Source organism: Pollachius pollachius (genome assembly GCF_949987615.1).
Source record: "Pollachius pollachius genome assembly, chromosome: 11".
In the NCBI taxonomy this organism is placed as follows: Eukaryota; Metazoa; Chordata; class Actinopteri; order Gadiformes; family Gadidae; genus Pollachius; species Pollachius pollachius.
This window is the reverse complement of record NC_136944.1, coordinates 6,638,377-6,700,604: the sequence shown is the minus strand read 5'-3', so window position 1 is coordinate 6,700,604 and position 62,228 is coordinate 6,638,377. Positions and strand designations below refer to the sequence as shown.

The 62,228-nt window shown below is 45.1% G+C and overlaps 3 protein-coding genes across 3 annotated transcripts; all 3 read left to right on the top strand.

The window, feature by feature from the left end:
- Positions 1–10,097: 10,097 nt before the first annotated feature.
- LOC307083357 (sodium- and chloride-dependent betaine transporter-like) lies at positions 10,098–19,384 on the top strand (the record flags this gene model as incomplete). The annotated part of the gene is made up of 14 exons (XM_079747213.1): positions 10,098–10,212; positions 11,606–11,740; positions 12,147–12,284; positions 12,454–12,565; positions 12,763–12,895; positions 14,315–14,449; positions 15,447–15,550; positions 15,918–16,042; positions 16,288–16,400; positions 16,600–16,737; positions 17,068–17,170; positions 17,768–17,868; positions 18,777–18,947; positions 19,298–19,384. The coding sequence occupies 14 exons, from the start codon at positions 10,098–10,100 to the stop codon at positions 19,382–19,384; spliced, it is 1,710 nt and encodes a 569-aa protein (XP_079603339.1).
- Positions 19,385–22,696: 3,312 nt separating this feature from the next.
- Positions 22,697–40,245, top strand: nbr1b (NBR1 autophagy cargo receptor b; the record flags this gene model as incomplete). Its single annotated transcript, XM_079746910.1, has 23 exons — positions 22,697–22,888; positions 24,061–24,123; positions 25,341–25,359; positions 25,471–25,493; positions 27,070–27,291; positions 27,489–27,566; positions 27,911–28,284; positions 29,698–29,823; positions 30,771–30,980; positions 31,588–31,747; positions 32,614–32,697; positions 32,869–33,054; positions 33,212–33,328; positions 33,645–33,720; positions 33,998–34,093; positions 34,475–34,657; positions 35,024–35,242; positions 36,661–36,865; positions 37,722–37,931; positions 38,580–38,674; positions 39,160–39,247; positions 39,413–39,506; positions 40,072–40,245. The coding sequence occupies exons 1-23, from the start codon at positions 22,787–22,789 to the stop codon at positions 40,243–40,245; spliced, it is 3,204 nt and encodes a 1,067-aa protein (XP_079603036.1). The 5' UTR covers positions 22,697–22,786.
- Positions 40,246–50,490: 10,245 nt separating this feature from the next.
- arl4d (ADP-ribosylation factor-like 4D) lies at positions 50,491–53,863 on the top strand. Its single transcript, XM_079746840.1, has 3 exons — positions 50,491–50,632; positions 51,237–51,937; positions 52,609–53,863. Exons 2-3 carry the CDS (start codon positions 51,494–51,496, stop codon positions 52,774–52,776), a joined length of 612 nt encoding a protein of 203 aa, XP_079602966.1. The 5' UTR covers positions 50,491–50,632; positions 51,237–51,493; the 3' UTR covers positions 52,777–53,863.
- Positions 53,864–62,228: the final 8,365 nt, after the last annotated feature.

Here is a 62,228-nt window from a genome sequence, read left to right as displayed (position 1 = left end):
TCCTATGATGACGCGCCACGCAAAAAGATTGATGAGCCTGTTCGGCTCAACATATATATGTGAGCAAACATTTTCTCTTTTAACCCTGAACAAAAGCAGATTGAGAAGCAAAATGACAGACAGCCATCTCTGTGACGTCCTTCGCATCTCAACCACCAAACTTACGCCGGACCTGCCAGCCATCCTTCAGTCCAAAGCGCAGCATCACTGCTCCCACTGAGTGTAACGCTGTTCCCACTATAGGCGAGTTAAAAATATATTGCACAGCATTCATATGTTAAGACAGTATGAGACAAAAACACACGAATGGTACATGTCTACATGTAATATTTATTTTATCTCTTTGCACTTCATTTGAATTTGTATAGTAGTACTTACATGTTACATTTGCTTTTACTTAACAAGTATAGAAAACAATATGACTGTTGAGTTCACTTTTTGAATGTGAAGAAGTTGTATATTTTCTGCCTTTAATACTTTCTTTTCGAAAACAATGTACCTATGTAAATACTGTTGAAAGAGAATTATTTACTTCATCTCTTTTCAGGGTGTTACAGAGACAGACAGAAAAGCCCTGATTTAACTGGTTAAAAATAATAAATACGTCATCTATAAACAAAGATATATATGCATCAAGTTATTGTGGTTTCATATAGTTAAAAATGTGTTATTTTTGCCAAGTGGCCCGGCCCTTCGTAGATTTTTCTGTATGTGGCCCTCAGTGAAAAACGTTTGGACACCCCTGCTGTACGCTAATGAACAGGCTCAAATGGGATAGTGAAATCGAGCTCAACCTTCCTGCAGGAATCTCTTACCTCTGATTGGTGGGTGGGCGTCTCCTGTTTGACAAAACCATTAATGTAGCACGAGCGCACCTAACATCGTTTCTGCTGTGTCGTCTGTCGAAGAGGCTAGCTGGTCTTTATCAGAAAATCCACAATTTCCAGCTGTGTTATAACATGACGAGGTAATCATTTATTTTAAAACCTTGACATAATCTGTCAGATGTCTATTAAACGACAGTTGACCACGAGGCGATTCTATCTATGCCTCTTCTTGAATTGCTTCATGTTTTAATCGGCAGAGGCTTGTAATGGTGCATAGCGTGATAAGCATGATAAGGCGCATGGAGCAGAAAAAGTTGACATGGGTGCTAATTTTCAGTTTAAAAATAACTGAAAATTAGTCTACAACATGTTGTACTTGTTTTGGCAATGAAAACGCCCTCAGCTGATTAAATAATGCCAGCATTTTTTTAAACTGAAAATTAGCTCCTTGCACCTTATCAGGCTTATCATTCTGAGTACTATTAGTCTATGCTAAGCAGCCCTTGACATCAAAATAACCGGAGAGTCTCTGACGGGTGCAACTTTTTATTGCGGCATTCTTCTGTCGATATAGCACCGTAAAACTAGAAAAAGTAACACAAAATGGTTGCACTATTACACAAATCTCTATTACACTTCTCCAGGCACACTTTTTGGAGCCGCTACTTTGCTTCAAGGGGCTCTTCTTCGGCGGTCGCTCAAGCCCACCTTGATTGCCTTTTTTTCTCACCCTCACTGTCGCACTGCGGTCAAGCCAGCCGACCCATCGAGATCCCAGTTTTTTGTTGTACCTGTATATACTAGCCATTACGGTAAGTGCGCCTCAGCGCCTCAGAACTAGTTTCAAAATAAATGCATTTGTCTGGTACATACCGAAAGACAATCATTAAAAGCAAATACTATTAAAGGAAATGTACGGACGTTGTGATATCTACTTTCACAATAAAAGCCCAACTAATTGACAAATGTAAGTTTATGCCAATAGTTTATTGGAGATTTAAAAGGAAACGCCCTGTTATGCCAGACTCATTTCACTTCAGGGTTATATTTCACGACCCCATAGGGTCACCCAAGAACTTTCAGGACATTCTGATGTTTAGTTTCAAAATAAAAGCCCACCAAACATTCAAATATGAGACATATTACATATGACTTTGGATTCAATTTAAAAGAAAAATGCCCTGTTATTCCAGGCTCATTTCACTTCAGGGCTATACTTCACGACCCCATAGGGTCACCCAAGAAGTTTCAGGACATTCTGATGTGTACTTTCAAAATAAAAGCCCACCAAACATTCAAATATGAGACATTGCGTATGATTTGGATTCAATTTAAAAGGAATTGCCCTGTTATTCCAGGCTCAATTCATATCAGGATTATAGTGCACGACCCCATAGGGTCACCCAAGAAGTTTCAGGACATTCTGATGTGTAGTTTCAAATAAAAGCCCACCAAACATTCAAATATGAGACATATTAAATATGATTTTTGATTAAATTTAAAAGAGAATGCCCTGTTATTCCAGGGTCATTTCACTTCAGGGTTATAGTTCAAAACCCCATAGGGTCACCCAAGACGTTTCAGGACTTTCTGATGTATGGTTTCAAAATAAAAGTCTACCAAAAATTCAAATAAGAGACATATTACATATGATTTTGGATTAAATAAAAAAAAAAATGCCCTGTTATTCCAGGGTCAATTCATATCAGGATTATAGTTCACGCTTACATTAAGAAAAAAAGAATGAGACTAGTAACATTAGTAACAATCTAGTAACAATCATATTTAATATGTCTCATATTTGAATGTTTGGTGGGCTTTTATTTTGAAACTACACATCAGAATGTCCTGAAACTTCTTGGGTAACCCTATGGGGTCGTGAAGTATAGCCCTGAAGTGAAATGAGCCTGGAATAACAGGGCATTCTTTTTTAAATTGAATCCAAAGTCATATGTATCAGGATTATGTACGGGGTAGATTGGGGCATATAGGCAGGGGTGCGGGGAGTGAATCTTTGGTTATCTTTCATAAGTCTTAAATGCAGGTTTATCCACCACCAGTTTGGGGAAGGATAAATGATGTAACGTATTCCGTTACATCACTAAATCGGAGTATTGTATTCTGAATACTTGGATTATTTCCAAATTGAATTGCATTTTATAAGTGTAGGTATGCGGCATCAAATCCTGCTTACTAAACAAGCTGGTGTGTCCTTCTGTTTCAACTGGCTGAATGTGTTAGGCCTAAGTCTCCCTGAAAGTGCACTATATTATATCATTTGCTGTAGAGGAACAAAGACTATAAGGGCAGGGGCGTAGCCAGAACATTATTGCTGGATAAGCCAGCTCGGGCCAGTCTTTTATTTGGGGTGGCACTTGATTGTCAAAAACGTCCATTTTAAAACTCACGCACCGCGTAACTCAGAGCGGCCGTATTCCCGCAGCCCGTAAGGCCATAAACAATGGATTGAATAAACGTTCTTATTGACACAATGTCTTATTTATAATCCCATGTTATTTGAATGGGTGCTTAGATGTTGTGCGATGTGTCATGATTATCTGTGGGGGTTCGGGACATGAGGATGTTTTAGTGCAAATTCCAGAAAGACATGTAATTTTCATTTTAGGAAATCATTTATTTAGGTAAACCGTAGCATTTAAAGTGCAATATTTATTTGTAATATGAAAATATAAGACTTTAAATAAAAATAATAAGTTTAAACTAAACTGGCCCCGCCCGTAGCTACACCCCTGATAAGGGTATGTTTATGCAAAATATATGATCAACAGACGAATTGACCAATTCGTCTGTTGTGCATAGATGTGCATGGATGTTGCCAATAAAGTGCATGTTGTGTTTTCAAGCATACGTTTTATGTCGGTGTCTGTCCAAATATCCAATAGACACTCATTCCGTCTCTTCCTTGCTCCATGCTGAGCCACGAGTCATTTTCACCCGACGGTCCAACAATGTGCCGATAGTCTTGGAGTTACCGCTAATCTAACAATAATACCCACAATGCGCGGGGCTGAGCGGGTGCCTGTTACGTCCAAAGAGGCATATGCTTTTTAGAACTGGATCAGACCGAGGTGCGTTCGCTTTCACATCTCAAGCGAACCGCACACGGGTTTGTTTGGAAGCGAACCGAGACCACCTCTTCAGGGAGGTCTCGGCCGGCTGATTTGGTGCGCCTCAAAGCGAGGTGGTTGCATTCACACCAACGCAAACATACTGAACCAAGGGACCAAACTCGTTTAGTGCGCACTAAATGCTGTTGGTGTGAACAGAGAAGTATCGTCATGTAATCCATTGATTTCAACAATGTAACTGTAATACCAACTATTTCAATTGTAACTGTAACGGATACAGTTACTTTATAATTTGTATTATGAATACGTTATGCCGGTAGGCTATGTTGATATATGTATGACATATGTATGATTGCATGTAACTGTAGTTACCTGTTCAGAACCAGAAGGAGGCTCTGTTGCGCCATGTCTGTGACCATACAAGGGAATATCGCAGACATTGTCCCTCTCTCTGCACTTGGCTCTAGAAGAGCGCGCATCTGTTCGCGGTTCACAAATAAAGTACGCCAGTTCGGCTAAAGAGAGAAATGTATTAGAATTATTATTTCGCCGTGAGAGTGTGACTCTGCTAACAGGTTATGGGCCCAGTAACCGCGCGATTCTAATAGTTTGACGACGGACACGTGCGATGGCAAGACGTCTGCTTGCCAGCACGCTGAGAGATAACTAGTTAGCTGGAAGTTGTGGCTAGTTTAGCGGCGGGAGAACCGGGAAGCTAAAGCTAGGCTAAAAGGGAGCTAAGCTGAGCTACGGACACAAAAAGCCATGGCGAACAGAAGCAAGACCAAAGCAGAAGCAGACAATCCTGAACGAGCCTCCCGGACCTCTATCAGCGGACGAACAGGCCGAAGATGACAAGCTTAATGCTGACGCATATTGCGCGTTACTCGACAATACGAGCTTGGGACTGATATTCAGAGACACTAAAGACAATGGCTCAGAGAGTCTCAGAGTGTTAAAAGAACATTACATCGGTAAAGGTAGGCCCCGGATTATCTCCCTGTACATAACACTTACCTCGCTAAAGAAAGCTGACACAGAGACTGTAACGGAATACATTATCAGGGCAGAGCAAATAATTACGGCGCTCAGGAGTGCAGGTGAAGCGCCAAGTGAGGGACTGATGATGGCGATGGTTATGCGGGGACTACCAGAAAAGTACAAGCCGTTCACGCTGATGGTCACTCATGGTTCAGCGGACATGAAGCTGGGGGAGTTCAAGGCCAAGTTGCGGAACTTTGAGGCCTCAGAAGATTCAGACCCAGTCGCCGAGGAGGCGGGAGGGAGAGTGCTGAAAGCCCGGGCGGCGCCAACGAAGAACAGACCCCCGACGGACCTGTTGTGTTGGCGATGCGGAGAAAAGGGCCACAGAAAGGGTGACTGCACAAAGAAAGCCTGGTGTAGTTTCTGCTAAAGCATCGGACACACAGACAAAGCGTGCAGAAGGAAGGAGCGTGGACAGGGCTCTCAGTGCGCTTGTACCCAAGATGACGGCGGCGGGGGCCATGAAGCGGGTCGTGGATGGGATGACCCCGGGAGAGCTGCGGGAAGAAAAGACTTCACGTTCAGCACGCAGACAGAAGATGCCAGCCAGTCAGCGCAACAGCTGCAGATCCAGGAAAAAGGACTGATCGTAGACACGGGCGCGTCGTCCCACATCCTCAATGACAGGAGCCGATTCAAGAACTTTGACAGCACCTTCAAGCCGGAGAGACACAGCATGGAGCTGGCAGACGGGAAGCGCACCTTCGGGTTGGCGCAAGGCAGGGTAGACGCACAGGTATTCCTCATTGACAGCGAGGGGCGCAGTTGTGCAGCGACATTAAAGGACGCCCTCTACATCCCCTCATTCCCTCAAGGACTCTTCTCGGTGAAGTGTGCCACCGCTAGTGGTGCCAAGGTGTCCTTTGACGAAGGTAAAGATGTTCTTGTGGCGCCTGATGGCACAAGGTTTAATATCCATGTATGTAATAGAATGTACTACTTACAAACCGAGTGTGATGAAAATGATTTGTGTAATGTCAGCCGTGATATCCAGACATGGCATGAGATCATGGGTCATTGTAATTACGAGGACATATTGAAATTGCAGGATGTAACAGTAGGCATGCACATTAAAGGTGCAAAACGTAGGCCTGACAAAGAATGTGATGTGTGCACAGAGGGGAAGTTTACTCAAACGAGAAACAGAGATCCAATTGACAAGGTAAAGACACTGCTTGAATTGGTAAACACAGATCTAGCTGGTCCAGTAAACAATGAATCAATAGATGGCTTTAAGTACATGCAGTCTTTCACAGGTGTGTGTACAGGGGCAGTGTTTGTTTACTTTCTCAAAGCAAAAAGTGATGCAATTCAGGCCACTGAGAAGTTCCTGGCTTATGTAGCGCCTTATTGGCACTGTGAAATGCATTCGGTCAGATAACGGGACCGAGTTCACTAACAGAGAGTTTCAGACACTACTGAGAAAGAACAAAATCAAACACGAGACGTCCTGTCCTTACTCCCCACACCAGAACGGGATAGCTGAGAGGGAAGGGCGTACTCTTTTCGAGATGGCCAGGTGTAAACTTATTGACAGCAACCTACCTAAGAGCCTTTGGCACTATGCCGTTCAGGAAGCAGCCTACACCAGGAATCGGTGCTTTAATAAGTGCACGGGCACTACCCCTTATACAGCACTGACAGGAAAAAAGTGTGATCTAGCCAAGATACACAAGTTCGGGTCAGGATGCTACGCCTACCAACAGGACAGAGGTAAACTAGATCCTAGGTGTGAGAGAGGACTCTTTGTAGGGCATGACAAGGGGAGTCCCGCCTTTCTAGTTTACTACCCCAATAAAGGGAAAGTACAAAAGCACAGGCTGGTAAAGTTTGTCACGAAGACAACCTGCGAGAACGGGACTCAGACTCAGGAGCTAGGGCTGGACCCCAAAGTAGATGGTGAGAAGAGAGAGACACCACAACCTAGTGTCCTCAGCACAGACAAACAGACTGGCGGTCCACAGTCACCAGAGGATGATGGCGAGAAGCACCCTAGGGGGACGCCACAGGCCTCAAGCAGTGGGAAATATCCCACCAGAGAGCGTAGACCCCCAGGGTATCTGGGAGATTATACTCAGGAAGATAGTGATGAGGAGGACAGTACACTCACTAGTATAGACTATTGCTACCGAGCAGTTTGTGGTGTGCCGCTGACCTTTAAAGAGGCCATGACATCAACTGAATCAGGAAAGTGGAAAAGAGCAATGGACGAGGAGATCGAGTCCTTAGAGGACAACCAGACCTTTACCCTGACTACATTGCCAGAGGGCAGAAAGACAGTGGGAGGTAGGTGGGTATACTCGATTAAGGAGGACAGTGATGGACATGACCGGTACAAGGCCAGGTTTGTGGCTAAAGGATATAGTCAGAGGGCAGGGATAGATTATGGCGAGACGTTCTGACCTACAGCCAATCTGAAGTGTACGTGTAGTAATGCAGAAGGCAGCCCAAGACAACTTGATATTACATCAAATGGACGTAAAAACAGCCTATCTGCACGTGCCCATTGATCGAGATATCTACATGGAACAACCTGAGGGTTACGAAAAGGGGGGAGAGAAGCTAGTCTGTAAATTAGAGAAGTCCATTTATGGCCTGAAACAGTCGGGGCGTAATTGGAATGAGATGCTTCACACATGTCTAATAGATGATAACTTCACACAGAACCCAGCAGACCACTGTGTATACACAAAAGAGTCCAAACAGACAGGAAAGGTGATAGTTGTTATCTGGGTGGATGATCTTATCATTGCAGCCAACAACACTTAAGAGTCTAGAGCAGGTGAAGACCATGCTTTCCACCAGGTTTAAGATGAAGGACCTAGGCAGGTTAAAGCATTTCCTGGGCATGGACTTCAGCCAGTCTGATGGCTGCGTGAAGATGTCACAAGGGTAGTATGTTGGAAAGATCCTGAATCGTTTTGACATGCAGGAGTGTAGAACTAGGGAGACACCATTTGACCAAAAGATAGACTATTCTGAGGATGCGCCTGAAATGGCTGATGTAAAGAAGTACAGAGAAGTTGTCGGCAGTCTCATCTACTTAGCTACCTGTACACGACCTGACCTATGCTTTGTGGTAAGCAGACTATCACAGCATTTCGCTAACCCCACAGATGAGCACTGGGTAACAGTGAAACATGTTTTGCGCTATCTCAGGGGTACTGTAGACAAACAGCTCTGTTTCAGAAAGAGCAGTGAGGGTCTAGGCCTTCGAGCATACAGTGACGCAGACTTGGGCTCAGACGCCAGCGACAGGCATTGTACAAGTGGTTCTCGTGTGAGCATGAGTAAAGACAGCTCATTGGTCTCTTGGAAAACCAAGAAGCAGCCCACAGTAGCACTATCCACGTGTGAAGCCGAATACATGGCTCTAGCTCTAACAATACAGGAGTGTATCTATTTGGAGCAACTACTGAAAGGTATAGATACCTATGGCTACATGAAAACTGTTGTTTATGAGGACAACCAGGGGGCTATTGCACTTGTTAGGAACCCTGTGTGCAGGCAGAGATGTAAGCACGTGGACATTAAGTATGACTTCATTAGGTCCACCATAAGAGAAGAGAAGATGACACTTGTGTACTGTCCCACAGATGACATGGTTGCAGATGCTATGACCAAGCCTGTCTCCAAACTCAAGCTAATGAAATTTTCAGGGGTCATGTTTGGTGTGTAAATGTTTGACATTTGACTGCCATGCTCTTTTTGATTATAAACGTTTGGCATTTGACTGCCATGTTATTTTTGATTATAAATGTTTGACATTTGACTGCCATGTTCTTTTTGATTGTTTATTTGAATATGTTAAAGTTCTACAGTATACATGTCATTCATTAGTGGGAGTGTTGATATATGTATGACATATGTATGATTGCATGTAACTGTAGTTACCTGTTCAGAACCAAAAGGAGGCGCTGTTGCGCCTTATCTGTGACCATACAAGGGAATGTCGCAGACATTTTCCCTCTCTCTGCACTAGGCTCTAGGAGAGCGTGCGTCTGTTCGCGGTTCACAAATAAACTACGCCAGTTCGGCTAAAGAGAGAAATGTATTAGAATTATTATTTCGCTGTGAGAGTGTGACTCTGCTAACAGTTGCATGCCCATAGGTAACCCATCCCGACTGGCTGCTCAGTAGCTCTGAAAACCTCTTCTCTAGTAACAGCCCCCCTACTTCAGTGTCAAGCATCTGAAGATAAGTGTGATGAGTCGACGCTTTTTAGCAGATTACACCCGGTAAACATATCTGCCAATACAAATATTTGCATATTATTCTATGCGAATATTATCTTGTATCTTTTTTTTCGGAGAGCTCCCCATTTACAGAGCTCTCAGACTTTCGGGGGGGAGGAACCGGCCCGGGCAGCTTGCCACCGCCCAACTGCAGGATGATACCCTGAAGCACGCCTGGAGTCACATCCTCTCTCACGACAGCCAGGCCAGGGAGTCGGTGAGTAGCCTACCTCACCCTTGTTTCTGCACTACTACCCTACTTTATAGGCTAGCAGAGAGGGAGGGAGTCGTGACTGAGCAGTTGGTGGTGCCCTGCCCCTACGTAAGCAAAGTCCTCTTCATGGCACACCCCCATGTATTAGGGGGCTCACTTGGGCATGGACAAGACAAGGGACAGAATCTTAGACTGTTTTTTCTGGCCCAGGGTTAAGGAGGATGTCACTCAGTATTGTCAGGCGTGCCCGGAGGAACTACCGAGGAACGAGTTTCCCACCAGAGGAGAACGGGAAGCCAGGAAGGACGCTATAGCCTGGATAGTGGCTTCACATGGGGAACAAGATGGTATGTAGGAAAGCCGGAGACCAGCGCTCTCACATATCTCAGAGGTTTCCTGCGTTGTCCGGGACACGAGAGTGAGAGTCTTGGCTCACGGGGCCAAGACTCTTTTTTTCATTTTGGTTGGAAGCTACCCATCCTGTATCCTTTGTGTTAGGCAACACATTCACATGTAATTGCTACATCTCTCATTAAGTTAAATATGCTGTTGAAGCTGTTTGGAACACCTGGAATTCTTTATCTACTGTGCATGAAAAAAAAAAGGTGTAGCAGCCTTGAACGAGGCGCATCGACACATGTAGTCGGGTGGACAGTCTTGTGTTAGTGTGTTGGTTTTGAGTCTAACGATGGAGAGAGAGCAATGGACGCACAAGCGCGAGTATATTCTGGCTATGGCCGGGAACATAGTCGGTCTGGGCAACGTCTGGAGATTCCCCTATCTGTGCTACAAGAACGGTGGAGGTGAGTAACTTTCACCCAGAGAAAAATGGAGAACTCATTCAAACTAAATCCTGCAGAAAACAAGGCACATGCCAGAATTGGGTGTACAAGTGCACACTGTATTACTGTTTATCTTGTTGTTAAACGTGGTGCTCTTATACCCAGAATTGCTTCAATATTAAATGTATTAACCAAAAGTTAATTAAGAGTACGACAAAAAGTCATTCCATTCCCCATATGTAGGCCATCCACCTGTCCAATTGACAGGTGGATGACAAACACCTAGAAATGTATAACCTAAAAAGCGTCCCTTTGATAAACGTGCCTGCTTAATTGCTAAATCTAATGTAAATGTATATGATGTTTTCATTCTTTTAACTAGTCCTGTCCCAGTGAAGAGTCATTTTTCCTTTGTTTGTTCCTGAATGGAATGTGGAACTGTGGACTGACCCAGATCACAGCGGTGTCTGTGTAAACCAATGTTATCAACTGTTTATCCAGGCAAAAAGAAGTATACTTTAGTGAACTACAAATAAAAGTTATTGCAAGTATACTTTGACTTTTTGTGCTTCATTTAAAGTGTATACATTTAAAAAGTGTACTTCACAATAGATGTTATTAAATTCAACGTCAATGTACTCAAAATAAATATGCTGATTCTGCAATACTTTAAGTGGTATTGCATTGTACTTATAAAAAGTGTACTTTAATGTAAGTGTATTGTAAGTTGTACGTAAGTGTAGTGTGTGTGTGTGCCCATGTGTGTCCACATGCTGTCTGTGTGTGTGTGTCATTGCTTGAAGTAACTTGGGAAAAGTGTGTTATTGATGTTATTCTTTCACATCTAGTTAATCGAGATAAGCTCACAAAATTATACGGCTTACACCGTTGGACTCTGCTTTCATATGACATATCGTTTGTGTAGATAGCATGACGTTAAATATATCATTTTTAAGCGCGTGAGCATTTATCTATAACCGGAAGCACACACCCATATACTGTATGTAGCAAGCACCTTGCCTCTAGCCATATAAACGGGGGTCGCCCTGTTAGCTGTGTTATCACGTTCAGACGGTTCTGTCAGTGTCATCTTGCTTCATGTTTTTCTCTTTCAATAAACACTGTCTTGTACACTTGGAACTGTATGCCATTGCCAAGGTAGATGGATAAAACATTGTTCACTTAGACAGGTCATCCCATTCGTTCATGTAAGCCATTTTGCAGGAATCGTCATGGCTTCAACTTTGTTAATAGTCTATTGTCCAAGTAAATATCCATAAAACTGATTTAAAAAACTTTTGAACGCTAAAGCGTTCAAAAGTTATATAACGAGAGAAATGACATGTTGACGATGAGTACGCGGCCTGCTTTAGTTCTTCCCGGTGTAAAATATTCCTGTTTCTTTACTTCACAGGTGTGTTCTTGGTGCCTTACTGTGTGTTAGCTCTTCTGTCTGGTGTTCCCCTTTTCTTGATGGAGAACGCGCTGGGCCAGTTCACCCAGGAGGGAACCATCACCTGCTGGAAGAAGCTATGTCCGCTGGTAGAGGGTACGCTACAGAGCTAATTCATTGTGAGATTGTTTCGTAATGTGGAGACATTTTTGTGTTTTAGACTGCCAGTGTTTAAAACCAGTGTTTGTCCATGAAGTGTCCCATTCATGAAAATATAAGTCTTATGTGATAGAATTTAATGGCTAAACTCATCAATACTGCACCTATACAGAGAGCTATCAGGTACAACAGTAATATAACTCGGGACTTGATCCTTCCCATAAAAGGTGCTGTAGGTTAGATTGGAGTGTTGCTAAGAGAGAGAGAGCTCTCTGCTCCCTCCCTAGTTCATCCATCATTGAGTGTTTGAATCATGTACTTCTGATAGTTTTTTTGTCGTTTTTGCATCACAACGTAGTCCAGCCGTAGCCGTGAATAACACAGCAATCTGCTCCCTCCTCAGGTATTGGCTATGCCATTATTGTGATCCAGGTTTTTTCAACAATATATCTGGTTATACTGGCCTATTCGCTATTCTACCTGCTCTCCTCCTTTGCCTCCGTGCTGCCGTGGACCACTTGCAGCAACGTCTGGAACACAGGTCGGTGTGGATTTATCGGAGATAGTATCAAATTGATACTATCATTTCCAATCTGTTCAAGCTACTTACAACTTCAGAGAAACGTTTAGAAAGTTCTGTCATGTTTGTCTTGACGGTTGACCTGAGGATTTCAAACGAAGAAAGTATACTATGATTCAACCAACAACAGATGGTTGTGTGGAGCTGACTACTCCAAACATGACCAGCCAACACTACGCTGAGTTGGGTGGCAACTGGACATCTAAAGCGCCGAACAGTTCTGCAGTGACGGAGTTCTGGGAGTAAGTCAATGATGATGTATACTTGCCTTCTGAATACTGAGGTCTTTATTATGGTTGTTCAGTTCATGTTGCCCTTCTTTAGTACCATCGACCACATTATTATATCAATGCATTCCTTAAAGAACACTCCCTTAAAGACCACTCCCCTTAAAGACCAATCCCTTAAAGACCACTCCCTTTTTGCTTGCCGCCTTCAGGAGGCGTGTGCTGTCCATGTCCTGGGGGATCGAGGAGCTGGGCGCCGTCCAGTGGGAGCTGTGCGCCTGTCTCCTGGCCTGCTGGTTGGCCTGCTACTTCTGCATATGGAGAGGAGTCAAGTCCACTGGAAAGGTCAGTCCACTGTGAGCATATCCTTCAGATCCTTCTTCTTATTCTCATGAGGCTCAGCCTGCTAGTGCGTTGATGTTGCAAGGTAGGCGATGGCACCTTGTAGGGACCCTGGTTCGATTCCCCACCTGTGATCTTATATCATGTCCTATACAAGTCAGCGTTTGTCCTCAACTCACTGTCCTGTCTCATTTCATTGTCCTTTACAGAAAGACAGAAAAGTTCATAAAAAAATACATTGATACTGTACATGCAGTGGTGTAACTAGGCTGTTTTATTCGGGGCTAAAGCCCCGGATATTATAGAATTAGCCCCGAACATAAATTTTGGGTATAAAAAAATGTATATATATTCTTTTTTTTCAATATTTATTGGGATATTTACTGGTAACTATGGAATGCATTAATTCAATTCAGTCTAGAAGTGATGAAATGATTCTAGTCACTAATGGTAGTTAGTTATTTAGAAAGAAACATGGAGATTCCAGCCACATCTCAAAGTAAAGTAGCCTAGTCCTTCTAGATAGTCCTTCTGAAAAGAGAATAAACAGTTTAAAAAAATAACCAGACTGCTTACCACCTCAAGTGAATTAACCTATCCCATCACCAGTCGGATCTCTCTCTATATATGTAAGGTCCGTCTCACTTGTATTTATTTTTCTCTGAAATAACTTGAATGGATCTTTAGATGTTTGGGGATAATCAGCACAGCAGTCAGGTAGCTATTTAAAGCTATAATAAATGGCGCATTTTGTTTATTTCGGTTAAGCATTATGAAAACATTTGCATGAACAGTAAAGCATATAAAGAAAATGCTGCATTTTCTTTTTCCCGTTGGGCTAAGCCCCGGATGTTCATGAAACCTAGAAACTCCCCTGTGTACAGCCCAAAGCACAAGGAGTGCGAATTTCAGTTCATTCACAGTTCATGCACAGTCCAAACATTTTATATAATTATATTGTTTTAACGGGTGAAAGCACACAGAGAACAAATGTAGCAGAGAATGAATTATTTTCCTCCCTTCAGGGCTCAAGTCTATATGGAAGCGAAAATGTATAAACATTACTTTTTGTATGTCCCTGACACTGCCATGTGCATTTGTCATTCTGGTTTTGACTATATTCAGTTGCAATAGGTGTGCAAGTTGATATTTGTTGTAACAGGTACATGCATACATTTACTGACAATGAGGTTCTGCCTGAGGCTGTGCCTGTTAGACCTCCCTGGCAGGAGAAGAATAACTGGGTATTCAGGTCCAGTTTCTTTTTTCCACTGTGTGCGTGCTTATGGTATGTGTGTGTATGCATGTGTTTGTGTGCATGTAAGCGTGTGTGTGTGTGTGTTTGCATGTAAGCGTGTGTGTGTGTGTGTGTGTGTTTACATGTAAGCACGTGTGTGTGTGTGTGCGTGTATGTGTGTGTAGGTGGTGTATGTCACAGCGGTGTTCCCCTACGTGATGCTGGCCATCCTGCTGGTCAGGGGCTTGACTCTACCTGGAGCCTGGCAGGGGGTAGTCTACTACCTGAAGCCAGACCTCACCCGCCTCACACACCTGCAGGTACCACTGCTTTTAACACCCCAGCATGGTTGAACACCAACATTAAAAAATCAACTACAACTACACACGTGATCCTTGATAATCCAAAACCCAAATTCTCAAAGCATCGTTCAGATGAAAAAGTAAGCAATTAATTAATTCATATCTCATCATGTTGATAGCCTGGTAACTGATTTAAGCGGTATACGTTTACATTACTCCTTTGTCACATGTCACCTGTTAAGGGTTTTCACCTGCAAGTGTGGCGGGGCTCAGTGTAAAAGTCAATATGAACGGGGGAAGGGGGAAATAACTAAAGAGGGGCCGACAACGCCACCTGGGGAATTACACCCCAGGAAATATAGAACAAAGAAAATTAAACTATGATATTACAGAAATAATAAGGACACAGGTTCGAGAACTAAAGAGGCAGAGACAATAAATATACTAACTTTATTTTACTACAATAATAACTAAATAAAGAAAACTGGAGCAAAACCAAACCAAACCAAACAGCAAAACAGGGGTTATGTAACCCAGCAACCCAATGGTCAAACAATGAAACAGATAAAGGGGAAATAACACAAAAGCAAAATGAACTAAAGCAGTCAAAACAAAATAGCAAAACAGAACCAAAACAAAACCAAAACAAAACAGCACAGCTAAAACAGAACTAAAACCGTACAAAACAGCAGCAGGGGATCCTAAAAGAACAAGAGACACTAATTAATAACAGTTCAAATGGGGACTCAAAACTGTTAAAAAACGGGGACCCTACTCACCACCCTAGGAGGCAACCAACAGAGGCTGAGTTCAGCCATCTTGGCCCTTTTATCTTGCACCTGGGTGCAGGGGGAGGAGCTACTGAGGTTCACTACACAAGCAAACACACACCAATTAACATGAGCGATCGGCACGATTCGGATATCGCTATATTCAAAATACACGTGTAAATGCGTGCATGTAACAATGTGTTGATACCAGGGATTGGTGTGGTCACCAATGACGTGTGTCTCAGGTGTGGATCGAGGCTGGAGCCCAGGTCTTCTACTCCTACGGTGTGGCTGCAGGCACCATCAACACCCTGGGGAGCTATAACAAAAGGAACAACAACTGTTACAAGTATGATGAACCCCCCCCCCCCGTTCAGATGTTTTCCTCTCATACAGCAGCAGCTATTCATAGAGTCGTATTGTTCATAGGTCATACTTATTTATCCTTGAGATATAGTTATATGTTCAATGAAGAAAAGTATATAATGATGCAAATAATAGTAATATTTAGAATAATTATTCCCCGCCCCGAAACAATGTGACATTTCTTGCTTAGAAATGGCAAATTCATTTGTGATGCAGGGGTCTAGTGCAAAACAATTCTGCAAATACTTTGGAAATCCAATTCATGTGGGATGACAGTCCAAGATGCAACTGAAGATAGCATACATATTGCTCCTAGAGTTGGCCTTTGTGTTTTGTGTTCTTTTTGCTAGGGACAGTCTTTGGCTCTGTGCTCTGAACAGCGCCACCAGTTTCGTTGCTGGGTTTGCCGTCTTCTCTATCCTGGGATTCATGGCACATCAACAGGATGTCACCATGGACAATGTGGTGGAATCTGGTACACAAGCCATTTGGTTTTCATGCATGGCACAAATCGCCAGTCACTGCTAAACACAGTCAATACTAACTGAACGTGTGAAAGAAAATTTCATATAAAACATCAAAACATTTATCTAGTTGTCTTGGTCTAGCTATCTGTGGTAGTCTTACCAGGTGTGTGTGTGTGTGTGTGTGTGTGTGTGTGTGTGTGTGTGTGTGTGTGTGTGTGTGTGTGTGTGGGTGTGTGGGTGCATGCATCTGCAGGCCCTGGTCTAGCGTTCATAGCGTTTCCCCAAGCTGTGGCTATGATGCCTGTTCCTCAGTTGTGGGCGGTCTGCTTCTTCATCATGCTAATCATGCTGGGCCTGGACACACTGGTGAGAACGAGAGCTTCCAACACTGCAATGACAGGCACATCAAGTTTGTGTTTACTGTTAAATAGCAAACAGGCATTCACTTCCCATTTGTTATCACTTTTGCATTGTGCCAATTATCACTCAACTCAACTCATAGCGGTAATTGAGTTCAGTGCATCAGGAGTTGCCCTGCTGATGTGACCTCCCTCTCACCTCTCAGTTTGTAGGGCTGGAGACCATTTCGTCCAGCGTCAGTGACCTGTTCCCCCGGCAGATGAGGCAGCCATGGCGCAGGGAAATGTTCCTCGCCGTTTTCTGTCTCGTCTCCTTCCTCCTGCAGATCTTGCTCGTCACAGAGGCACGGACAATTCATAGTATCGTTTCACAGAGGGTTTAGTGTAGGACAAACACATGTGTCCGTCATAACACTAATTATGCATTTGCTTCTTATGCACCAGGGTGTTGGTAGTAGACTAAACTAGTGGAGACGCGTCTATAACCAGTGCCCTGGTGCTAAACACAGAAGGAGCAGACACATAATTAGTATTATGAGTGACGTCTGTGTTTGTCCTGCGATGACAGCTTTGTGAAAAGAGTCTGTTCCTCTACCAATCCATAAATCAATCACTAGAAAGGCCGACCTCTGTCAGACCCTGTGTTAATAATACATGTTTTGGTTTTTCTCCAGGGAGGAATCTATGTGTTCCAGCTTCTGGACTACTATGGCTGCAACGGAGCGTGTCTGCTCTGCGTGGCCCTGGCTGAGTGTGTCGCTGTTGGCTGGGCCTTTGGTCTGTTTTACCTCCCTGGCTAACCTGTAATCAATTATTATTTTTATTGTCCTGTGTCCTTGGAAAGGCAGGCAGTAACAGTCATTAACATTACGTATCAGACAGGCCACAATCAACATTACATTTTGCTCAATAAATAGATTTGAAGTCCAAGTGACCAAAGAATAAGTCTCAGGGTGAGAAACTTGGTGAACAGGTAAAAGAGGCAATATCTAACTGATCCACCACCTTTGGCCATGCAAATATTCCTGCTGTGTCTGAGGCTTTAAAGGGAGCAAAGCTCCCGTTACTTACTCATGGAACGCTTTCCTTGAAGCCCCAACAGCAACCTTTACCTCATTTACCAAGGTTCCCAGTTGTTTTAGTCTGTCTTTGAGGAAACCTGCAGGCGGTTGAACCTCAAGCAGAAGGTCCTTGCCTTACCATCATTATTGTATGTGTAGGGTGTCGTTTTTGAGTGCGCATCCTTGTGATTTCATTGATACCTGGCTGACCCTTGGCCATTAAACAATTAATAAAATAAAATAGAGAACTCGTAAGGCAAACCGTCCAATCTTCATCAAAATCACCATCACCTGAGCGTTCTGTGTCCAACAGGTGCTGACAGAATGTGTGACGCCATCAAAGACATGAGTGGACAGAGGCCTTGGCTTCTCTTCAAATTCTGCTGGCGCTACATCACCCCCCTGCTCTGCCTGGTAAGACCCACTCCTAAGTCCTTCCTGATGGCTCGCTGCAGAGACGCAGGCTCTTTTCAGTGGGCTGCAGAGGCAATGGCTGCAGGCTTAATCAGGAGGCTACAGATTGGATAGCCTGAACTCACTCACTACACTACAAGACAACAATAGTCAGTGCAGGGTCTTCAGGTGCTAATCAGGGTAAGATTAGGTGCTATGCATCTTCACATTCATCTTGTTGACTAACCAGATAAATGGCAAGTTCCAAGCAATGGCAAATACCAGGCGAGTTCAGATCAACAGCATTCCATGCTCTGTTTAGACCACCCATGTGGCCAAGGTAGTTGTGGAGAGAGAATCGCTCCTCCTGGCCAGTCGACTAGAGCTCCCCAGAAGCTACTGACTAAGCCCTCTGCTGAAAAGACGTAGAGACCTTTCTAGAACTTTTCGAGCAAACGGCCGCCCGGGAATAGTGGCCAGTGGCAAACCGGGGTCAGATCCTTGAATCGTTTTTTGGGTGGGGGGGGGGAGCCCAGAGTGTTTGTCGAGGTATGACAGCAGGGTACAATGCTAATTATGCTACCCTCAAAACTGCCTATGCATATGATCGATAAACCAGGCTGAACATGGATTGCATTATCAAAATGACATTTGTTATGTAATATAAATTGTTGCATAAATGTACATGCATAAAAAAATTATCGTCTTCATTTATTGCTTGTGTATGCTTGTTTCTAGCGTAAATGCTCATGTCTTATTTGCAATGAATCAACATTTCTCCTGACATTTTTTAATGATAAATACTTAAACTCTTGTTTGTTAAAATTTTGTGTGGCACGGCCAACGTTTCCCAACCCCTGGAGGTAGGGAGCATAAATTAAATTATATTTTTCGGATTCGTAATAAACGAACACGCTCTTATCCCTCAGGCTAGCTTCATTCACTATGCTGTGCAAAACGAACCGCTGACGTCCAACCGGGGCCACCAGTTCCCCGGCTGGGCCTATGGTGTGGGATGGGTCCTGGCCCTTTCTTCGGTCCTCATGATCCCTCTGTGGGCGATACTGAATATATGTCGCACAAAGGGTAGCCCGCGTGAGGTAAGTGACTGTAGCAGCGCCAAAATAATTAGGATTGCGGTAGCTACGGGGGGGGGGCTTGATTGTTTACAGCAGGGGCTAATACATTTTGACGCAACAAACAATAACAAATAATACTACTATAATATGGTACGAATCAACAAATGAAATAACACAACAAGCAGCAACGGGCGTCATCACTTATGCGATTGAAAAATACGATTCCATAGTTCCGTTTTGTTACATATAAGTCAGTACGATGTCTTCATATATACACATAATTATTTTATTATCACTCCCATTAAAACCAACTTCAGAAAGTGTATCGACCAATCTTTTCACTGACTTTTTTTCTTCCCTTTACCCGACAGCGCCTGTCCATCCTCTGTCGGCCTGTAGAGGGCGCCACAGGCACCACACCGCAGGAGTATTCAGCAGGCCTTCCAATCCAAACCTAGATGAAGTCTTAAGTTCACCCCCATTAATTATGCATAACAATAAGTCCATTGTTATAATAAGACCATGTTCATGATTAACAAGTATGTAAATGAAACACATTTTCCCATTTAGAAATTAATCATAATATTTTTTAATGAAAATAACTATTTATGGTACAGTTACATCACTGAAATCTTACTCAATTATAAGTATTGTAGTTAAAATCTACTCTAGTACAAGTACAACGTACTCTTTTTAAATCCTACTCAGAGTACTAGTTACAAGTTACTTTTTTACTGGTCATATTTAATGCCTCAGCAGTTTTCAACTGCAAGGGGGGATCCAAAGTCTAATCAGGGTTAACTTTGAGCAATGATTTTTAGCAATTTTAAATCCTGTCATAGGATAACTCTTGAAAACGTATCTTGAATATATTTGTTATCATGACTTAATTAGCTTTTTTCAAACCCAACTAAACATACATTAAGGCCTTCTATTTTAATCTATAGCCTACTTTGACTTGAAAGAGTGTCATGACACTATATGCTTGACATCTGTGATATTAATACTCCTCTTATCTCTGAATCATTTGTTCAATAGCCTGAACTGAAATTAAACTCAAGTTTAATTTTGAAGTCCGACATAACAGGACAGTCAGCCATTATCCATTCAGCCTACTGACAGCCTAGTCTGACTGCACTGAGGGCTGAAAGGTAGGGTTGTTGCTAGCTGAACTCAGAAATTGTCAGTCCAATGCAGCATGCATCTTGTCGTTCTCGATATGCTTGCCTGTAATTTTTTACTCTCTAACTTGTGTGGTTTAAATTATGTAACTAAGTACAATACCTCAACCAAACCTTACTTAAGTAAAACTTACTTCAGTTTTTAAAAACTACTGAAAAACTAAATCCCAAAAAAATCTACTCAATACATTTACTTAAATGTAAATGTAAGTCGTTACTTTCCACCTCTGCTCAGCTGGACGTCTGGTACCGCCATCGCTAAGAGCAAGCAAAGGTTGATCAGCAAAGTCACAACTCTTTTCTGTTTTGGCAACACAGTGGTGGAACGGGCTCCCTGCCGATGTCAGAACAGAGTTTCCCTCTGACTTTATTTATGTTGATATAATTTAGATTGGATAAAGATGTTATTTATGATGTCCTATCTGAAAACCGAAACTACTGTATTTTCTGTGATTTTTCTATGGTTTTTTACGGAACCCGTAAAGGGACATGGGGTAAAAAAAATGTTTTTAACGTTTCTGACAATAAGCTATGGTAAGATCTACTCCCAGTCCGATCTATCTGATGAGGTCCTCAACCTGATGAGGCTGCATCTTTGAAAGCGATCAGCTGACTCTGATTGATTTCAATCAAACAATCTAGACCGAGTCTATATGACTGAGAATTTGTTGTCTTGATTGTACTATGTGATCTGATGAAGGTCTTTGTAGGTCAAAACGTTATCACCAATTACAACCTTCTTACTATTGGAACTCAGAGTGTGCGTCACCTTCTTTTTATTACTTAGGACCGCAGTCGCTCTCCTTCCGCAAAATGCTCAAAACTCACCTGTTCAGAGTTCACCTAGACTCTGCATAGCCATCCAGATCCCCCCTCCCACTATTGTATGTTGTACGCCATGGTACTTAATGTACGCACTTACTGTATGTTGTATTTATTCATTATACTTATTTGTGAAGCATCTGCATTAGCCAGCTATCACTGTATACGGGGAATGGGTTAGCCTAGCAATTGTTAGTACTTGGCACTTTGTTCTATGAACATCTTGACACACCGACAGCGATATATTGTTTCACTTCTTATGACAAACGTAATTATGTAAGTCGTTTTGGATAAGACTGTCTGCTAAATGCCCTAAATGCACTGTTTTTGCCTCAGTACGATAGTACGTGTTTTCAGCTACTAACACTTAATACATATAGGCCCAATCCCAAAGTGAGCCCTGAGGACTAAGAACTAAGGACTCACGGACTTAATTGATCTCAAGTGCTAAGTGAGCAAGTGTTTGAGGCCACATGGGCTCAGATAGGTATATATGGGATTGGGACAGCACTTCACGAGAGCACATGTTACCTTGGAAATATTTAATGACAGATGTTGCTGACATTGGCCGGTTTGGGAATTATTTTTTTTTTTGTTTTGTTTTGTAAATGCAATGAAAACAATCTGCTACAGCAATTTATTGATATTAGAAAATATAATTGTTACTTTTATTTTACAGAATAAAGGATGCACTGAATAATTTAGGTGATTATTGGCCTACACATAGGGCCAACTAAACATAAATCAGAACGGGCTACATTTGGCTGAATTATAAAAGGTATAAGTAGTAGCCTTATTTGAATGGCCGTTTGGGAGCAAAAAAGCCGGCTCTTGTTGGTGAACTGATCCAAATGATCCGGCTCACTAAAATAAGGCCGAAATTCCCATCTGGTCGCGCATTGACAGATAGCGTCGTCTTGTTGTTTACCTTCCTAATGTCCGGATTTCCCTATGGTCTCTACGCGGTTAACGTCAGAACGCTTTGAACTGTTGGTAATTTCCTTAGGTGAAGTCTGCACTGATGCGGACTCAGGGAAAGGGCTCGATAAGTGTGGACTCAAACCCTCACGCCCTTTGGAATTCGACATTGGGACAGCCCTAAAGCCTTAATAATTTCGCGAGAACGGGCAATAAAGTCTGTGAGTCCGGACATTGGGATTGGGCCATACTACCCTACCTGGCATACTTGCCAGCTGTTTACAATGCTGATGAATAGATATAATATTCCATAAGGATGTATGTGTGATTGTCCAAATATATATATATATATATATATATATATATATATATATATACAGGGTGCGATTTGCCGGTGGGGATGGTGGGGATGATCCCCCCCTCTGGTTTACACGTCCTACCCTCTGCTGAATTATTTTTATCCTCGGTGGGGATAAAAATTATCCCCCCCACCCAAAGTATTTTCACCATTACATCGTAATAATTAACAACCAAAATACACAGGGTCCGTCTTCATTTTGCAACATTTTAAAATGTTTCTCAAAATTATCCCCCCCTCTGGTTTTTTCACAAATCGCACCCTGTATATATATCCCTGTAATGCAAACAGACGATGGAGAACGCAACACGGACTTCCTCTCGACCAGACTCAGGTCGACTCATTTCAATTGCGCTGCCGCTGCGCTATTTCACGCAGTAACAACGGTCGTGAAGTCGATGGAGTAGGTTTTCCGGACAGGTGGTCCCTATGTGGGCGTGTTCAGTCCGCTGATGTAAACAGAAAATACCCTACGTCTGATCCCCTCGGATAAGTGACTGACGGAATTGGTGACATTGCGCCTGCAATTCAATGCATCAGACACGTTTTTAATATGTTTTAAAGCGCAGCAGTCCGAAACTATGGACTTCTATATTAATCTAAAGGTGAATTTCAGGGGGAATGCGAAGAATTTTCTGCTGTCGGGCTCCGACACGAAGAGCTGGGACACCATGGAGGCCATGGTGAGCTGGGAGGGGGTCAGATACATCCGTTGACGTGATAACCTTTTGCATTTTTAGGCAACACTGATCATTCCTTACTATAGAGTTGCTCCAACCAAGCCATCTGTCGAGAGTAGACTGGTATGTCTGGTGTTTTTAGCGAGCCGAATCGATGGGTTTAGTAGTGGTGGGGCTTTTAGTAGTGGTGAGTGGTGATGCTTCGCTATGCTGTCTCATCGACGGGATCTGACGATGGATATTAATTGTACAGTGTGTGTATGTGTGCATATATGTGTGTGTGTCGGTGTGTCGCTGTGTTTCTGTGTGTGTGTGTCTGAACTGTACATGGGATCGTATGGCTTAATCACACTCGTCTGTCTTGAATGGCAGGCCTTTTTATTTTACAACATCTCATAATCACTCTTTGAAAAGCCGTAGCCACGATATGGCTTGACCTTCTTCCTTTTTAAAAATAAACTGACATCAAATTTACTAATGCTTGCTCGTTCCCCATCTAGGTAACGGTATGATTACAACAGTTGATAGTAGCCCTTAAGCAAGTGTAAAGGAGAGGAAGAGGACCACAATGAGAGAAAGAGAATGAGGGTTGGGAGTGATGGGGAATAGTCTACGCATTAGCTGAAGAACAACAATTGTGCTGTTCATCAGCACAAAGCTTATGGCTTTGGTAATGAACTGTGTCACAGAACTACTTCAGAGAGTATGTGGGGTCTATTGGGTCCCTAACTTTTAGCCCCTTTCATAACCACGGGAAGACTTAATTTCGTGTGCCATTGCAACTCAGAGCATACTTTACGAGTGAAGAATCACACAAGAGATAGGCATAATAGTGTGACAGTAATTTTCTGTTATTATAATCAAATCAAACCAAAACAAATGACATGATGAAATAAATTCTTGAAAACGTCTAGCCTACTTGTTAGTACAGCAAAGTAGACTAGCAAATCATGAGGAAACTATATTTGTGAGTGGGAACTGGAAATCATAACATTTGAGGAAATGATTATCAAAATGCAATGTTGCATGCCTATATGCAATCCTATATGAATTACAGGTTTTATTTTTAGGATCTCATAAGGCTCACCTATCCCCAGGCCCTAGCCAATCAGATGCTGAGGGCTGTCTGCATGTGTACCCTGTGTGTGAAAGACATGTTTTGTTTTGGGCCCCAGGTGAAGCGCTCCTTCGGCCTGTGCCACCTCCAGGTCACCTACTTTGACGAGGAGAATGAGGAGGTGCGGGAACGTCACATCTTTGTTGCTTGTTTTGTTGTTTTATAATGTGTTTATACTGTAACCATTCCCGAGTTTCAATATGACAATCGTCTGGAACGGCTAGGGGGAAAAGCCACAAGTTAAACATGTGTACTTTCACCTCAGCAATATGTAAGAATTTGTATTTTTTTACCTGAATACCCCTTAGGTCTCATAACATTTAAGGCAGTGTCGTAGACCTGTCATGCATTGCTGAGAAGCGATGCATGAAGCCGTAAAGCCCTGCGTCTCTGTCATGGAGTGCGTTGCTTCGAAATGGGCTGACTTGGCTTGTGGGAAAAAAGTAGCGAGTTGACCCCTTACACGTCAAACATCACGCCGAGACCAACCGAGGCATAGTGAGCCAGCTCCTATTACTCACTAGTTCATCAGCAAGTAGGCCATCTCAGCATCTGTCCTGCAGCCTCTGATTTCCCGAAGCTCTCGCCAACGACTAAAAAGCCATTCCGAGATTCGCTCTCAGCCGACAGCTTGCTTGGTCACTCTCTTTTCCTCTACTCGCGCTCCTGTGTCGATTTCCTCTTCGCCTCTTCCATTATGACCGTATTATCCATTAATTCCATGATATTATCCGTTACGGCTCCTTTCCTCAGTGTGCGGGTGAGATTGGGATGGCCTGACTCGTTCCAATGAACAGTCCCATCGATTTCTTCTCCCTTGCCTAAATGTTTTCTTTACGTCTGAATGAATAGACACGGTCAGAAAAGGAATCAGCTTGATAGACGTTTGCCTAGTGGGGGGAGGTCCCCCAACAATCATCATGAACCCTTGACCAATGTAATGTAATGCACCTTATGGTGATAGGTCCCGCCCACTACGATGCCCCCTTATGACCGATTGGCACTAAAAATTAATCCCCTTTTGTGTTATGCATAAAAAACATACCCACCAACATACCCACCCTCAGACGGGCATACCCAGAAACATGAAAACACACCCTCCTTGGCCGAGGTCAATAACCCTCAGAAACAAACGATAGTGAAACAAAAAAACAAAACCAAACACAAACTTGTGCTTTGGTCGTCATGAAATCAACTTTATTCTGATCAATCTTACTTTATGAATCCTCAACTAATAATACATAATAGAATATAAATGTTGGCTTGACACTGAGTTAATTTAGTCAAGGATACCTAGTTGTAACTAACATCTCCTCTTCTGTTCTTTTCTGTCTTCAGGTATCCATTAACAGTCAGGGTGAGTTAAAGCTCTGAGAAACCTCTTACAAACTATATTCTGGTTTAATTGCAAGAAAGAGAAGCAGTAGTTAAAAATCAGTCTTTATAATTTTTCTTGGTTCTTTTCCAGCCGAGTATGAAGAGGCTTTGAAGGTAAGCATCGGAGTCATCCGGTTATTTATTTTTTTGATTTAAAGATGTATCTTGATTATTCATCGCAATTATTCAAAGGTATATATAATTATCAACAAAATGTGAATGGCTTATAGATTTTGACGCTATATCAAAGATGTCTATGCAATGTGTTGCAGCGATATTAAATGAAGTTAGCAGCTAGCCAGCTAGCACCAGCCTGTACCGTCTCGTAATATAACTTTATACCTCAAGAGGTCACCGTCACTGCCTCGGCCAGTCTGCCCTCAGTCCAACATGAGAGGCTGAGAGGATGAGAGTAGAGCTGTCCAGAGGACGTATTCTAACCCTCTTGTCACCCTCTTGCACCAAAGAATACAATGGATACCGCTGTAGACAGCTCTAAGTGGTAAAAGGTATTAGGTTTGATGCTGAACTGGCAATGTTATTTTTATACTGGTTAGTTAGACGGCTATGTTATGATAGCTTATAAAGGTAGCTAGTATAACGTTTCTGACAGTGTTAATATGTCTGCTGAGCTGTTTGTTCTTATGAGGGTCAGCCCATTTAGAATACGATAGGGCTGGACACCATGACTCTCTTTTAATAAGCTGCCCCTTACTTGTTCGGAGTGGGGTGGACTGATTCGGCCAACTCTTACACGTTGATCCTTTAACAAGTAACATTTCCAGGGAAAATTGGATGTATTAAAGAATGCACACCCATTTATCATAATCTCCTTCACTGACAAAATCTCCTGGCATTAGGAAACAGGTGGATAATGTTTAAACCAATGTATTGCAGAGTTGGTAGAATTGCTAGTCGGAGCAGGTGATCAGTCCTGGCATGTGAGACTGCGTTGATCACTACATATCAAGTCAACGCTGGTGACTTGTTGTGTTTATTCCCTTAATGTGCAAGAATACATTGTGCCAAACAACATATATACAATGACGACTTTACTGCTAGCTAGCTAGCTAGTGGGCACTGAAATACTGCCAAACGTTATGGGCAGCAATTCAGTTGCTAGCTTGCTAAAACTGAATTAATGCCTTGATAAATGACTTCTTGATGAAATTACATTAATCATTTGGACTAAGTTGTCACCGATTCCATTTGAATAAAACAAGAATGCCATCATTAGCAACATAACCTAGCTAAGCCCTAACAAGGGGGAATAACTAGCTACCTCCTTGGGCTGAATGATTTGGGGAATTAATCGAATTGCGATTATTTTCGACCAATATTGCAAATTAGTATGCCATTATTCTTTAAAAGTTCCATATGTCCTGAATTATTTACTAAACAAGCATCAATCCTTCTATAGTATATTCTTTCATTTAGGACAGGCCTATGTGTTGAGATGAATTGATGCATGAATTGATATTATAACATCTTTATTTAACTATTGAATTGTAAAAGAAAGAATAAATACGAATCTTACGGATCTCCGGTCAATAAGAGTAACAAATCCAACAAAAAGTTGATTTTTTTTATTAATCTCAGCCTTTGTGATTTGCACATCGCAATCTATTAGATTGCGATGTCGGTTTGAATTCGATTTAGTCGTTCAGCCCTACTACCTCCCCCCCAACAGAGCGCCGCCCGACAGGGGAACCGCCTGCACATGAACGTGTACGAGACGCGGGGCCAGCCCACCCGGCTGCCCGCCGCCACCCTGCCCACGCCGGCCCTGGCCCCCAGGTCCAGCGGGGCCGAGCCCAAGAGGGGGTTCCGGCCCCCCCAGGTCACCCACTGCCCCGCCCTCACCCAGGTGGTCAGCCGCAAGGTCCAGGCGGCGGTGCCTGAGCAGGGCATGGTGAGCTCAGGGCTGACCCTCATTAACATTAAGATGACGGAGGCTGTTCTCTCAATAGTTAGAATTGGTGCCGCCCGCAAGGTGTGGTTGCAATCAGAATGAGGAATTGCATAAAGTATGAAATGGATTTGGATCTGTCATTATTTTTGAGTGTTCGAATTTGAGCTGAATTAGGGGGTTGTGATGTGATGCTTAAGGTGATCCTAAAGGAGCTGAAGGGGAGCAGAGAAGAAGATAAGACCCCGCCGGCCTGGTTCACCTCCTACATGGAGAAGGTGAGGATCACTGCCACGACACTCTACGGCAAGCATCTCAATGTTTATGCACCGAACGTGAACCTCTCTCTTTCTCTCTCTCTCCCTCCCTCCCCGTCTCTCTCTCTTGAATGCTCTCGCTCCTGCTTGTTCTTTCTCTCTCCCTCCCTCCCTCCCTCCCTCCCACCCTCCCCGTCTCTCTCTATCTCTCTCTCTCCCTGTCCCTCTCTCCCCCCCCTCTGACTCGTTCTCCTCTCATTCCTACCTTTCATGTCATGTCCCCCTCCCCTCCACCCCTCTGGCCCTCCCTCCCTCCTTCCCCCCCCCCTCCCTCCCTCCCTCCATCCATCCTGCCCTCCCTCCAGTTTAAGGACCAGGTGGTTCGCGAGGCGGTGGAGAAGATCTGCCGCGAGTTCTCCGGCCAGTGCTGCATCCACAAGCCCATGGGGGGGGGCTCGTCCGGGGGGGCCCCCGGAGCAGGAGGAGGGGGTGGGTCCGGGGCCGGAGGCGGGCCCCCAGGCGGCCCCGGGCCCAGGGGAGGCGGCGGCGGCGGCGGCGGCGGCGCCAACGTGATTGCGGTAGCCGATGTCCATCACCAGGTCCCCGAGGTGCCCACCTCAGTGCTCCCCGGCGTGCCCACCTCCTCCTCCGCCTCCTCCGCCTCCTCCTCCTCCTCCTCCTCTGCACCTCACTGCTCCTCCTGCAGGGGGCAGACCGCAGGCGGAGGCTACCAGTGCAGGTCATTGTTTTACCCTTTGCTTTACCCGGGTAGTCACATTGAGACAGTAGTCTCTTTTACAAGTGAGCCCTGGCCAAGAAAGGCAGCAGCTAGCTTAAAGACACGTCGAAACGAAACCTGAAAACATAAACACAATTTACAAAACAGGAAACATATGCAGGCTATAAAAGACGACCTAGGCACATTCACATTGGTAATGTAAAGTGTCTGCAACGCATCATTTATAATCAGAAATATAGCAATTTGCAGTTTTTTCTGTAGAGTGTTCCAAGTTGAAGGGGCATTATAACGATAACCATGTTCAGAGCGAACAGTAGGCACATTAAAAATCTAATATCATCGTTGATAATGATTATGATGATGATTGCGTTTGTATGGCGCACTTCAAGACAGAGTGCTTTACACAGTGAGTGGGTGTGAATTGTGAATGGACACAACGCAATGTTATGGCCTCACATTCAACCAATCTGAGTGAGTCTACTTAGTGTTTGTGTAGTTTCTGCCGAGTCTGCTGTCAGCTGTGATGCTGAAATGCAAAATTTCTAATTATTATTGGATACACTGGTGGTCGGTAAGAATAGAATGCAAAAAAATAAATGCAATAGAATTTGCAAATTGATGGCATTCGATTTAAGGTTGGAATATTGTTGATAGACTACAGGAAAGATGAATGAAATATTGAGGTTTTGTTTATTTTGATTGGCGGATACTGGGTAAGATGTTGCTGCAGTGTGCACAACTGGTGACGGCAGATCCCTAAAGGACAAACCTCCGTATGAAAACATAGAGTGAAAATCCTTTATTTCATTAAAGGATATTCAATGAATTTAAACATTCAGGAATGGGAAACGGGTCAAAGTATGATATGCCTGGAAATACATTAGATCTGAGTTTTGACTAGTTGTCAGATCTATGGGAACTAGGGCCAGGTCAGATCAGCGATGTGCTCTAGAGACGGAGAATTCCCCCATACACCCAATGCAAAAAAAGGTTACCATGCCGTGGATTTACATTACGTTTCCAGAAAAAAATAAAGCCAGCCTTTGGAAAGCTCAAGTCTGCTCCTTTAAAGCCAGAAACACAGATACAGTCCATGTACAGTGGATGGCTGAGGCACAACTGGCAGAATAAGCATTTTCATTCCTTGGTAATTGAAGCCTCAGGACAGCCTGACTCATCTCCTCCATGTATTCATTGTTCTTTATTCTCTCTCGTTCTCTCGCTCCCTCTCTCTCTCGCTCTCATTCTTGCTCTCTCATTCTCTCTCTCATTCTCATTCTCTCTCTTCTCTCTCTGCTCTCGCTCGCTCTCTCTCATTCTTTCTCTCTCAATCTTGCTATCCTCTCTCTCTCTCTCTCTCCATCCTCCCTCTCCCTCTCCATCCTCCCTCTCTCTCTCCCTCTCTCCTCCCAGTGTGTGTACCTCCTGTACGCTGTGCGAGCCCTGCAGTTTCTCCCATGATCCCAGCCACAACCTGGTGAGGGCCCGGACGCCCCTCTCCATCCCCGAGCACGGCTCCCCAGCTCCGGATCACAGCAGGTACGTGGAGCGGCAGCCAACCGCCACGTGGAGCTGCTGCTGCTGTTCAATATCCTTCCTCCCTCCCTGTTCCCTCCCTCCCTCTCTCCTGCTCCCTTCCTTCTATCTCCCTCTCTGTTCCCTCCCTCCCTCCTCCCATCCTTCTTCACTCCCCTCCTTACCTCTCTTCTCCCTTCCTTCCCTCCCTCCCTCCCTGCTCCTTTCCCTCCCACCTCTCATCCCTCTCTTCTACCTTCCCTCCTAACCTTGTCTCTCCTCCCCTCCCTCTCTGCTCCCCTCCATCCCTCCTTCTCCTTCACTCAAACACCAGTCCTCGATTCTCTCCTGCAGCCGCTTCTTTGAAATGCTTCCTCCCCACACTTCTTCCTGTGCGTTATCTGGCGATTAAACACGGTGATGCCGACCGGGGCATCAGCATGCTGTCCTTGTGGCCAAGCAGTGGTACTGCAGCAGGCCTTCCTTCCATACACCCCCACCCCCCCAGCGCTCCTCTATGAGCCCGTTCAGTCGTGTTGTGTCACGTCTGGCCCTCCATTGGACGGCGTACACCTTGCTTTACAAACAAGGCCTTTCTATTTGGAATTAGAACATTTGTAAACGTAAATACAAAGTATTTTTGTGATTCTTAATCGTAATTTATTTATTGAAATGCCAATCATTCATAAATGTTTCAAAGTATATATTTGTATCTATGAAGTGTATTTTATAATTCATGCGATTCATTATATTATGTCATATTACGTCATATTGTTACTTTTACGTTTACATTTTGGGCATTAAGCAGACGCTTTTAAGTGACTTACAAAAAGTACATTTGCCAGAAGAAAGATAAATGCTATTTAGTGCCAGGACGTACAACATACCGTGAGTGGGTAAGAGGCTATTGATTTTATTGTAAGGTAAGAAATGTAATGCAATGTTATTCGTAATATACCTACGTACATCAGGTTCTACCGGCGGGGCGACCGAAGCTTCCGGAAGGCGGAGAAGCAGCGGCTGAAGGCGGAGAAGCGGCAGCTGAAGGCCGAGGTGAAGGAGATCCGCAAGCAGCTGCGCATGGAGAGGCGGGGCCAGCAGTGGAGCTCCTCCCACCACGACGGAAGCTCCTCCCCCGTCCTGCTGCAGCCCCGCGCCACCCAGCACCACAACAGCCCAGAGTAGGTGGAGCTAGCTGATGGAGGGAGGGAAGGAAGGAGGAGGGAGGGAAGGAAGGGAGGAGGGAGGGAGGAAGGAAGGAAGGAAGGAAGGGAGGAGGAGGAGGGAGGAAGGAAGAGGGAGGGATGGAAGGACGGAGGAGGGAAGATAGGCAGTAAGGAAGGACAGAAGTAAGATGGTAAAGCGAAGGAAGGAAGATAGGCGGGAAGGAATCTGGACAAAAGTCAGATAAGAAAGAAGATGAGAGTAGAATGAAGTAAAATGGAAGGAAGGCAGGTAGGAAGATACAAAGGAAGGAACGAAGGGAAGGATAAAAGAGTAAAGAGGGAAGGAAGGATAACCCCTGGGAGCAGGTCTGTGTGTTTCATTGTGGAGCAGCAGCAGAGGATGAGGAACGGGATAAGATATGTGAAGTAAAAAGAATAGTTAAGTAAAACGATCTTTATTAAAGACTGGATGGGATGCGTGGACCGTCCTTTTTCCACTGTTCATCTTAAACAGTATTTTTCGGTTGGCAAAAAACGCGACCAAAATCAGACCGTATTTCGGTTTACGCCCCGGTGTGACGTTCCTCTGACGGTCTCCCTATCTCCCCCCCCCCCCCGGCAGACGTCCAAAGCGCCCGTGTCCGCTGGCGGCGCCCGCCATGACGGCGGTGTTCCTGGACGAGAACCTTCCCGACGGGACACGGCTCCGCCCCGCCACCAAGTTCATCAAGTACTGGAAGATGAGGAACACGGGCACGGCCAGCTGGAACGCCGACACCAAGGTACCCCCCCCCATCCGGTTTGGAGCGGTTGGTGGCACCATCTGTTTTTGTGTACGACCCCGGCCCATAGGCCGCTTACAGAGACGCGTTTTTTTGGCAGGCAGCTTACGGGGCGGGCAGCTAGCCGATCGGGAGGAAAGATCGGATGTGTTCATTTATGTTTCGGCCCAGAATCGCTGATACATCCTTTAATTGGGAACTTATTCCAGACTTTTTTTCCGTAACCAGTAACCCATTACACAAAATATTACGTTAAAAATGAAAAAAAAACAGTATCTGGTTTTTTGAACCTTCTTGCACCGCCCCCAAGATTTTGAAACTAGACACAAACCCAGCAGATGGACGTTGTGTGACTCATCAGAAAATCAAGGCAGGAGTGATTTATTTGTGAGCTGTGTCTGCAATCTGATATCGGGTTTCCCGTTTCCATGGTGACCCCCACTTATGGATCCTCCGGTGGCCGAACCAAAGCTGCATCGAGGATAAACTTCTTAAAGAGTTAGCTTCCAGTTTAAGGGTTGGGGTGTGGGGGGGGGGGGGGTAATGTAATATAATATGGTCTGTGAAACCCTCTCAGACTGTTGCTTTAATCAAGGGCTCAACCAATACCGTTTGCTTGACTTTGTCTCTTCTGCCAACCTTCCGACCTTAAGTGCAAATTCGATAGCACCCATAATAGAGGGAGAATGGATGATCACAGGAATAACACTATATGTTTTATAATAAAAATCGACCAAAGAAGCAGAAGTTTTTAGTCAGAGGTATCAGACCATGCCTCATGCTGTCATGCTGTCATGCTACCTGGTTGTTGTCCTCGTATTGTACCTGATGACGGCTGTCCTCTCGCTCACTGTTGTGTCCTGCAGCTCAAGTTCATGTGGGGGAACCTTGCCGTGGGTTCTGGCGATCGCTGGAGGGAAGTGTCCGTTCCTTTCCTCCAACCCGGCCAGGTGAGAGAAGACTCCGGGACCTAGATATGACATCATAAGTTGATATGCATTGCAGAATATCAAACATAGGAATGGAAACAAAAAAGTCTCCAAATATTCAGACTTTGCTCTGCAACAACCTTCTGTAACCTGGCCCGGTGTGTGTGTGGCCCCGGGCCCCTGTGTGTGTAGGTTGGCGTGGTGAGCGTGGCCCTGTGCGCCCCCAGTGCGGAGGGCTCCTACACCTCCCACTGGCGGCTGGCCCACGCCGGGGAGCAGTTCGGGCCCCGGGTGTGGTGCAGCATCGTGGTGGACCCCCGGGCCCCAGCCGCCATGATGGCTGACGGGGTCCTGGTGTCGCCCTGCGTCACCCCACAGGTAACGGCCCCGGTTACCTTGGCGATGGATGGATGGATGGATGGATGGATTGATTAAATCAATCAATCAACTTGCATGGCTGACTCCGCCGTCTGCTAAATGGCCTAAAACATCTATTTTAAAAAGGCCTTCTGTTGCGTGTCCCACCCGTCCACAGGGTAAGAACCCGGTGTCCAAGGACGGGAAGCCCTGCCCAGCGACCCGGGGCCAGGCCCTGCTCTCTGTGGACCAGGAGGAGTACTACATCCCATCTGTGGACCTGCTCACTGCACAGGTGGGGCCACCAGTTTGGGTTTTCAGTGAAAAGGTTTCAATAGCGCTGCCAATGCCACTAACTAGTTGGTTAACTCTTTTCATGTAAGTATTTGGGTTTGGTACCCAAACGCACAGATCTCCTGATCAAGAATACAAAGACGTAGAGCTTGAGTGTTATACTATAGACTGGCTTGCAGTGTCCTGTACGTCTGGGTTGCGATGGTTGGCCAATCGGAACGGGAAAGAGCCAAGAAGGGAGGGGTTTATAATGCAATGCTGCCATCGGAATTCTCCATTCGTCTTGTGGACCGTCTTCCTTCTCTTCCCCGTGTCAGGACCTTTTGTCCTTTGAGTTGCTGGACATCAACATCGTGCAGGAGCTGGAGAGCGTCCCCAACACCTCGCCCGCAGGTAAGACCCTGCAGCCTCACCCCTCCCACGCCCCCAACCCCCTCCAACATGACCCTCACCCATCACCAGCACACGCTTCAATCCTCTCCGTCGCCCACACATCCGGACAACGTCTCTGCCTCCTGCCACGGCCGACCTCAATAAACGTGCTTTCTCTCTCTCTCTCTCTCTCTCTCTTTCATTCCCACATTCATCCATCGACCTTTTGCACCCATCCATCCGTCCACCCCCCCCCCCCCCCCCCCCCCCTCCCCTGTCCTCCCACCCTCCTGTCCAGTGGCCCCTACAGACATGACCCCCCCTCCACAGGACGGGAGCTCCTCCCCTTTGGGTTTGATCCAGGAGGAGTCGGAGGGCGCCACTGGCTCCATGGGTAATTGAGGCTTTTTGCTCGCCCCAAGAGGCCCCGTCTTGGATCGGGCCCCGGGGGACGGAACCGGCCGCCTCGTTAGAGTAGCTTGCGTGCGTACGCCTTCACGCCTGCATTTCAGAACACGTCGGTCGTTGTCACACATTCATGAACGCGCCCCAACATCCCCATGGAGCTCAGCGACCGGCCCCCGCCCAATCCCCTTCATAAAAGACGGCCGCCTTCACATTTTTATATCAGTCGGCTCTTTCTACCTGCAGGAATGTCCCCGAACAATGTTGAAAGGCACGGGTGTGTCTTATGCGAGTTGTACACCCCTACACTAGGACGGAAAGCGGGGTCTTTACTCGGCCCCCCTGCTCATCCAATCACTCTTTTCCCAAGATGCACCAAAGGGGGAGGGGCCAGGAGCGGAGGGGAGTGGTGGGGGCGTGCCTGCCCAGGAGGAAGGGGGAGGCGACATCAGCGGGACCCAGTTTGTGTGTGAGACCGTGATTCGCTCTCTGACTTTGGAGGAGGCCCCTGACCACGCCCCCCTCCGAGGGACACGCCCCGGCAACAGCAAAGGTAGCGAGACGGACAGAGGCTCCGAGCAATCATTAGTGGAGAGAGTTTGATCATTTTACTATGATTTTCATTATGAAATCTATTTGTAATTCTATAAAAAAATATTATATTAAACACATTTTGATTAAAGTTATTTTTGAATTTTATCGTCATTTATACTGTTTTGCTGTTTGCCTCTCTCCTTCTTTTGAGGTGTTCTGTGTTCAATAAAAAAATAAACGAATAAAAACCTAGTTAAAAATTAGTTAGGGTAATTATCCAGAAAATTTTGGTTTGGCTTTATAAATAACTTAAAACTTATAAATTCCTTAATAACCGGATGCCTTTGAGGATTCCTCTTAAACCCCCCTCCTTCCCTCCTCACAGTGGTACGGCCCGCGGCCCAGGGCGGATCGGTGTCTTTGTGTGTGAAGAGCCCGCACAGCGACCGGAGCCCAGACACCTGTCCCTCGGGCCTGAAGGCGTCCCTCCCCACCCCCCTGAAGGCCTGCCTCCCGGGGCCCCTGTCCGCGGGCCCCCCAGCCGGCCCCGGCTCGGCCCCGGGCCCCTCCAGGGCCACGCTGATGGGGGAGCGCAGGCTCACAGGTAACGGCCGCACCGTGGAACCCGCACCCTGGGGAGAACGGCTTAGGTCTGCACTGGGGAGGGAGCCTGGACTGTATGTGGACTGGGTCTAGATTGGGTCTAGATTGTCTCCTGATTGGGTCTAGATTGTCTCTTGATTGGGTCTAGATTGTCTCCTGATTGGGTCTAGATTGTCTCTTGATTGGGTCTAGATTGTCTCTTGATTGGGTCTAGATTGTCTCTTGATTGGGTCTAGATTGTCTCTTGATTGGGTCTAGATTGTCTCTTGATTGGGTCTAGATTGTCTCTTGATTGGGTCTAGATTGCATGAAGGCTGTTGTTACATTGTGTCTAGATTGTGTCTTGATTGGGTCTAGATTGTTTCTAGATTGTGTCTTGATTTTGTCTATATTGTATGAAGACTATGTCTATATTTTGCTTAGACTGTGTCTATACTGGGTATAGATTGTGTCCAAACTGGGTCTCGATTGTGTCTAGATTGTGTCTAGACTGTTTCTAGATGTGTTTAATGTTGTTGTTGGGTACTGGCCTTGCACAGCCAGGCAGTATTTGCCTCTCTCATAAGGTCTGGTAAGCCTGCAGTCAGCAGTGTTTTATTGAGGGGCGTGGGCACGTCATTAAAAGGTTTCTCTGCAGCCAATTGGATTAGCTACAGCCAAACCAACCGGATCAGCCAATCAGATCCCACAATCCCTTTGGCGTACATTGAAGTTCTGTCTTTCCAAACTAAACACAAGTAGCCATTAGAACCTCAGAGTTTAAAATAACAGATAGTACTTCAATATATTAAACATAAAAACGATGGACAATAGGAACTCCGTAAATTACCTTTATTATGTTATTAAGGGTTATCAAGGTGTGCATAAAGCACCAACAAAGGGTGGTCTATTCCTTCAAACTGCTTAAATATGCAGAGTCTATTCTCCCTCCTGGCTACGTAGCAAAGCGGTGACCAATTACCGTACGTTAATTACATGTGTTAATTATACACTCATACCTCATTGCCAGCTGAAGGAAAGACGTTTCTGGCTTTGAGGTGCGCCACTCCCATACCACCAAGAGTCCTTCCAAGACTGAGTTTCGCTGTTTTTTTTAGATGCATATAAACATACTTTTTACTTTATTCTAGATATTTTATAGGCGGGTAGAGGACACACTCCTGCAATGTTTGATGGTTATTTGACCGCTTCAGATCCGGTCGCCCGTTACTTTAATAACTAGGGGTTGCCAGATTCTTGAAGAACTACGGGTTGCCAGATTAAGCACTCACCTGCTCAAATAGAAGAAAATGAGTTCAGCGATCAAGACGTCGATGCAACCATCTCATACATGCCCGCCGCACACAAGGGTAGCCTTTGTAGTTCGTTGGGACCTTTCCGTTGTTGCCGTGGTAACGCCTCGTGTGTCACTTCCCACAGAGCAAGGGTTGGGCGTGAGGAGCATGTGTGCGGACCCCCGGCGGAAGGGGAGGAGCCTGGAGGAGGAGAAGGAGAGCCCCGAAGGAGAGGACAAGATGGAGGAGTGGATGAGGAGCCGTTCTTCCTCGGCCTCCTCTGAGGACTACATCATCATCCTCCCCGACTGCTTTGACACCAGCCGGCCACTAGGGGACTCCATGTACAGGTACAGAGCCCCGCTCTCGAACCTGGTCCCGTTGGTCCACCCTTTATGTTGATACGTCTCGGTGGCTCATCCTCCTACCCGCCTTGTTAATGATAATAATAGGTTTGTTTTATATTGCGCCTTTCTCACACTCAGGGTCCGCGTTACACAGTGTCATCAGCGCACACAGACCAAGAGAGCACCACACGAAGTCAAGCAACACTAATCAAAAATCAAATCAAATAATATAGTCAGAGGGTCTATGCAGTGGTGGTGGTGGAAGAGGAGAGGGGTTCTTGCAACAGAAAGCTCTTGAGATGAGCTTTAAAGAGAGAGAAAGGAGAGACAGTCACAGAGGGATTGAGGAAGGGAGTTCCAGAGTTTGGGGGCCGTGGCGCTGAAAGACCTGCCCCCCCCCGGGGTAGAAAGTTTGGTGCGGGGGCCAGAGAGGAGATTTTGGTTGGATGCTCTGAGGGAGCAGTGCGGAGCATCAGGGGTCAGAAGGTCACAGAGGTAAAGGAGGAGCAAGGTCATGGGTGAGAAGGTCATGGGTGAGAAGGTCATGGGTGAGAAGGTCATGGGTGAGAAGGTCATTAGGTGAGAAGGTCATGGGTGAGAAGGTCATGGGTGAGAAGGTCATGGGTGAGAAGGTCATGGGTGAGAAGGTCATGGGTGAGAAGGTCATGGGTGAGAAGGTCATTAGGTGAGAAGGTCATGGGTGAGAAGGTTAAGTGTGAGAAGTAGAATTTAGAATTTGATTTGGGACAGGACTGGTAACCAGTGAAGCTGAGGTAATGTGAGCGGCTCCCCTGGAACGGGTGAGCAGTCTTATCGTAACATGTCAACGCAATCATGTTTGTTTGCGTTCCTTCTGCAGCTCAGCCTTGTCCCAGCCCGGGGACCCCACGGCCAAGACCCCCTCCACCCCGGAGACCCCCCTGGAGGAGCGGGAGCTGGGGGGTGCAGGGGGGCCTGGGGTGTCGGTGACCAGCAGCGCCAACGACATGCTGTGCACCTCCCAGACGCTGGACGATGAGCCGCTGACCCCCGAGGTGGTGGCGCCCCCTACAGCCGGCCTCACGCCAAGGTAGGGGGGGGAGCTGCTCTGGCTGTTGCAGATATCTAGTAACAAACACAAGTCAACAGCATCAATGATGACATAAAGTAAAATAAATAAGCAGAACGTCTAATACCGAAGGCGGTTAAAACCAGGAAACCCTACTGTGGAGGGATGGATTTACAGCATTATAATGGAAAGGATTGCATTGGCTTTGAGACTGCAACAGGGAACGTTCTTGGAAAGATGGGAAAGGTTGATAACGTATGTCACACCAATACGACCATCAATTTGTCTAAAGTGGAATTTTGTATCCTTTTTGTTTTATTTTATAATCCTGCTGTAGAAGGTTTTATGTGTCGTTGAGGTTTACCCCAACGTGTTTGTTTATTAAGTTATTGTTCTTATTGTCTTAAAGCCGAAAGTTTCCAGACAGCAATCAAGCAAGATTAGAAAAACACATCTCTTCCTTTGAGTCTGTCTAAGAAATAAGTCCTGGATTTTGGATGGAAAAGATGTCCATGCTTCAACAGTTCTCGGTTGGTTAGTTTGGCATTGTAAAGGTAGTGAACTGAGGGGCATCTATCCTCTGTGTGTGTGTGTGTGTGTGTGTGTGTGTGTGTGTGTGTGTGTGTGTGTGTGTGTGTGTGTGTGTGTGTGTGTGTGTGTGTGTGTCAGTCCGGAGGGCAGGGAAGAGGCGGTGCAGGACCAGGGTGCGGGTCAAGAGGTCGGAGAGGAGGAAGTGAGCTCTGATCTCTACCAAAACCAGGAGGGTGAGCACACACACACACACACACACACACACACACACACACACACACACACACACACACACACACACACACACACACACACACACACACACACACACACACAGAAGTGATAATAAGATGTGTAGTTCAGCATTTTCTATTAGGGTAGTTAATGCTTTTCTTATCCGCCACATCATTTAATGTCTTTTGGAATAAAATATATCATTTTGGTGGCTTTTCACACCAAATATGATCTTGCGATTAAATTACTGATTAATCACAGCATGTGTTTACCCTGCTACTTTTTTTTATTCAATTGACAGCAAAATATCAATATGCCTTATTGCCGAATGCGACATAGTGCAGCCAATAAACATAAAATTGCAAAAAGAAAATAGAAAAATAGATTATTTAAAATCTATAAAATGTGTATAGCTGTATAATGTGCTCTTATAAAGGCAGCCAGTAAGCCTTGGGGTGGTGTGGTGTGGCGGTGTGTGTTTCAGGCCCCTCAGACACACAGCCCCAGGAGGACACCCCCGCAGACCCCGCAGACACCCCCGACCCAGCGGTGGACAATCCTGAGGACCCCAGGTCTGTCCGCGGCTCTGCCTGTATCAGTGTGTCAGGCTACAACACCAATGATGTTCTGCAAACTGTGTTCTTTGGCCATTGATTTGCCATTGATTGGCCTTGACTTTAATTAGTTTTAATTAATCATTATTCTTTTAAGGAAACAATGTTTTTGTCCCCTGTCAGCCATCCAGGAATCACAGACGGGCTGGTGAAGGGGGCGCTGTCTGTGGCCGCCTCCGCCTACAAAGCCCTGTGCACAGGCCAGGGTCCCACTCAGGTGAGCCCCCCCCCCAAGCCCACACACCTGTCTGTGTTAGCTGGGGATCCGTCTCTGGGGAGAACTCTCCTCACTAATGTTTGGACGGTCAGCGAGGTTCCTTTAGCCAATGGATCAGACCATTTGAACCAAATCATCGTAGGGCGACAACACCTGTTGGTTCCACGGTGACATGAACATGCATCCATACACAAAAATGTACTTTTGAATGCAAAGCATAAAACTAAAGTCGGTGAAATTCTGGAATATCGCACATTGCTTTAGCTGGAACCAGATTGTTCATAACGTATATAATATATCAACATAAAAAATAATAAAAATAATGATTAACGTAGTATGATAAGACGGATGGGATAAAATATGCTTCATATTATTATCACATAATATATACAATTATAGCAGGATAATGTAAAAGGTGTAGGTTATGATAAACTACATTCCACCGTATAACTCTTCATCCCTACTTTCACACCGTCATTCCACCGTAGCCAGCGGCGCCATATTAGCTCCATAATAACACGGCTGACCCGTACCTCCTGTCTCTGCTCCGCCTCCGCCCCCACAGCCCCCGGTGGACGCCTCCACCCAGGACACCATGACGGCCGTGCTGGTGGAGATGGGCTTCAGCGACCGGACCCTCAACCAGAGGCTGCTGAGGAAGCACGGCTTCAACCTGCTGGACGTGGTCAACGAGCTGGTGCAGATGACCGACAACGACTGGTACTCCACCCGCTACTGACCGGGGAGGGGGGGGGGGGGGGAGACTCTACTCCACCTGCTACTGACCGGGCGGGGGGGGTGACGGTCTCCACACGCTACTGACCGGGGAGGGGGGGGGGGGGGGGGGGGAGACTCTACTCCACCTGCTACTGACCGGGCCGGGGGGGGAGGGTGACGGTCTCCACACGCTACTGAGGGGGAGGGGGGGGTCTCAGACACTCCCCTCACCCGCCACTGACTGGGGGGAGGGGGGAGGGCGGAGAGGATCTCCGACACTCTCCCCCCTCCAACCACTACTGAGGGGGAGGGGGGGTCTCTCAGACACTCTCTCTCCTCCTCCACCAGCTACTGATGGGCGAGGGGAGGGCGGAGAGGACACTCTCACCTCCGGAGCGGACCAAGCCAGTGACTCTTGAGTTGATGTGGGTGTTGTCGCGGTAACCATGGCGATGTGGAAGAGATGTAGGGACGCGCGAGAAGAAGAATGGTACTAGAGAGAGGACCGCAGGATTCCTTTTCTCCATGTACTCGCTCGTTCTTTATTCTCTCGCTCTCTCTCGCTCTCTCGCTCTCACTCTCTTGCTCTCACTTCCACTTCCTGCCTCTCCCACCAAGCCAATCACTTAAGACGTTGTGGTAGCCATGGGCTACAGAACAGACTCAACTCTGTGTCAACTCGCATCCATGGTTAACACACACACACACACAAACACACACTCACAATCACACTCACACACACACACGCAAACGGCCATGGACACACCTGACCTTCAACATGGAACTCTGGACTGAAGTGTGTCGAAAAGAAAATGTCATTCCAAGTACTGCTGTTAGTCTCGGGGGGGGGGGGGGGGGGGGCAGGTTAACTCCTCCCTGCAGTGTGTGTGTGGGTTTGGGGCTACAGCGCGGTTCCGGCCTTTCCGGGGCACATGGCCTGTTAAAGATGTCCTTCAACTGGTCCTGTCCCCAATCGCAACGATGACCAGCCACTTTCACCAGACTGCCCAGTCAAATGAACTTTTCACCCGGTAAACAAGTCACACGCACGCAAAAACACACAGACACACACTGACGAATCACACCAACAACCGCGTTACCGTACCGAGGAATGCGCAGTAAACACCATGTAAATCCTGAGGGAAAACATGACGAAAGCATTCCACCACAGTCCAGTCACTCGCGCTGCGTCACAGGGAGAAACACAGACGTCCCCCATCTCGTAGATTCTCTACTACCTATAGGTTAATAATAGAGGCGCCTAAGGCCTCGATAGTTGTATCGCGCTTAAGATTTATAAGGAAAAACACCTTGGGTGTTCACACTCGCATAGTTTGCATTGTGTGGCGGCTGGCCTCAAGTTGGCTGGCGGGATCGCAGGGTACACAGTTCTTAATCATTCTCGCCATCGCATATCATCGTTCTTGTATTTACCTCATCCACTTGTAGCTATTTGTTCACTTGTATATTTGGTTGTTTATATATTATATATACAAATATATATAATATATATATGTATAATTTCAATGGGGAAAGTTAAATTATAAATAAGATTGTATAGTTGTGTAACTAGTCCATGTTTTAAAGTGAATTGAAATATCATAGTCAGGTCCTTCGCAATTTGCACAACTGGACGCAAGAGGGAGCCAGAGGGAAGAGAAGCACGCGTCACGCTGCAGAAAGCTGTGAATGTGTGTCCGATGCGCTGGGAGGCGGTTCTCGGTCGCTCCCAGCGCGTCGAAAGCTCGATGTGTGTGCGGAAGTGCGAGATGAAGGAAAAGAGCTTTGGTTAGTATTTATTGGAGCTTGCACTTTCTGTTGTGGCTAGATCTGACCCCGCTTTATCACCGCTGTGTTCGTTTGTTGTAAATGTTATAAAGGAGATGTTGGTTTTTTCGTTTATGTTTTTTTCCACTTTAGATGAACTTTTCGGGGCGTTGGAGTTCTGTTGTGAATCCCTGACCTCTGGCACTTAAATACGGTTTAATCTAGTTTTAAACCCGAGTCTGAATCGTCATTTGCAGCCGCACACAAAGTCAGAGTTGCTCGTCATGGAAATGTTTTGGACGACGTATCCATTCTGTTTTCGGATTGTGATGAGAACGATTTTCGTTACATGTTAAGGGTGAAAAATGGTAAAAGGAATTGTTTTATTTATTTTTTTCTCAAATGTTTACTTTATCTGGTTGAGCTGCTAAATTAATATTTATATATGTTACATCTTGATGAATTCTATAGACCTAACCTGATCCTTGTTTTCTTCTATGTTTGGATATTTATGATGACGCTTTGGTTTAAGTGGTTGGATTGCAGTGACGGTACACCTATTTTATCCTAGCCCGTGCCCAAAAATTCTTTCTTTTTTATACCAAAAAATGTATCCTACTGTTCAAGATACTTAAGTAACAAACGGTTGGCCCCTTAACAATACAGTTGCTGTTCATAAAAAGAGATTGCCTGAGTTTTGTGGAACGAAATCCCAACAAATTAGTCCCAAGTGTTAGTCCATTGCACGGGGACTGTGATTTTAGAGGAGATTTTCTTACATTGTTTATAATGAGACAAAGGGGAAGTTTTCCCACTATTCAAGCATATGGTTTATTAGGAGTCATTGCTGAGATACAATCACTAAATACATCTCTTTGCTCCTAAATCGTATTTTACTGAATTATTTTTATTAAAAGGGCAACCCTGATGGAACTTGCTTGTTGTTAGCGAATATTCCTCTAGAAGTTAAGTCATGCATCCCTGGTTTTGAGCTGGAGCTTGTTTTGATTTGTATCATCTTGTCAATAATGTTGATCAATATTTAATTAGACGGACTGTCAAACCGCCTTTAATTTAACCAACTGCTGTACACATTCCACACATGAAACAGTACGCCAACAAAGGTTCTTATAAATACGCTGGTGAGTGTCCTGCACTCCTCAACACCTTAGCCTCTTTGTTTTATCAGGGTGTAGGGTCGCTTTGAACAATAACACTTCAAGTATAGCCTGGAAGTGTTCAGGGGGCCGGGCGAGATGCGTAGTAGATTAATCATGGTTCATAATTTTCCTCTTCTCATTTGCACTTTATTGACATTGTATGTGAAGTACAAATGTATCTGTCTCTAATTAAAGTCACTACATTCAAATCCAACACTCTTGGGTCTTATTGTGCAAGGTGGCCTACGTCTCCATCACCACAAGGGTGATCGTCAGGGGCCACCCTGACAACAACAATCAGTTGTGGTCCCTAACAATGATGTCACCCGTGTCTCCACCTGTGGGGGAGGAGCCAAGAACGATGCTGTGTCGTCGGTTGCCATGCCGACAAGGCTCTGGAGTTTTGCCGTTCTGACAACTGAAATATACGTTGAACTAAACGTTCTCTTGTTGATTTACCATGCTGCAACTTCTCAGGAACTGGGTGAAAGGAAGGGTGGGAACTTAATAACAATGTACAGAGGCGGTGTTTCGTCCACTCTCCTCATCTCCTGACCCAGGAGATAATTTCTGTTGGTTCATGCGAGCAAACCAGCAGCACACCTGGCCATGCATTCATAAAACCAAACTTAGTACGTGTTCTGTGTGTTTTTTCAGGCTGGAACTCACCCCCCATCAGGATCGTTACCCATCATGCCTTGTGTTTTAAGGATCTAAGTAGTCGCGGTTCACCCAAATACGAGAACCATTGAATTCTACGTCACAGTACCAAAGTGCCGTTCACAATATTTAATTTGACCAAACAGCTGCTGATACAAATTACCTCACCTTTTGTACATGCGTACTGTAGCATGCAAGATGTAATTTGTTTTCTAATGAAGCACTCATGCCACTGTACAGTATGTGTCTTAAAGCTACTCCATGGTTGTAATGTTGTCTTTTGCCTCCAGGTGGCGCCAGGTCTCCTTTGTGGCCAAGTCGTTTCAGTGCCTTTTCCCCGGTTATCTTGTGGACAAACCCTGATCTTCTCTACCACTGCTGTTTGTAATGTAATGACTGGAAACAGAAAAATAGAACCGTTAGTATACATACAATCAAAACATCGGGGCAATCAAAAGACGGCGAAATGCTGTCCCCTGCTGCCAATCGTGTTTTCTCAGCGGACTCAGAACAGACTCTTACGGTGTATCGGTTGGGGATCTTGGCCCCGTACTGGATGACGGCGGACTGTTGCCTGCGTTGACAGTCCGGGCATTGGCTCCCGTCTGAAAGAGACGCGTAAAGAGACCTTGCGTGCTGAGGAAAACAATCTCATTGGCTCTGAGAACAATATAAAACAACCACAAATGTAGGCATGCCTTTCTTTGAGGCTTTTGCAAGAGGCTTTTTTGTGTTAACCTTTTTGTCTGTGTGTGTGTGTGTGTGTGTGTGTATTTTATCATTATTGTATGCCTCCTACTTACTAAATAAAACCACGATATGTGTGGGCTCTCCTCTCAAACTTCCAAACAATCATTTCTTAACATAACAAGATGGCTGTCCTGCATTTAAATGAACCTCAATAGACCAAAGGATGAAATCCCCTTAAAACAGGCCCTTGACTGAATCGTTTTCTACTGGCTCCTCTCGCCCCCGAAGAACGTGAGCTGCGGCAGCAGACCTAAATCTCAGGTTTCCAGTCCTCCATGAGCACCCTGATTACTGCCACCCGAGCCCAGGTCTAGCACCCTGCCTGGGGTGACGCCTCGGCCCCCATGCATCTTTCAGCAGGCCTGCTGCTGATGGACCACCGCGGAGCAGCCTCAGGCGGGGGGGGGGGGGGAGGTGTGTGTGTGTGTGTGTGTGTGTGTGTGTTTTGTGTGTCTCTGTTTATGTGGGTGTTTGTGTTGGTGTGTGTGTCTCTGTCTGTTTGACAAATGTACTTATTGTAAGTCGCTTTGGATAAAAGTGTCTGCTTAGTGCCCTTAATGTTAATGTCTAAATGTAAATGCATGTGGGTGTGTGTGTGTCTCTGTCTGTGTGTGTGTGTGTGTGTGTATATGTGTTTGTGTGTGTGTGTGTATGTGTGTCTCTGTCTGTGTTGGTGTGTGTGTGTGTCTCTGTCTGTGTGGGTGTGTGTAGGTGTACATGTGTTTGTGTGTGTCTTGTTGTTATCTGGTTTGTGTATGTAAATGTCCTGCTAGTGACCTGCTGCTACCGTTGACTTTAGTAAACGAGACCACTAGGGTGTCTCTAAAGACCCCTCCAAAAGCCCAGAGTTATTCATGACCCCATTACAGACACACAGTCCACCCCTGGCCTACTTTGCATTGTCTTTCTTGGCTCTTGGAGCCAAACAGCAGGGTTAACCCAACTGTTACATGCTAAATAGCCTTTAGTGTGTTTATGCGTATGCGTGCATGCGCGTGTGTCAGAGAACGCCCTGTGATACAGGTCATGTCTGGACGTCAGCCATGTGGTTAATGACATGTGTCCGCACTGGCTTTCAGAGCTAAATGAATGACTTGAGGGTTGATTTGCATTCTGTGGAAAGTGAGACATTTTCATAAGTCACGTCTGTTTTTGAGTTTGTGTGAGGTGTCTTCATGACGTCATTGCACTACCTGCTGGGGGCCCCGTTGGCTCTCTCTGGACTGACTGTGTAGAGTCGTCCCCGCTGGGCTTCTCTGTAGACTGAAAGAATAACAGGATGCATCTAATGTGGAACTCATAAGGTGAAAGTAATGCAGACCAGTACCACTCAAACATGCTGCAACGTTGCATAGTTCAAGGTTCGATTTAATTCTTATTATATGCACTCAAAATAAGCAAACATATAGCTAATGTATAGGCTATGTAAGCATTGTGACAGCCACAGAGTCATATATATGTATATATGACTATATATATATATAATGTGTGTGTGTATATTCATAATATATATATCTTCTATTCTCCCTAGCTTCGCTGGAGGGATGGACCACCTGAGAACAGGATGTGAACCTGACCTCACTAGGCTGTGACATTCTCCTGCTCAGCTTTCAACCTCCCGCACACGCACAGACACACACAATCACCTCCAGTCATGACCCCACTCACACACACACACAGACACAACCACCTCAAATCACCACCATGCACACACGACCTCAATCACCACTCACAGCCACACAAAAAGACACACACAGACGCACGCACAGGCATGCACACACGCACACACGGCCATCCACCAATGTCACCATCCCATGGTTGATGAATACAGTACATTCCAATTTCCTAAGTAACCACATGCAGTTCATTTCACCCAGGTCTGCGTTGCATCCTGGGCCCATGGTGGTGGAGGTTTCTATTCCCAAACCAGGGGGAACATTGCAGCGTATCAAAATAAAAGTACCCGCTGTTTGTCACGAGCCATCCTGCGGTCCAACATAGACTGCCGACGCCTGGCCTCCCAGTGCATGGCTGCCATCCTATATCCTACACACACACACACACACACACACACACACACACACACACACACACACACACACACACACACACACACACACACACACACACACACACACACACACACACACACACACAACAAACGGTATAACCCCGACAATAGGGTCAACCTGGTACCTGCAGGGGCAGGTTTGAACAAGCTAACATACTCTGTTTTAATAGTTTCTATGAGTCCTGCAAGGTTTGAAGGTTCAAGTTGCTGGTGAGTGACCGATATGGTTGTTCCATGAGTGACGTTGCTCACAGGATTGAGGAGATTAGACCTCCTATTGTCCAGGTGTGGCATAGTGTTACCCTGCTATGGTCACAAGGTTGTTCTGAATATGTTCCAATCACAGAATGTTGTTTAGGAAGTTAACAGAAAACGATTCTGTGATACTAATCAATTTCTGGAAGATGGACTGATCTCTCTCACTTTTATTTTTCTTTTTAGTTGTTTATGTTCCAAAACATATATATGAATATATTCACTTTGGCATATCAGCAAGATTTACTTTTCTTGCTGACTGAATGTGGTAATTTTATATGCTGTCACATTATTCCACTAAGATTTGTTGGGGAGATAACTGCAATAATCACACAAAGTATTACATTTCTTCAAAGCAACACTAGGCTTCAACAAATAGGCTTCAATTATAGGGAATAACACAAGGGTTGATTATTAAACATTTAACTCAGCGGATAAGACAGAATTTTTAAATTAATGTATGTCTTTCCAATAAGGTTCTGGCTTGCATGTTTATAGCCCTTTGTTTGAATCTTGTTTGTTTGTGATTCCATGTTTAAGATATTTCAAGTTTACCTGCAGGAGGTATTCTATATTCATCTATATGTAAAGATGAAGTAATTTCATTATTTAATAATATATAGAACTGTGTCCCATTATGCTTAATTGAGATGGAAAGAGTGAACTCTTTCAGTGCATTAAAATAACTATTTGCTTCTAAACTTTTCTATAATTAAGAGTTAATTAAAAAAATGCTTACCTTGATGGAATCTGTTGGATCCCCTTTGAGGAAATGGAGAAGAGCAGGCTGTGAGTTCCTATTTCCCTCTCTCTTTCTCTCACCTGCTCCCTCACCTGCTCCCTCACCTGCTCTCTCTCTCTCTCTCTCTCTCTCTCTCTCTCTCTCTCTCTCTCTCTCTCTCTCTCTCTCTCTCTCTCTCTCACACACACATTCAACCCCCTTATCTCCAATCATTCATTCTCTCTCATTGTTTCAAATGTTTGTTCTACTTTCTCTCTCTCTCTTAATCGGTAACTCTTTATCTCATTCTCTCCACTTATCTTTTGTTCCATGGAGTTTGTGATTGAAAGAAAACATTGTTTTGAACCATGCCAACTATCTTTATTACGTGTGTGTGTGTGCGTGTGTGTGTGTGTGTGCGCGCGCGCGCTGGTTTCCTGATTGTGATGTCTTGCTGTTCTCCTGTTCAGCAGCAGAGGGCGATGAATGCACATGTTATGGTGATATAACGAACCGTGGTCGGACCAAACGGATTCTGCTATTGTGTTTATTGGCCGAGTGACCTGCTAACAAGGTTACCGGGAGAGAGACTGCACTAGAGGTGTGAAGGGTTTCAGCTTCATATCGAAGGTCTACACCCAAGTCACTGAAACTGCTTGCTGCATCCATCACGGATCCAGAGTTTCCTTCCATTAACAACCCTGGCTCATCTCCCACTGTAGTAGTGACAGATTTAAGAACTTTGTAGGTCCCAATTCCTCATTCCTACTAGCTTAAGGAGTTAATGCAAAATATTAATATTTAAAAACCCTGCATGCGGACATTGGATATCTCAGTGTGTATATCAGCGTCTATGTGTGTGTGATGTGCAAATATCTACAATTAAGACACTCACACTTGACCTAGATGGCAGCAGCCTCTTTATTTGATGGACAGACTGCTGACATGCTCTCTCTCTCTCTCTCTCTCTCTCTCTCTCTCTCTCTCTCTCTCTCTCTCTCTCTGTGTCACTCAATGTTTCACACAAGCTATCCACGTATCCTGGGGTGAAATGCATTCATCACATTCACGATCATGCACATATCAAGACATGCACACACACACACACACACACACACACACACACACACACACACACACACACACACACACACACACACACACACACACACACACACACACACACACACACATAAACAAACAGTCCCAGAATAGAATGCCCTGGTACAATGTGATGCAGTTGCATAATGCCAGCTAGCGACCCGCTAGTAATACACTTGTCAGTAAAGCCATCTGTATCTCTATAATAGTCTGAAAAGCCATCTTTTCCCTTTTGAGAGCCCAATTATTTAACTGTTGAGATGTTTTCTGCCCACACTTTATGAGTTGGACGCTTCACCCTATCGGCGGTGAATAATTATGAATGCTAGGGACAGTTTGTCCCATAGTGTACCCTCTGATTCAGCAGCTAAAAGCTAAGGCACAAGGCAAATTAATGAATGGAGCTGAACATTGGTTCAGAAGGATCAGATCTGAATCTATGGACGCCAGATAGAGCTGGTGACCTCATGTCTCTCTCTCCAACAAACAGACACAAGCGCACACACACACACACACACACACACCAAAGACGAGTACATGTACAGACATGCACATCATGCAAATGTCCCAAATGTATATTTACATACACACACACACGCCGTTAGTGTCTGAAGGGCCATGAAGTCTCTATTCATGGTAAAGAGCGCGCTGAAGTCATCAGTATGTAAACAGGGCAGCTGAAACATTACGTCACCTATCTGTGCTGACCTCATGCTCTCTGGCCCCCTGGGGTTACAGATGGCTTCTGTATCATATGAACGCACAATTACACAATAACACAAAATATGAATTTCTTTTTTCATACATATATTTCCTGGTTTGATAGAAGAATTGTTGGATACTGTTATATGTTCGGTTGCTTTTTTTGGCTTACCCTGCTTCCCTGCTGCTGCTGCTGCTGCTGCCGCAGGCTACTTACATATAACTATTACTGTCTCTGCTTCTCATTTGGGTCATGGACTTAAAGCTATTCTATTCTGTTCTAGATATGAGCTGGTTTGATACTGGGATCTGACCTGAATAATTGACCCACTCAGTGTTGGTCTGGATGTTGTGGTGAAAAGGTTGTTCACAGTAACTTCCTTGTTTGTTTCTCGTTGCCACTGTATGGGTCTCCAGGGTAAAGTCAATTAACTTCACCCCCCAGAGACACCAACCCGCAACACACCATATTATACAACTCTCCATGTAATAAAACCATCCATTGACATGAGCTAATACAGACGTTCCATATTATATTTAGCAAAATGGATATCCATAAATATCTCGTTGTTTAAAATGTTTGTCCTACTTTCTCTCTCTCTCTTAATCGGTAACTCTTTCTTTATCATATTCTCTCCACTTATCTTTTGTTCCATGGAGTTTGTGATTGAAAGAAAGCGCTGGTTTCCTGGTTAACACACTTTGTTATACAACTCTCCATGTAATAAAACCATCCATTGACATGAGCTAATACAGACGTTCTATATTATATTTAGTAAAATGGATATCCATAAATAAAATATCCATCTTTACCCTCATCAATCAATTCAATTGAGTTTCTTTCGATATTGATAATAACCAAACAAAAGAGACACGTTAGACTTACTGAAATACTGTAGTTTCTCTCTCGACTCAATTTAAAAGCTTTCTAGTCTTGGGAAATAAACTGGACATTCTCTTTCTCTCTCTCTCTCTCTCTCTCTCCCCATTCGCCGACCCGATGCCGGGTGTGTGACGTCACGGCGCGGGGGGCTGGGTGTTCCTCGGCCGCGCGCCGCCTCACGGTACCAGTCGCAGTGGGAGACGCAGACTGATCGCATCTCTTAAGACGCGCGGCTTAACCAACGCTACGGGAAATAGTTTCGTGATTAAATGGTTGCATTCCTCGGACCTTTTTCTGGAGATATGCTGAGAGTTTAAAGCTGCGGGGTTTTGCACACAGGTGAGTTTTATTTGTTGTTGAAGGAATACTGCAAAATATACTTTGATTTATCGCGTTGTGTAGCGCGTTGTGTGCTGCTCTTGTAGGGGATTTGGTTCGTGAAAATGATAACCTAACTAAAATAACTTGGATAATGGAAGGTTACTTCACGATTGTTAATGGTAGTTGTTCTGGGGTTAATGCCACTCATTTGTTTTTGTTAACGCTCGTTGACTCTATGCCAGCAATAATCAGAAGGACCGTGGCTCAAGATTAGATATGATCAGCCGTGTTTGCCCAGCTCTGTGCGAGAGACAAACAACCTCCAAAAGCACGGAGCGCAACCTCAGCGTCGCTAATACGACAGCTCTCCCGTGACTGCAATGAAAGACTCAAAGCTTAGCTGAACCTATGTTTTTTTTTTAAGTGTGCAGTCAGCTCGTTTCCACTTGGTTAATATCATCTGAACGTGTGTTAGTACGCTTCACTTAAATGTAAGGCCCCGTCAAGAATCGGGGGGCCGTCTGCCGTGACTTGAGCTCACACTGTGTTCCTAATGACTAACAGCCTCGCTACCCTCAAATAGCTGACTCATAAATTCGGCTTATTTTCCCTCTTCCACCAGGTCTCAGGCGACGGCACATCCCTTCAGTCTATCCTCTGAGAGGGGGGTCTTCATTAGCCCTTTGAAGTTGGGTCATCAGAGGTGTGAATGCTCAGTCACGACAAGCGACTATCTTCCTCAAGAATCCTCACCATCTGGTGAAAACAAGTCACCAGGAAGCCCTCCATCTGGAAATAACTACCGAAGGATACCCTACCCTGTAATCCTCACGAGCCCCAAAGAAGAGACTCTTCTCAGCTTTGACCCACCAGAGAACAATGGGGAACCAGTTGACCGAGATAGCCCCCAACACCCCCTTCCTGCCCAGCTTCCAGTCCCTGCACGTGGTGGTGATCGGCCTGGACTCGGCCGGCAAGACCTCCCTGCTGTACCGCCTCAAGCTGCGGGAGTTTGTAGAGACCATCCCCACCAAAGGCTTCAACATGGAGCGCATCAAGGTGTCCATGGGCAACTCCAAGGCGGGCGGCACCACCTTCCAGGTTTGGGACGTGGGCGGGCAGGAGAAGCTGCGGCCGCTGTGGAAGTCGTACACGCGGCGCACCGACGGCCTGGTGTTCGTGGTGGACGCGGCCGAGCCAGAGCGGCTGGAGGAGGCCAAGGTGGAGCTCCACCGGATCAGCCGCTCCCCAGAGAACCAGGGGGTGCCCGTGCTGGTGCTGGCCAACAAGCAGGACCGCGAGGGAGCCCTGTCCGCCCTGGAGGTAGAGGCGTGCGCTTTGCTCGGAGTGTTTCGTATGCGTAGGCTGGTTGCATGGGCCAGGTTTTAGGATTTGGCCTGATAGCAGACACCAAAAAGGCTATAACTGTGTTCTCAGAGATTATAATCAATCGAAACCCTTTGAAAAGAACATTTGTGATTGCCGTTTACTTGATATAGGGTTAGTGTGTAGATGTATTTGTCTGACATTGTCAGAATTCTTTCCATCCCCTAACTTAACTCTATTTGAATGACCTCAAATCCTAAATCGATGACTCGACAGCGAGATTGGGTTGGTACCTAGTATCATCCAACTAATACACAACACAGCTGCAATAAAGACGGCATTGGTGAACAAATATTAGCTATGTTAATTCAGATGGTAAATGATGGGGTTGAGGCCAACAGGGTTGTCCTTTCAGAGGTTTTCCCTCCAGACCAAAGCCTTGAAGTTGAAAGGTGTCTTAGCTGAACAATTGAACATTTTACTACTTATTTATGTTCAGTTCATTGTGGCAGCAATCCTGCGCTTGTACACAAGCTGTGTGATGGATTTGGTTGTTCACTTGTGACATGGTCCACTAGGGAACATCTTGCGGCATTCAAACTGTATGCATTTCAGAACAAACCTCATGGTTGCCGCCTGTTGACCCTCTCCCATGTCTGGTGTTTCAGGTGGAGAAGGCCCTGTCCATCCATGAGCTGAGCTCGTCCACGCTGCACCACACCCAGGGCTGCTCTGCGCTGGACGGCCAGGGGCTGCAGCCAGGCCTGGAGAAGCTCTACGAGATGGTCCTCAAGAGGAAGAAGATGCTCCGCCACAGCAGCAAGAAGAAGAGATGAGCCGGACATCAGGACCGCGATGAGAGACGTGGCCTCAAGAATAGAGAAGATTTTTTTTGGTTATTTTCGGTCCATTGGAGAGTTGACTTGTCGCGCACACAGGGTGAAAGGGTGCGCTTTGTCCTCGGAAGGACAATCTAAGAGGCAGACGAAGACTGAAGGAATATGGACGGATGCGGGTTAGGAACACAACTTGTGGACGATGTGTTGAGTTTCTTTTTTGGGGGCGTGTCCTAAGCCCTCCATACAGCAGCTTGCTGCTGACCCACAATCCCTCTCTTTCATCACACTTGAGTAGAAGTACTTCTCCTGGAAAACCACGTTGTCGTCACGTCACCCTTTCTTCTAAGAGCAAACAAGGAAACGGTGCTGCGCATGGACCTACAGACAAGCTGACCGATCAGTGCAATATACGTTCCGAACACAACCAAACGCAACACTCTTGACTCACTCTTTCACCTTGGTGGATGTGCACGAATTGAACACCCTCCCCCTTTGACTCACACAGCCTCCTGTTAGGACTTAAGACTCACCGAACCTGTCGTGTCAGTGCAATGCTAGACCAGCCCTATAGCACACGTTATCCTTCCATTCCTTTTGATGGAAGACCTCTTTCACTTAAGTGTCCCACGTTTCTTACGGTTCACCAAGTTGCATGTGTGACCACAGCTCTTTTGTTGACCAAAAGACTATAGATATACTGGTTGTTATGTTTTTCATTTTTTGTACCTTATCTTGAGCCTGAAAAAGCAGTTTATAGTGTTAAGCTTTAAGACGACGGTGGAGTTGTGCCATCCGAGTCTTCACAGCGTCACGGTGTTTGTCATGGTGTCTGTCATGGTGTCCGGCGAGTGGACGGACACAATGGCGTTTAATGTGGGACAAACAAGCCCTGAAGCAGCTTGCCTTTCCCAGGTTTAAGTTTCCTTTTCAGTTTCCCGCCACTGTTGTCGTGTTCACGGTTCAATGTTTTGCACGGCTGGATATCTGGATGGCTGGTTTACTCAGTGAAGTTGTAACCACAGAACGTTTCTTTTACATATTGTACATATGTTTTTGTAATACTTATGTAAAATTAATAAATTATTGAACAATATGCCATCATAGTTGTTTTTTTTTGATTATATTCCTTGTGTTCTCTCTGGATCTTTGACGGATGCATGCGAGTTGAGAAAAGCTGGAAGTTATATTTAATTTGGAGGTCTTTTAAATGCATGGTGATCTCTGAGGTCAGTCTGGTTTTCTGGGAGTAGCAGGACTTCCTGGGAAATTCTCCAATGATACCATGAACTGCATTTGCTTTTTTAAATAACATCAACACAGGCTTGCATTATATGTTGGTTTTGCCTCAAAGATCATCAAAGACCCTTTGATACCATCATGTCTTGAGACTGCAGTATGTATCAAATACATTTCAAAAAGTGACCCAGGGTGCTATTCAAGCTGAAAGGCTGTATTGGCCTCGAGAAGAGTGGGTCCTTCTATAACTGATTTGTTTTCTCTTGTGTAATGACTCACTCGGCCTCATTCCTCTCCTTATCGCCCTGTTTGTTCACAGAGCTATTAGGTGGCCGGTTTCGCATCGCTGCTCTATTTCAAGCTACTTCTTCCTGATGAGTCTTTTTAGTCCTTTCCCCTCAAGAAAATACCTGTCAACGACACACAAGTTAGAAACAGGCTTTCCGACCTGAAGTCTTTGACACTGGGCCTACAGTTTTCTGTGCTTGTGTTCCAACTTCTACTTGATTATACGTTATTTGTGCATCATAATATCAGGATATAGATTTGTGGGTGTGCATGTCAGTGCGTGGGCGAAGGATTGAATACTAATGTAAGCTCGAGAGGTCTGTTTTTTGGCCTTTCAAAGGTAGATGGTTGTAGCTTTCGACTGTGCGTGAATGCACACACAAACACAAAATAATTAAACCCTATGAAGATATAAAATGGTCATCCATAAAAAATAATATGAATTATCTGTCCCCTGTGATATAATCATTTGATAGAAATAAAAGTTAATCACGCCAAATAATCGGGAACGTTTCATGTGGATAAGCAGTTAAAAGAATACCTCTCTTTTAGATAGAAGGGGGTTGAAACTGACTCATTCAGACCAGAACCTCTTTGGGTGCTTGAAGTCCTTCTTTAGTACCGGAATTAAACCGCCTCTTCATTGAAGGGATCCTACACAGCCGCGAAGGGGAATCCTTTGTGTTGGACAACAATGCAGACACCGGGGCTGGAACCTGCTACCTGCCCTGATGGGCCCCAGGAAAGGGAGAGACCAGTCCCACAGGAATGTGATAGCCCACCGGTTCTCACCCCCCAACAGCACCCCACCCCCCTAGACTGCCTGCTGCTGCCTGATGATACTCACCACAGTAGTTTCACCCACCCCTGTGAGTGGAACCTGCCTGTGAGCCCACCCACTGGGATGATGTCAGACCTCTGTTCTCTTCCGTCCACAGGATGAGAACACGCTTCAGAGAACATCAGTCTGTTTGGTGTGTCAGGGCCTTTATAGGAAATGGGATGTTGGTTTGTGTAGTCATCTGCAAGCAGGACTCTCAAGCTTACTCGTCAAATTCCTTCAATGTTTCGGAGGAATGTGCCTGATTCTGGGGCTCGCAGATAAGATAAGAAACGTTCTGTTTCTCTCTGCGGGTCTACCCATGAGCCCTAGGGGAAATGGGGTTTCTGTTCATGCCGAAGCATGGACCGTGTCTTCAAACTAATTAAAAACAATGGCCGTGCCTAAGAAAAGTGTGGCGATAGACAGAGAAATCAAACTGTTTCATCAGAAATAGAGGTAGAAACAGAAATTTGCAGGGAAAACGAGTGATGATTTTGCTTTACCTCCGACCGGATTTGACAAGAGCAAAGAGAGAAAGGGTGTTACCAAGTCTTTTAATCCTATTGGTTGGCATTTTAAAACAATGTAAGCCCATGTTTGGAACATTAGATAACAAGTCAAGGCATTTTCAGGGGGGGTTTGACAGACAAAAACATACAGCCAAACGAGCAGAAAACCAGAAACAAAAGGCTAGCCTTAACACGCACCCAAAACCGGCCTTGAGAAGTCTTTGATTTGATTAGATGTTAACATCATTATACCTTTTCTAAGAAGTTTTACTCCTAAGTTATTTTCTTCCTTAAAAAAACATAATTATATGAACTAAGTTATAATTACAAAGCCTTGCCCCTGGGCTAAAACGCTGTAATTGGAATTTAGTTCATAAAGCCAGAGCCACAGAAATAGCCAATTAGTGTTGTGTAAAAACACGGTCCCGTAGGACCCAGACTAGTCTCCGTTATCAACGTCAAACACACACACACACACACACACACACACACACACACACACACACACGCACACACACACACACACACACACACACACACACACACATAAACACACACACACAATTATTCTTTGGTTAACATTAAATGCCAGGTTGTTCTACTGCCATTTTTAATCTATTCACGTACCTCAGCTGAGACCTATTAAAAGGTTAGCCCCGCCCCCAAACTAGCTAGCGCTGTCCTAAACCTGTCTGCATAAGTCTAATCCTGCTTACTTATCCCCTCCTGAATATGACGCAGCGAGCCATATGTTTAAGCACAAACTCCCAATTCAACGGCCCAATTACTAGACACCAAAATCCTGGGCCTGACAGCATGATGGATTGCTTTAGAGTTTTCATCCCACTACTCACTAGTTTAGCGATTTCTGCCTCATAAACACCTTCACCCACCAGCAGTCAAATACAAATAGGCTATAGCCAGTGCCCATGTGAGAGAGTGAGAGAGAGAGAGAGAGAGAGAGAGAGAGAGAGATAAAGAGAAAGAGAAAGAGAGAGACAACAACACCAATGCTATCTTAATCACTATCATGATAATTTGCCATGCCCCGCCCGTGACGCTCAATCCGATTATCCTGATTGGAGTTGGGCTGTCAGGAGCTCAGCAGCAGCAGGAGGAATTAGTCAGCAGTATTGAAAGGAAGTAGAGACACAACACAATAAAACAGCATGCCAACCCAAGTACAACATACTGCATCGTATGCAAGCCAAAAGTAAAAATATGTTTGTAACATACTTTGGAGTCGCAGTATTCAACATCATGGCTGTAGTTGATGCTGACACATTACATCCCACTCAGTTTTCCGGTCAAAAATCTAACAAATGATGTCCAATGTCTTTTCCTCACTTCTTTTCCTACTCTTCCATCTTATATCTGTTTTCATTGAATATTGCGTCACTTTAAATGCTGTTGCCGCAAGGGATTGTAGGACAGCATTTTCTCCTTAGTTTTGTAAAGGATGGTCCAGTGGACCACGTGCTGAAGGAGATAAGGAAGGCACTGAAGCACATTTCATTATTTAAATAACTCGACCGGCTCTTTTCATGGCTGCTACTTAGAGACTTCCTTGTCATCTCACTCAGTAAGTAGCCTACATCCGCAGAAACCAGCCTCCAATTGGTCTTCCCAAAATATTAGCGTCTTCCTCCAGGCTCTGTTGTAGAAGGAAGGGTCACAAGAGGAACTGGACATCAGACTATAATAAGAGTGCTGAGTGCTTTATTAATAATTAAAAATTGCTGTTACGTATTATAAATGTGTATTTTGTATATTAGTAGTTGTAGATATTATTGGGGTTGCTGGTTAGTGTTGTAGTGGTTCTTAATAACATTTAACTGGTTCTGTTAAGACGGTCTTGTCCAAATGCATTAGGGTTTATCCAAAGGACTGCATTGTCCAAAGTACTTTGGACAATGCAGTCCTTTATGCAGTCCTTTTCAATTATAAGTAACGTAGTTAGTTACAATAAGGAATAAGAAGTCTCACTGAAGAATCAGTTTATTACTAACTTCGCTCCTATTTGGTCGCAAGTTGTCTGTGAATGCGATCCTACTTCTACTTGATTATCCTAGATTTGCGTTTGGTTTATATGTATATTAGGCTTGTGTGTGCCATCCGGGGACAGTACACTGTTTCTTACGTACTGCGTGGGCCTTGGATTTGGGAGCCATCCTACTCCCTCCTGCTACAGAGCCGGCTGGTGTGGAGATTGGGTCAGAGCCAGTGTCTTCAGAGTGTCTCAGCACACTGCCTTATCCTGGCTGGGCTCCAGTCACTGATCCCCCTCAAGCTACTACAGCTGTCCCTGGTAGCTGTTATGAGGGTTTATGAGTAAGGAGTAAGTAAGGAGGGGTTGTTTGTCCCTATTATAGGGAGCAACAATCTTGGGGATTGTTCAAGGTAGTTCTATGCAGATTATGCATTTTAACCCCCCCCCCCCCCCATTAATTATCAACATCAACCCCCCACCCCCATTAACAGCAACACTGAGACCAATGACACACCCAGGGATTTTTGGTAGACGGCCTAACATGCTCTGTATTGAGTGGTCTGTCAGTCCGTCTGACTGCGTTACCACTTTAACAGCTAACAGCCGAGTCTGCCTGTCTGTCTGGCTGCCTCCCTGATTTATCTGTCTATTTTTCTGCCTGCCTGCCTGTCTGTCTTCCTGCCTGACTGCCTGTCTTTCTGTCTGCCTGACTGTCTGTATCTCTGTCTGCCTGCCTGTCTCTCTGTCGGTCTGCCTGTCAGCCTGTCTGCCTTCCTGTTTGTCTGTCTGTCTGTCTGTCTATTGGTCTGCCTGCCTGACTGTCTGTCTGTCTGTCTGTCTGTTTGTCTGCCCGTTGATCTTGCCGCCTGGCATGCTTTCCGTAGGTCTGCCTGCCTGTCTGTCTGCATGTTCTTCTGGCTGTCTGCCTGTCTGTCTGGCTGTCTATCTCTATCAGTTTGTGGGCCAGTTTCCGGCCTTTCATGTTAATCAATCCATCTAGCTTTCACTTCACTTTCCATCTCAACTTTCACTGTTTGTTTTTGTCCTCAGACGGCCCATCAATATGTCTGTCTCCCCCATCCCCCCACTCTCTCTTTCTCCCTCTCTCTCTCTCTCTCTCTCTCTCTCTCTCTCTCTCTCTCTCTCTCTCTCTCTCTCTCTCTCTCTCTCACTCTCTCTCTCTCGGACTGTGGCAGGCTGTGTCATATTAACCCAGTGGTTAGAGACTACTATACAGCAAAGCTCCTGGCCTCCCCACAGAGGATTAGACAAACCCCTCCACTTTTTCCCCCTCGACCATCTCAAGGTCTGTTTTCTCATCTTTCCCTGACTCTGGATTTCTTCCTCCTCCTTCCTCGTTATAACCCTTGGCCTCATCTCTCGTTCCCTTCTCTGTAAAGGCTCCGGTCTGTTCTCGATTATCCATTGTCTTCTGTTTGGATAGGAGCTGATTCTGTAGTAACTTCCAGCCACTTTAAAGACAATAACTGAAGAACGATGGTTCCTAAAATGCCCAAATAAAAGTGCCATGCTTCTTCATCTATAAGTATTGTGGACTCCTATTTGACCTAATTTCCCCTAGTGAAGTTGCTCATGTGGGTTGCTGCAGTGTTGTTGAGTGCCATTCAATCACACAAAACCAAAAATGTGTGCTTGGAAGGAAATCCAGAGAAGGAAAAGCGATTGAACGCTGTTTGTGTTTCTCTGTATATCTTTCTCCATGTAACTCTACTCTCTTTCTGCTTTCCCCGTCCCGCCCATTTCTCTCCACGCTACGTTTGCCATTCAACCAGAGCCGGGCTGTAATTGCGCCGGGTGAGCGCTGTGTAGTTTGCGTTGCGTATCGGAGGTCAGTGTTGCCAGATTGGGCCAGATTTCCCCCCAAATTTGGCAACCCTGGCTGCAACGTGCTCCATTCAGGGTTGCCAGATTGGACGTCTGTCAGGGCTGGCCCTGGGTCCCCCCGCCCGGTCCGGATGGTGGGTCCCGGGTTCACAGACGGTCCGGGGGGAGGCTCCCGGTCTCACACACCATTTCACATCAGAACGGCCATCCAAGAATAGAACCGGGCCCCTTCACAGAGGCTTCTGTGAAGGGGAATTACCTCCAGTTTTGCTGATGGAGCTTTTTTGAGTTACCAATGGGATCACAGGGCTTTTAGTGTTGATATTTTATGAATATGAAGGTGAAAGTATTCTGTTAAGGAAAATGAAGGACTTTTGGATAGCAAATGGTTTAATGCTCAGTTTGGCAGATTGCTTAAAAAAACTAGCAAAACCTTTAAAAGTTTGACATCCTGTATTCAGAACTTTCTAAGAGATGATCTTCGAAGCAAGGAAGCCATGAATAATCAGATGATAAAATACATGTTATGCTTATGTGAGATATGGATCGTTTTACCAGATATGTGTTGTCTGGTATAGGATTCTGAGTCATTCTAGGTGCTGCTTTGCATAGTTCAGCGTAGTGAGATAAGCAAATGAATGACTTGTTTTTCTTTGTATCTTAGGTTAAACAAGAATGTACAATGTTACATAGAAAGTCCAAGGTCAAAGCTGAGGAACAAGACACAGTTTAATACTTAAAGTCTCTCGCATCTTACTGATCATCAGATTGTTTGTCTTCAGGTCATATAATTCTATAAGAGAGAATTCATGCATGACTATGTTGATGTGCATACTCTTAGAGCATTATACATATAAATGACATGCATCCATGTCTTAATGTTTTTACACAATAAACATTGAATATGATTGGATGCAACAATAGTACAGTAGTAAAAAAGAAACATTTACAGAATAAAGTGAAGGACAACAGCCTGAGATGAACATGTAGGCCTCAACAACTCAATGTTTGGTCCTTGTTTCTAAATGTCACTTCTTGTCACCCGAGGCACATGGCAAAGCAAGTTCCATGGTGCATGTCAATCATGTGTCACAGTCTTAACCTATCCCATGAAATTTACTGCTGTAAAAGCATTTTGGAAAATGATTCAAGTGCACAATTTGGCTCCAACGACTAACCTTTGTCCTAAATCCTTCCTTTTATACACAATGTTAATGTTTGTTATCATTGCATGTTGGTTCCAGTTCCTGATCTCAATATGAACCTTTATATTTGACTATTATATCACTTTAATATCCCATGCATTGTGCTAATGAGCAAAATACCGTTAGATGAATGTATTTAGGTTAGTTTTAGTTTTCTTTTTTTCTTCCTCCGCCGCTTGCATGGCAAGCACAGATCAAAACCTTGGTTCTATCTACCAATATCCATGTTATTATGTTATTATCTATTTTTTTCTTCATTGTGTTTCCCTCCACCTCTCACCATGACTCATCTCTCCCCCGTGGCCCAAGGCCGGCACTCCTCCGCGAGGAGCTGACGTCCAGGGCACTCCTAACCCAACCCTCCCCTGCAGGGCCTCTGGGTCCACGCCCGGGGCACTGTCACGGGGCCGGGAGGAGAACACAGCCTGCTGGGCTGGAACCGGCTGGGCTGGAATGCCCTTCGAGGCCCCAGCAACTCCTCCCAAACACATCCGCCCCACGCTGTTAACACTGCTACACGTGATGGAAGTGGTGCAGTGCAAAGTTAGGAGGTAAGATCAACCCTTATTTGTCTGTCTGGGCAGCAGAATTAAAGGACAGTCAAGTAAAGAAAAGGAGTTACTGAAATGAAAACTAAGAATCTCCAAAGAATCACAAAATTTCAGAACGATATTGGTAGACATACCAGTAGTAAGAAAAACAAACTGCAACTGCAAAGTGAGAATGTGAACGCAAATATTGTTTTAGTACAGTCAACACATCTCATGCATACCTGCGTTTCTTATGATAGCATGTTGTAGTTGTAATAGAACATGTATATATTTATATGATAGAAAACCATTTGTTTTTTAGCTTGTGTCTGTGTTTCTTCTCTGATGTGTAGCAGTAAGGGAAGGCATGGTGTGTTATTCAGGTGTTATTGTTACCAGGGGAGAGCTGAGGGCAGTGAATACACAACATGATCACTCCCTATAGAAGTTATACATAAAAGTTGTAATACATACAAGATATAACGCTGATAAAGAATATTTGAAGTGCAGCTGTGTTTGATGTGAGTTTGTACGTGTGTGTGTGTGTGTGTGTGTGTGTGTGTGTGTGTGTTTGTGTGTGTGTGTGTGTGTGTGTGTGTGTATTCGTGCATGTGCGTGCATGCATATTTGTGAGAGTATGTTTATGTATATGTGTGTGTCTGTGTGTTTGTGTGTCTGTTTATTTGTGACTGTATGTTTATGTATTCATGTGTGTGTATGTATGTGTGCATACGAGTGTGTATGGTCAATACAGATCTGTATGTTTATGTGTGGGGTTGTCCTTTTGTTGAGCTTCGTTGCACATGAGACACAAACGTTTGTTCTCTGGCTTCATACTTCAGACAGCTCACGATATCTCTTGATCCAAGAGTCAGTGTCTCGCAGAATGACACGCAAACCGTGCATGGGCAAGCCCTAAGCCTGTGCCACTGTTGACTCACCCAACCGTGGCTTATTCTCTGGGTGAAAGCAGTAGCAGTTAGCTCTGCTCTAGTGCTCAACTGTTGGGTAATAATCTTTTTC

What these genes read in the sequence shown, in the direction of transcription:
- arl4d (XM_079746840.1), top strand. Translation starts at nt 51,494, where the DNA reads ATGGGGAACCAGTTGACCGAGATAGCCCCCAACACCCCCTTCCTGCCC. An exon ending in GAGCCCTGTCCGCCCTGGAG is followed by an intron (nt 51,938 to 52,608) that starts GTAGAGGCGTGC and finishes CTGGTGTTTCAG; the next exon opens with GTGGAGAAGGCCCTGTCCAT.